The sequence below is a fragment of the Gorilla gorilla genome, chromosome 4 (genome assembly GCF_029281585.2).
Source record: "Gorilla gorilla gorilla isolate KB3781 chromosome 4, NHGRI_mGorGor1-v2.1_pri, whole genome shotgun sequence".
Classification (NCBI taxonomy): Eukaryota; Metazoa; Chordata; class Mammalia; order Primates; family Hominidae; genus Gorilla; species Gorilla gorilla.
Genome location: NC_073228.2, coordinates 109630199 through 109702287, shown reverse-complemented (window position 1 = coordinate 109702287; position 72089 = coordinate 109630199). Strand labels below are relative to the sequence as shown.

At 34.8% G+C, this 72089-nt stretch overlaps 1 long non-coding RNA gene across 1 annotated transcript; it reads right to left on the bottom strand.

The window, feature by feature from the left end:
- Nucleotides 1-30441: 30441 nt before the first annotated feature.
- Nucleotides 30442-65725, bottom strand: LOC134758460 (uncharacterized). Its single transcript, XR_010133669.1, has 3 exons — nt 65636-65725; nt 59688-59834; nt 30442-30502 (listed from the first exon to the last, which is right to left on the bottom strand). It is a non-coding gene; the product is annotated as an uncharacterized lncRNA (long non-coding RNA).
- Between the last annotated feature and the right edge of the window lie 6364 nt (nt 65726-72089).

The window sequence follows — 72089 nt, the reverse complement described above, 5'->3', positions numbered from 1 at the left end:
TGGGTGACAGAGCAAGACTCTGTCACCAAAAAAAAAAAAAAAAAAAAGGAAAGAAGAAAGTTATGCAACGTTGGTAGGCTTTTTTTGAGGCTTTGCCTAAGTGTTACTTATTCAGAAAAAATTTTATAACATCTATTTTGTATGAGATTGAAAAGGGGAACACTCACAGGTAGAGTGTTACTATGCATCGAGGTTAGGGAATAGAATGTAAATTTAATTCCTCTTTCTTTGAAAAGAGATTCTGTATGTTCTCACCTACATACCATTCTTTTAAACTTAATAGTACTTTGTTAGTTGGCTACAGTTGTTAGAGCTGGATTCATTTGCATTTTCCTAATTTTCTCTGTCCCGTCTTATCTACTAATGTTAGACCTTATGAGGAACACCTGGGATTCTTAGACAGCTCTTCCACACCAAGCAAATCGAATTACCTTGATTAACGTGAGGATTTTCAAACGCTGGTTGTTAATTACGTAGCGTGGGTCCGCCATAACATTCAATGAAATATCCTGAGTACAAACGCCTCAGCAAGAACAATTGCCTGTTTCTGATTTATGAACAAAACTGTAAGTACAGAGTCACCTCTCATTTTTACTGATAATAGTTGTTATAGGATAAGCAAGGAAGTAAACTCTGAGAAAACTGTGAAAAATAGATAATGTAGAGATAATATAATCTGCTATTATAAATACGAGTTTTCCACATTAACTACCTGGAATTGGGCTGAGATGCAACATTGTCTGCTGAGTTGTCAGTGAGCATCAGGAGGTCAACAGTAAGTTTACATAGCATCTCTGTTTACTTTAAATTACTCCAGAACCTCAGGAAGTTCTAACTCTAGCAGAGAAGGAATGAAAGAGGATTACTGTTGATACAAGTGATTCCTCCATGTTCAAATCTCACAGAGCCCTTTATAAATAATTGCTCTTTCTCTTTCAAAATATGTGAACTTGTTTAGTGGTCTACAAAGTGTCAACTTATATTTTTAAATAGGTAGTTTTTTTGCTATAATATATATTATAATCCTTTCTGATTATTTAATATCAGTATCCTAAAACAACATGAAAACAACAATATAAAATACGTTTTTTCAGTGAGACAATTATTATGAGTGGAGAGGAAAAATAACTTTTAAACTTATATAACCGTATAGATCAAATGAACTATTTTCTTTGAACTATTCTATTCTGCCGTAGAGTACCTTCCCATTTAATGTTTTAAATGAGTGTATGACTAGAAAGAAAGCTGAAAAAAATGCTTAAGTTTTTGTTTGGGGGATCATCACTTGATTTTTGACACGTGGCACATGCAAACTATGAATTCCCATGAGTAGTGATGCCCCTGATCAGTGTATCTTGTAATAGAGACACAAGCATGGTGTTGGCCAGCGATAGCCTTTTCTAAATGATTTCCTACCTACTTACTCATTGGCCCTGGTGAAAGAAGATCTATGAGCACCTCATTCTCATAATACAGCTGGATCAGAGGAGGGCACCTAACCCAAGAAGATCCAATCAGTACACCAGACAGCCCCATATGATCTGGTCTGCAAAAATTGGCTAAGCTGACACCTAGTAATAATAATAACACTCACTGAGCTCTCACGGTGTCTCAGTTGTTCCTCCAAGCACTTTAGATGTAATAACATTTATTCATCATATTAACTTTTCAAGACAGGTTATGAATATTGCTTTCATTTTATAGATCTAGAAAGAGATGCAAGAGACACATTTTTTTTTTCTCAGAAATGGAAACTAAGGGATAGTGAAACAGGAATGGGAGGTCAAACTAAAAGATAGTATATGTAATCAAAGATACCCAAAGTTTTGAGAAAACACAAGTTATCATTATGAAGAGGCAAAAGCTATAAGTGAGCACAAGGTGTAAATTAAACATGTGCCCTCCACAATGGAGGAAAAAAAGGAGGTTATAGTACATGGAAAAGCAGTATGTGAATAGGGAATAGTGGTGGTATGTTAATGATAGACATTAGAGTGAAAGCCTGGAGTTCTCTTTCACCCCTGTTACTGCCCTTCTTGAGGCCAGGTTGTTTGGCTTCTCCTTATAGCATATCTGAAATTCTGTTTTTCACAACCACATGAATTTAATTAGATAAGTAAAGTGACAAGGTATAGGTTTCTTTGAATAGGATAAACAAAACAAACAAACAAAAACAGATGAACACAAAACCTTTCGATTGTTTTTAGAAGACTGAAGTGCAATGGTGAAAACCTCTTTCAAATGATCTGGACAGAAATTACAGTATAGTAAAGACTGCAAGATTTTGTGCCGACTCTAAATCTCTCACTTACTAGCTGTGGGATCTTTAGCAGGTTATTTAACTTCTCTTGCATCTATTTCCACATCTATAAAATGGGAGTAAGATTCACAACCTGTCTCAGAGAATTGATATGATGAATAAATATTATGACATTTAAGGTGCTTAGAGGAATACCTGAAATATAGTGAGAACTCGATGAGTGTTATTGTTATCATAAGCACATGTTTTAAAATACTTGTACATTTGACCACAAATTGTGTCCTAATATCTTTGTGTCTGAAAATGATGCCTTGTATAATAATATAATAGACATTAATAATGTATGTTTGATTCTATATTAATTTATTCACACAAAATTAGTTTGTATGGTTTATATGGTTTTGGCAAACAGAGCCAAAATGCAAATTTCTTGTTTTTATAGTGGAGTTGAACATGGGAATAATATTTATAACTCTCTTTTGGAGAGGAAGTAACTATTGGCTCTAATTCAAGTCACGAAAAGACACATTGAGTAAAGGAACTAGAGTATTAACTTTCAGCCATTTCACTCCATGGAAGACATAGACTCAAAGGGAACATTTCACTTATTGTGGGACTTTGAACTACTCTGTATTACTTCCTTCCAGGGAAACATAGAACTTGAAAAAAGTTTCCAATTTACAGTTGATTTTATGGTTACCATATAGTTCAAAATTTAAGTGTAAAGTTTTAAAAGAATTTATGAGTCAGAAAGAGCTAGTAAATTGAAGAGAAGGACTAAAAAGGACAATAAACCAAAATTTTATTGTTACCTTCATTATTTTCCATTAAATGTTTTCTTCTATAGTATACCTCCCATCTTTTTATCCTTAGATATGCTTTTCTTCCTTTAGTTAATTACATTCATTAAAGCTACTGGAAGGAAAATACATTGGTTGCGAATGACTACTATTGATAAATATCCTCTATCTACTTGTAGCTGAATCAGGAAGGAGCTATTCCTGACAATCTGGGGTTTCATTAGTTTAGGAAAATTTAAAGAAATAAATTGCTTGAGACAACATATAATTTTGGTTAAAACTTTGGAAAATAAATTTATCAAAAAGTTTAAATAGATAAATTACAGCATAGCCAATCTTATGTTTTTAAAAGGCCATATTAATGAATATGTTCCAGGAAAGGTTTCCACTTCCCCTGTTTCTTGATTTTACACTACTACTGGTTAAATTAATCTTCAAATTATTGATTGCCAAGTAATACTATGAATTGTCTTCTATAGCATGAATCTAACTAGCATGTTTGCTTTATCATCAATCTTGTTGGTCATTATATCATTTACTGTTCATTATAGCAAGAGATAAATTGCACAAATGTTTAATATTGTTAGTTCAGCTTGGCTGCCTTGTTTAGTGACACTAATTCTATAGAGCAGTTGGGCAAAATCAATGTCTTATGCACCATTTATATTAAATTACGCTTGTTATGTGATTGAATCAACACTACATAGAGTTTTCTCAAATTAATTGATCAACTCCTACAAAACAAATTAATGTGATACATCAAACTTATGGAATTGTCGTCTAGAAATAACATAATAAACATCAGTGCTGAAAGAAAACCAGTATTCCTTCCAGAATATTGAAATTCTCAACCCTGGTCAAATGGCTGGCTTAAATAATAGTGGGCAGAATGAAAGTGTAAATTTAGAGGGAGATTTTTCTACTTTTCTAGAAAAATGTAAGATATTTATGTCAAGTAATATATATAGCAGTATTTGACGAAACATTTGTAGTACTGTTTGATTTTCATCTAATAACTTCTCTCTTCATCAGTTAAGAAGAAATGGTATTTGAAAAATTACTAGTGAGGTATTTTTTCTTTACTAGTTTAAATGGTTATGATGGCAGCCATCTCTCTAAAGTTGAATATTAGTAAACAGTCAATGAATCACTTTCCAAGTTTTAGCAAATTAACTCAATTTTATTATTGTTAGAATACACATATATTTCAACTGTGCTGAATATTACTATGTCTTATAAACGTTAAAATATAGGCCGGGAGTGGTGGCTTACGCCTGTTATCCCAGCATCTTGGAAGGCCGAGGCGGGTGGATCACCTGATGTCAGGAGTTCGGGACCAGCCTGACCAACATGGAGAAATCCCGTCTCTGCTAAAAAACACAAAATTAGCCGGGCATGGTGGCACATGCCGGTAATCCCAGCTACTCGGAAGGCTGAGGCAGGAGAATCACTTGAACCCGGGAGACAGAGGTTGCGGTGAGCCAAGATCGGCCATTGCACTCCAGCCTGGGCAACAAGAGCAAAACCCCATCTCAAAAATATATATTATATATATATATGTATGCATATACTTATATATATTCATACATATTCATATATATAATATATAATATAATATATATTTATATATAGGTTTGAGCACAGTGTTAAATCACCTGTGTGTACTTAAAGTAATAGTGATACATAAGAGAAGAAATGAAAGTATTTAAAATAAATAAATAGCCAGTGGCATCCAGCTAAATATATGGTACCTCACTGAGAAAATAAGTATAAAACTTAAAAGAAAACATATGTTAGGCTACCTTAGCTGTACTTAGCACAGATGTTGACAAGATGAGTAACTCTGAATAATATTATTCTTATCTATGTTTAGATGAAGATTAATAGAACCGTCTGACCCTAAATATTAACAAAGTTAGAATTCAGTTCTTTGCTCCACTGAATGGCATATCATTTCCTTTTTCTCTCAAAGTGTTCCTAAGTATTTAGATGTAATCTTTAGGAAAAAGACTTCGGTAATGAATGAGTTCTTTCAATCTGCTTTGATTAACATCCAGTAAAATAATATATGCAAGTTTTCTCAATAAAGACAAAGAAATTATACATTCAATGTCTTCTTTTTGAAGTGAATGACAGATTATAAATATATGCCTATCTTGAATAGAAATATTAATTCCAATGTATGCTCCTTTCTGACTGTGTTTTTGGAAACTCTACGGAATTACATTTCCAAATGATACAAATTTAAATTATTTTGAGTAGCTGAACCATTCAAAAAATATTCTAAAATTTTATTTTAGAAAACTAAAGTAAAACATTTTACCATGAATGTGTCACACCCTACATATATGTCTCATTAAAAATTGAATAAAAATAGTTTTTGCAATCTTAGTTCATATGTTCAAACTTTAAGCAACTAGGCAATATTCATTTAGATGGCTTTAAAAGTATGGTTTAAATTTTGTGATAATTATAATCATTTAAATTGTATTGCATGCGTATTTACATATTTATATAATATATAATGAAAAGTACCCAAAATTATAGGAATATAGCTAATATATTTATCAAAATAATTGACCAAATTACCTCTCTGTTAAATTAGTAGCTGATAATTGAAGATATAAATAAGAAATTCTGTAAACACTGTAAACGTATTATGCTAAATTAACATACATCCATAAAACTTTTTCATTAAATATTGATATTCTTACTTATATAGGAATATATTGGCATGAAATTTTGTAGAATGTTTACTCTTAATCCCCTAAAAATTCATGGCAAAAGGTCAAGATACCGTGACGTTTTATTTTCACAGTGCATGTGACCAATTTTATCTGAGTCACAGATATTGTAGAACAATGGACTAAATTAGTTGATTCTGGTTCCAAATATCATTCCTTTCCTGTAATATTCTGATCATTATAAGTCATTTAAGTAAACTTTCTAAAAATGGCCCCCATTCTTTTTTGTATGAGCATGGTTAGTTTAAATTTGAAGCAGGGATTAATTATGTGATAAAGAACCAATCTTATCTATGGGTCTTTATAATATTTAAATTCTGAATATTGAGGAAAATGAACTTGACTTTTTTCATATTTGTCTGGATATTTTATACTATACAGACATAGTGACAGAGAAAGCTGCTTCTCATGTAGGTTGGCGTATGGTTTAGGATATTATTTCAGGCTGTAAATTGTAAAATCTGAAAAACATTGGCTTGCACAGTTCATGTATTCTTTTCTCCTTTTGTCCTTGTAATGAGAAATTTAGAAAAGGGCATTCTGGAACTGGTAAAGTGACTTCACAGTGCCATCCGAGATCTGGGATCCTTTGTTGTTTTACTTCACATTCTTAACCTGTGAAAGTTGACTAATAGTTCCAAGATGGTTTCCCCCTTCTGGGCATTGCATCAGTTTTTCTGACAGCAAGAAGAAGGGCAAGGGCAATGGCAAAACGCCACACAGCATGGAGTCTACTACTCTCCATTACGTAACATGCATTTTATGGAGCTTTCATGAAAGACACTATTAATGACATCATTTATATCTCATTGGCTAGAACTGTAACATGAGTACTCCAATGTGCAAGGGAAACCGGAAAATGCAGTTATTCCCAGTGAAAAAATCAGGGTTATTTTTGCGTGTAAGAAGGACAGCATGGATATTGGTAACGAAAATTACATTATTTGAGTCAGTCAGTGCTACAGTTTTACAGAATAACTGTATCATCAATATTACTTTGTTAAAGTCATTTTCAGCACATAGTCTATCCAGAAGCCAGAGTTACACTTGAATCAGGGTAGTTGCTTCTTCATGGCAGTGTTTTAGAGTAGAATCCATATGTATACTGAAGTCAGGCAGATGAGTTTGTTCCTTACTTTGTCTCTTACCCAAATGTGTGACCTTGGACAACCCAAATTACCTCAGTGGTCTTATACTGTTGTTGAGACAATAAAACTAAATAATAAACATAATGACCCTGGCCCATACTTGGTACTCAATAATTGTTAATGCCCTCCTTCCATCTACCTGATCTCTTTCCTTTCTCTTCTGGATCTAAATTTTAAAATCTTTCCTTCTACATATCAGTAAGATATTGTTTCCAAAAATTCCATGAGGATGGGAAATGTTTTATGCGGACACATCTTCAATATATTTAACAACATTATTATAAGAATTTTCAACATCATCACTAAATTAAAATTGAACACAGAAGCCATAGCTGTATTTCAATTTGCCTATTCTATTCTAACTAACAGCATCTTTTAAACTTAGAATTAACTTAAAATAGCTTTTTAGATAATTTTTCTCCTGAAGTTTTTGTAGCTTTCTTGGTCCCAAATTGTCTTATAGCTTCTCTTTATTATTACTGTTCTGTTCTCTTCTTAAAAATTCCACTTATCAAATTTCCACCAAGAAAGCTGTTAAATGTTAAAAGAATTTACATTATATCTTTAAAAAATATACCTTAGGGACAATTACTTAAAAAGGATATAACCTTAAAGAAAAAATGCAGAAGAAACTAGGCATATTTACCTAGCATCACTTAATTTTAAACCTCCTCATATACTTCTAACCTCTTATTATAGTATGTGCTTAATATTTAAATATTTCATACCTTAAAATGTCATTCCATAATCATATTAAAAATTAAGAGAAATTAGTTATGCTTTTTCCAGTTTTTTACAGAGTTGAAAGATGGTGGTTCTATTTTAAAGTAAAAACTAAACAAAATAAAACAAAAAACAAAGAATGTATTTAAGATGAAATATAAAAACATCAAAATATTACTCAGAAAATGTACTATTATAAACATTAACATATATTTCAATCAGCATACAATATTGAACCTCTAAGATATAAAGTGTTTGCCTTTTCCTGAACAAAATATATAATTTGATGCTCAGTTGAGATGCATAAAAGAAGTATTCTGGAATATTCATATTAATACTTTTACATTTCTTGACTTCTTTCCCCCAAAGTCTCCCAAGATTCTTTTAAGTCAGCCTCCTTTAACCCTCAGGTCTCCTCTGTTATCTTTCACAAACCTTCTGTTTAAGTGGTCTTGTCACTTCCATCAGCATAATATGCAAATATTCATCTTAGAGAATTTTCTTGAGCAATTTTTACTGTTGGGGCCCAATTTCAAGGATGACTTTAATTACTATCCTCTAGAGGAAGACTTCCTGAATCCACAGTCCTTAGGGATAATTTCCTCAGACTTCATAGAGCATTTTCTGTCTCAGTCACTCATTTTCCCTGTAGAATTTGCTATTTTAAAATGTTTTTCATTGTTGTGTCTGTCTCTTATATCCAAATAAATAATAAATTCTTTACAGGCAGATGTAATTTCTTATTCTCAAAGAATGGAACACAGTTTATTCATGTTTATTATTTCTGACAATATAAAGAGCATTTTCAGCAAAAACCAAAACTATGAACTACTCTGCAAGGGATAGCAAAACTACATAGGATAGGTAATATTTAAATGGTTGGTGAAAAATAAAAGAAGAAAAAAATGCTGATGTTTAAATCAACAATGTTTCAAAAGTGGTTCATATAAAAAAGACAGAGTATAAATACATTATTTCTAGCCACTCTTGAGAATAAAAAGGCTTCCTCAGATTCCCTGAGCACAAAACAAATGAAATGAAACTTGAAATCCAAAAGAAATACTAGGTTCCATATCTGCTTATTTTGGTTTACTTCAAAGATGCTGTGTGAGATTATATTTGCTGTGGGCAGATAAGATGGTTCCTCTTCACATGGAAGGCCAGTATGCTGAACTTTGCTTTGGCATAGCATATGAAACAGGAAACTCATCAACTGTGTAAATTCACATTGATATAATTTTCCCCCAGATGGATTGAATTAGCTGATAATAGCAAGCTGCGCTGCTACAGCTCCGGAAACTTTCTGATCTTGTCTCATCTTTATCTGGTCACAGAGATGTCCTGGATTGAGCAAGTGTAGCTCCAGACTTTGTCACAGGAAAAAAAAAAAGCATTTAATAAAAATGCCCACCGAAATAGTTGAAACAGAGAATGGTATCTATAAAACATCAAACTTCCTTTATTCTTTATTTTTCAATATTAGAGAAAGGTCATTCAAAAACGAAATAAGTGACAATGACAAGGCTCAGTTTTTCTTTAAAAGTCGGAACTTTAATAATTCATAAGTGTTTTGATCAAAAAGTAGTCTTTTGGGGTTATTTATAAGACTAATGGGTGCTATTTGTGGGCCGAGAGCCATATGTAGTTGTTTAAGTCTTCTTTGAGAAGCCATAAATTCCTCTCTGTTAATGTGACAGTTATGACAATAATTTAGTTAATAAAGGAGAAAATCTAGCCTCTTTTTCTGTGCTTCTTCCTTCAATTTTGATTTTGAGCAATTAATTTAAGCAGTGTTAGGCAACATGTAAGGCAAGATACTTTCTCTTTGACCCTAAGGGTTTTGCTTAAATTATCATAGAGTTGATTTTATATTCTTTGGTTTAACATTTTTTCTAACATATACAACTTTTTATCATTTAAATACTTATTTTCTTACAGTGAAACCATATCTGTTATGCTTTTCACTGAACCTTTGCTTGCTTCTGTAACAGAGATTTCAACAATCTAAAGTATGAATAATAAGCCTGATGAAAGATATAATAGATTTTGTTTTCTCCTTCATCTTTAAATAGAATGCTATGAAAAGAAAAAAAAAATGGTCTGGGTGCGGTTCATGCCTGGAATCCCAGCACTTTGGGAGGCCAAGGCGGGTGGATCATGAGGTCAAGAGATCGAGGCCATCCTAGCCAACATGGTGAAACTCCGTCTCTACTAAAAATACAAAAAATTAGCAGAGCGTTGTGGCAAGCTCCTCTAGTCCCAGCTACTCCGGAGGCTGAGGCCGGATAATCGCCTGAACCTAGGAGGCAGAGGTTGCAGTGAGCCAAGGTCACGCCACTGCACTCCAGCCTGGCAACAGAGCAAGACTCCGTCTCACAAAAAAAAAAACAGAAAGAAAAAAAAGAAAAGCAGGAAAAAGTTGCTATGAGTTCTATAAAATCAGACCTTTTTATTAGTTTTTATTTGGAATACATGTGGATATAAAAGATGAAATCTATTTGAGCACATTGATAGTTATGATTTATTATATATAGTACTTGGCAAATATTGACCAAAATGCCAAATATGCCTTCTTTCAGTCCTTTCTTCTATTCTCCATAATAGATCTTTTTCATAAACTCCATACTGCCTTAATTGTTTATTTACTAACACATTGTATACTATTCAAGTATTAATATAAGTACAGATAATCCTGTAATGCATTGGATATTAAATACATCCGTTTTTTGATGGGTTTTCTTGAAGTTAATTTGCCACTCTTCATTTATTTCCTTTAACCATCTTACCACATTCATCAGACTGTCAGAGTTGAGCTTCTTAGACTTTCCTCTTCTTTCTTTCCATTTACAGTGAAAAGCAAGCAAAGTCAAATCTGCATCACTAAAATTTCATCACATTGCTCTGTGTCTTATTTTCTCATGTGGCCACACAGAAGAAAAGAAAATACTTTGTATGAAGGTTATTCAAGCTTTGAAGACAAGAGTCATACCATCCAATCTTCACAAATGCATTTATAATATATTTTCTGGATACTTTACTATCCTTTTAAATACTGGAGGAATATTTTCCAGTTTGTTGTTTGGAGCCTTTTTAAGTGCAATGCCAGAATATAACACAACATTCCAGGTACACACAATGAGCACTAAGTTCCATGAATATAATACCTCATTTGGTTAAAAGTCTGTATTATTTCTAATGGTGCATTTTAACATAACAGGAGCTTCTTAGCATCACCATTTTATTCCTAGTCCATGCTAAAATTGTAGTTTCTAAAACTTCCTAACCTGCCTGTGTGCCTGCTTCCCTCTTTTCCCCTTTCCTTTCTTCCCACTCTCTCTCTCCCTTCCTTTTTTGCATTTTTTTATTGTTTACTCCTTTCTTTCTTTTTCTGATTCCTTCCTTTCTACCTCATGCTACTGAACTAAATTTAGATATTTCTTCTCCTTTTTATTTAATTCAAAATTCTCATCTGTCCTCAACTCTTACAGGATCTGTCAATAAGCTTAATAGAAATAAATCGGTTTCACAGAAGTCAGGCTAAAAGGGTTAACAGTAAAGACAACAGATCCTCTGCACTATCTTTTTACCAGGGCCTCCAACATATTATTGCAGTTGGGTTGTTTAGTGTGTCTTGTCCATGTACAGCTGTAACTGGGACTTTCGATCAACATATTCCTATGCTTCTCATTTAGTTCTCTCCCTCTTTCTTTTAAATCCAAGTAGATCTCAAATATAATATGTGGAAACTAAATCTAAAAATGCTTGTATGTCTAAAAATGCCCAGCTTTGCTTTCATATTATGGAGAATGTGGGTTGGCTAGTTTTTTTTTTTTTTTCTTCTTCTTCTTCTTTTAAAAAGATTCCACAGCTCGGATGATTTCTGTATTGTCGCTTTATCTCGAGTGTTTAAAGTGTTAAGCCAGATATTTAGAAATCTGACTTTTTCTTTAATCCTTCTCTATACTATATAGCTCTTTTCAATCTAAAATTTATATATGTTATTCATTCAATTACAGTATCTTCTATTTATTGCAAGATTTATCCCCTTTCAGTTTCTATTTTTGTGTTCTTCTACTAGTTTCAAATCAAAACAACTGATATGGTACATAATCATCTCTCTTTTCCTCTCTCATAATTTTTTTGTTTCTTTATCTATTTGAGCTCTATTCTTGAATGTTTCTTTAACATTATAGATTTTATACAATTTATTTCAACAATAATACTTCTAATTTTCAAGGTCTATTTATTATTCTTTTTAAAATACTATTTTCGCCCAGCACCCTCTTCATCTCCTCCAACTTACACTGAGATTTTGTGATGAAATTTTTTTTTACATTTTCATTTAAACTTTTCTTCTTAAACTTCTTGTTTCATCAAACATGAAAGGGATTTTTCGTTGCTGTTTTTTTTTTTTTTGTAGTCTTTATTCTTCATGATGCATTTTTCTCCTTAATGTGTGGTGTGTGGTGATTCTTGGTGGATCATTAAGGGTATGGGATCCTGCCAGAGTAGTGAAGAATGACAAATATGTTAATTTTTCTAGATGGCTTGTGTGGATTTCCTCCGCCACTTTTCAGATAGATTTGTTTCCTGTTAGGCTTACCTCAGGAATGGAAAATGAACTAGCTGCTCTTGGGGAGATGGGAGTAGAGTGAACAAGGGTTGACCTCGCCGACCGGTGGGTAGTTTTCTTATATTGTAAATGGAAACAGAACAAGTTCATGAAAAAAATTCAAAAGGGAATTTAAGTTGATGTGTAAAAAGGTTTACATTTTGGTGTTTATTTTGTGGTAATGAGATTCTGCAGATAATGTAGGAGACCATCACTGGCGATAGGTTTAACACATGTTATAGGGTGCCATTGAGCAGTGAGAAGCAATCAAATAGCCATATACCAATAAACATTAAGGTAGAAGTTTAAGATAGATTTTAAACATATTGTTCTGAATAATTTTCTTAAAAACAGACAAGATATACAAAACAAATGTATTCGTGTACATGAAAAATACATACACACAGAAATTCCAGTAAGCATTTTTCAAAGGTGCAGATGCAAAGATACCTCTATAAGTTCTCTATGGATGGGAAAAGTAAGAATTAGAAACAAGAATAAAAGAGAATAAAATAATGGATAAAAAAAGAAACAAATGCATGAGTGAAAATGAGAGTAGGGCCTTGCAAAGAGAGACAATGCAGTGGAAGGTGAATTTAGAGTATATTTAACTCTCTGCATCCTAGGTTTTGTGTTTACAGAAAAAGGAACAGGAGCTATGCTACTTACTGGGAGGCCCCTAGATGCCACTGTGAGGAGAGATTTATCCTGTATAAGAAATATCCACATTAGAACCCTTAGATCTCCCAGCCCTAACACTGTGGATAGTTCTCTCAGTTTATCTTGAGAGGCATTCACCAGTATGATTTGTTTGTGTGCTTGCTTGTTTGCTTTTTTGTTGCAAAAGCTGGTTGATTGTTACTGTAGCCAGGAACACAGGTAACAGGGCATCTTGCACAGGTGTTCTGTTTATTTCCCCATTTTCCTGTCTGTGTCTTATTCTGTTGCCATTGCTGCTACTGAATCTAAGCCCAGTGTCTCTAGTAGCTTCCTCAGCATTTCTATGTGGTAGCCTCCTTTGCTCTTTTCCCCACTGATGTACTCAAACTTACTTTCTGTCTCAAAGAAATTTGTTCAAAACTTTTGCCTTCTGAGGACCACAGCTCTATCCCAACAATCCTCCGTACAACATCATTCTCTTTTATATTATGAACTTATTCAAGTGTACTTTAATTTCACTACAACCTAAAGGAGGGGGCTGAACTAGTCAGCATGGCCTTTTGAACCATAAGTCAGGCAAACATTATTCCTTCCTGATTTTTTTTGTGCCAGTTGCAGTTTCCCTGTTAGTTAGAAATCCAAATTATATAATCCTAAAGCCCATACCTCACATTTCATTTCCCTTATCTTTCCTGCCATCCTCCCCAATAAAACAGAATAAAGTTTTGCTTCCTCTATGCCTTCCTTTGTCCATGTCTGTATGTATCAAGTGTCAGGAATAAATCATGGACTTTAAAATGTCTTACAGAGAGGATCCTTATCTTAGACATGGAAGAACTCTTCCCAAAGCAAATACTAGTTGCTTGAGCACACTTTGTGTGGGCACTTAGGTTAATTTCTTCCCATCTTTGGGGACACAGAGTGGTGATTCTAGGGAAAGCTAATTTTTCAGCTAATCGTCACTCACTTTGTGCATCCACCAGGCTTCTTCCTACAGAACAATATCTTATTCAGCCTCAAATATTTTTTCCAAAGAGACTTTCTAAGAGACTTGTAACATTTCTGAAGAATAGATGTCTGGTCAAGTATCTGAAGGGGCTAAAGTAAGAGGAGCAGTGACACTGGAAACAAAAATTACCACTCCCTTTACTCCCCCTATTGTCAAATTTAAAATTAAGGCAAAATTAGATTTTTTTGTTATTTAATCTACTATTATTCCTTGATCAGTGACTCTACAAGTCCCCAAGTAAAAATGACAGATTTTAGATATATATTGTTTTAGATTTCCTTTAAATGGATCTTTCTGTCTCTTTCTCACTTTCTCTCTTTTACGTTCTATTCTACCAGATTGGAAGAAAATATATATATCACTGAGAAAAATGTGCAGCTAGATAGTTCTTATGCATCAAGGATTTTAAAACTGATAAGGGCTGCTTGGGTCCTCTGGTCATATTATATTTGTGTTTTTCACACATTTCTGTGAAAAAAAATTGTATCATTAAATAAAATGAACACCAGCTTCAACTTTTATGGGCTTTTCCCTCCTCTCAGATTATTAGAGGCATGTCTTTATTAACAAAATCAACAACAAAAGAATCTAAATACTCTATGGAATGTATGCTACTTCCCAATGTCCTTCTGTTTATTAATTTTTTAAGGAAACAGTTCTTCATGATGAAGTATATACCAATGCATGCCATTGGTTAGCCTTGACATTAGTAATTGCTTCTCTACACGTGCTTTTCCTTTTCTTAATTTAGGGAGCTATAGCCTTCATCAAAGTGTGCTCAGGGTTAAGATTCAGTAATTTCACTTTGAATGATAACTTTTGTTCTAGCAGCTGAGCTCCATTTACTCCTTTGTCTGCCAAAGACAGCATTTTTGTCCCTTATCCATGGCATACTTTTCTCTTTTTTCTTCTTCATTTACCTTTTTCTTTTTTGTAGGTTAAATTGGCTCCACATTCTTAGCTTAATGAGTATACACAAGTTGGCAGGCAAGAAAGAGCCATTTATCTAGAGAGCTGAGCCAGCTGTGAGGTATAGAGATTTTATTTCATCTTGAGGAAATAAAACAAAAATACTAATATTATGCTAATCCTCACATTCACATTGGAAGCATTTTAGGAATCTTTGGAAAATATGGAATAGATTAGGGACACTATTAAAACTAGTAGCATACTGCAGTGGTAACACCTATTATGAAGTAGTATCCAAAAGAAGCAAGGTAGCTTGTTGGAATCTGTATCAAAAAGAAGATATTAAAGAAATTGGCCATTGTAGAATAATTCTGTTTTTTTTTTTGTTTTCTATGCTTCCTCAGGAAATACACTTTCAATTTTTAACTTAAAAAGACACTACAAATATAGCTACATAATTATTAGAAATGGGTCTCAGGCTTAAGGAGAGCTTATTGGAACAGTCTGTTTTAGCTACCAAAGTGACTTTTGCTTCTTTTGAAATTATGTTTTATAATGAATTTTTATTATGATGATTTAAGAGGAAATATTTCTATTTTAGATGTAAAATAAAGACAAACAAGTCAAAAGAGATATAAACAAAAGGAAATGAAAATAATTAATGTGACTGATCTAAGACATACATAATCAGAAATGGAAAATAACTCAAAAGTTATAGCTAACTCTAGCATTATTCATACATTCATTTTATATAAAAATGATGTAGGGCTATTACCTATACTCAAGAAGTAACTAGCTAGCTACATATTTTAAACCTCTTGAAACAAAGCGTGCTATTTACAATATCCAACTCATGAATGGTTACTCCAAACCTCTCTTCTTATTATGACATTTGCATTATGCCCATGTTACTATAAAACCAGTCACTGAAACAAAAAATATGAAGTCTGTCTTGAGGGACTTGGACAACCTGACAAACTATATTTTCATGTTCCATTCTTTACTTTTGTGCATTCATTGAATCTAAGTTAACACTGAATTTATACAAAGTCTTAACAACATGTTAGAGCTTTAAAAAAAAAAAAAAACTAAATAACTTATCCCACTAGAGTCTCTGAGCATGTAACGCCCACACTTTTCTTGGTATCATCATTGAATGCACATACATTTGTTACTCAAACGACTGCAATATATTCACCACCACTACTTTTGTTGATGGCTAAGACATTAGTCCTCAGGAGACCGTTACATTAATTTCATGTATGTGCTAATATTATAGGAACTTATTTTGATCTTCTTCAAATTCCATCTAAGTTAGATATAGCAACTACCCATATTTCTTCTTCCTCTTCTCAGGCTGAATTTAGCTATGCATTCATGGCACTGTTTCAGAACCTCCATGACATAATATTCTAAGCAGTCAGTACTAATTATTGAATACTTGGGGTGAAATATAAACTCTTTGAAAGTATTGCCGCAAATAATGGAGATTGCTGGGGTTGGGGGTAAGGATATGAATGATTTCTGTTTAATATAAAGTTAATAATTCTGAGCTGTTCTCCATGACTCTGTTTCCCAGTTTCCTCTGCATTCTTACCTTGCTTCAATGAACTATGGTTTCCACAGTGAACTGTTAGAGACTATGCCACTCATAGGGGAGTGTACACATTGCTGGATGAGAGATGAAGAAAACCAGCTTTTTAGGACAAATTCTTCTTTCTGGGCCTCAGCTTCTCTTCTGTTAATATAGGGACTCTACAGCGAGGTCCCAAATAAGCCTACAGTTCCACAAGCTAATGCCAAGGCAATGGCATCTGGAAGGTGTTGTGAGTTAGGCTCCAAGTTTTTTACCTCTGGAATTTTAATACTCCTGTATTTTCATGGTTTTGTCACGTGAAGCATTCATGGAAACTATTGTGTATTTAATAAAAATGCATCATAGTTATTATAAGGATACCTCTGGTAATCTGACCACCCATTTGTGGTGAAACAAAGATGCTTTTACTCCTACACTGCTCTCCTGAAGGGAAACTATGCCTGTGGGTAATAAAGTTGTATAATTTTGATAAATTTTTATAATAATTGTTTTGAAATATATATTAATGTCAAAGTAGTTCTGTCTACACACAGGCAAGATATGCTGTGAATTAAAAGCATAGAACAGATAAATTCAACTTCCAAAGACCTGTATTGCTTTCTTGTTTCTTCCTTCTCATCCATAGAAAATAAGCTTTTGTTCTTGAATTCTGAAGGTAAAAGAAAGTGGAAAGGTTTGCACTTAATTTTGATCAAATGTTTCCTGTTATTTGGAGTTCTTGATGGGAAAATATATGTGATATGCTATCAAAGAAAAAGTAAAGCATAAAAATTACACCTGTAAAAATAAATGTGTAGAAAAAAGCCATAAAGAAAATAGATCAAATGTAACAGCAGCTGTCAGTGGAGTTACTGGGGGCGGGGGGGGGGGGGTTGTTTTTTCTTTTCTCTTTTCTGTATATTTCAAATTTGCCTCAACTAATATTTCTAATATTCTTCAGTAACTACAAATGATTAAAGTGAGCTATAAATAATGCCTTAATAAATACACTTACGTGGGCCTTATGTAAAGAGTCTGAGGGGTTCTTAAAAAATGAACAAGGGGGGATGTCTGTAACCTGAGTTTCTGGGTTCCTTCAGTTCACACCACAAGCATCCTCTCTGGCACAGACAGAATTCTAGTCAATGTTCTTTCTCATCACTCCAGATATGTGGCATTTCTTTAAAAGCCAGGTTCAAATGTACTGTATCTAGGAAGCTTTCTTTCATATTTTCGACTCACCCCTTCACTAACCCTGTTCAGAGGCACCATCTTATTCTTTTATGTCCCTGTTACACTCTTCTAATTTTCACATGTGTTTATTATAACATTCTGCTGACTTGTAGAATTTTTTTTGTTTGCTTACTTCATTACTTCAAAAAATTAAAAGTTTCTTCTAGTTACTGATCAAATTTTATTCATTTTTTCACACCTCGAGTTTATTTAATGTTTATTTGATTCTCACCATATTGTTTAGAATTCTCATTTTATATGAGGGTTCACACTTTTTCCCTCACAATATTAAAAAAAGAGAATGGAGAAACCAGCAAAATTGAAAATTTATGTTTTCTAACTAAATCCTACCCTTTTAAAAAAATAAATAAGAGACTTGAGCCTTGAAGTTCTAGCCACTCCCTCAGTCTTCTTTTACTGTATTATCAATTTTTTTCTTCTTTAATGTCATATGTGTTAAACCAGTATGCTTGTCTTATATAGTTCTCTTACTAAAAGGCCTAGATAGATAGCCATTTTAAATGTTGATTAAAAAATCACAGCAATATAAATGCTAATGAAGCCTTCTCTCAGAAAGTAGTACCAATAAATATTAGGAGTGAATAAAAAGTTTGGCAATACAAGAGGGACTTTCCTGGATGGTGACTCTGAGTTTGTTCAAGCTATGAAAATAAGGAGACTTTATTATCATGTTCTAAGACTTTGCTTAGATCAATGATGAGACATCTACTGCAGGGAATATTAAGATTCTCATGACAGCATCGTACAACACGTTTAATCTTATGGAAGGCAGCTTTTACAAAAACTTTTACAACTTCCTTAGAAACTGTAGCATTGTAATCAAATACCACTTAGCCAAATGAATCCCAGGCATTCAAAGATTGTGATACTATATTTTACACCTAATGATTAAGTAGTTCCGAGAGCACTGGGAAAACTGAAGAAAGTCACAGAAAAGTCATTATTTCTTGTCTTGGATTGGATTTTTTTAAATAACAAGATTGGAATACTTTAGTGTTTGGGAGGCATATACAGTAAATCCATGCTTTAATTCTGGCTGTTTAAACTTTATAATAATACAGGCAATATTTCTTAAACTCTTATTTCCGTTTTGCTACTATTTATATTTATTTTAGTTAAAATTGACATAAACTAATAGTAAGATGTTTCGGCTAATTTTTCTTTCTTTTTTTTTTAAACAACAAAACTCGGTTTTCCAAATTAAATAAATTGCAGCCTCTTTGTGATTTTTTTGTTGATTTTAAAAAATCTTTAATTTTATTAACATCTTTTCAAATTTTTACTCTGTAGAATAGGGCTTTATGGCATCAGTACAATTTTCTGAACATCCTTTTTTAAGTATAAAATGTGTTATAGCAATTAAAATGATAATGTAATAGGGTGGTTGTGCTTCAAAACAATGTGTTGGGAAAACAATCTCAGACCAATTTCTGTTATCTGTTTCCTACTTTGACTTCTGATTATTCCACTTTTGTTATGATATTTATTTTATTTAGTAAGGTTTCTTAATTTAAATTTTACAATTATATTTACCAATTTAATGAGCTTTGACAAATGTATAAAGTAGTATAACCACCACCATAATCGTGATATAGAACACTTCTACCTTGCCAAAAAGTCCCTTTTATGCCCCCTTTCAGTGAAACCCCTGCTCCAACTATTAACATCTGAAAAATACTATTCTGCTCTTTCATTTTGCCTTATCTGGAATTGCATACAAATATAATTTAAAATTTTATAATAATTTTAGCTAGTTTATTGCACTTAGTATAATAACTCTAAGACTGATTCAAGTATTTATGTGTATACATAGCTTGTTTTTTTTTTAATTGCAAAATAGTATTTCATGTTATGGGCAGCCCATAGTTTTAAAGAAATTCTTTCTTTGGCATTTGAATTATTTCTGTTGTGTTTTTACTTTGGAGTCTTATGAATAAAACTGCTATGGATATCTCAGTACAAGTCTTCATGTTGAAAAATATTTCATTTCTCTTGGATAAACAGAAAGATATAGGATTGCTGCATTTAGCATAGGTATAAATTAAAATTTATTTTTAAAATGCTGAAGTATTTTTTAAATAGGTGTATCATTTTAGTTCCCACCACCAATGTGCAATATCTCCAGTTGCTTCATGACCTTATTTAGTGTTAATATCATTTAGTATTGTCAGTCTTTTTAATTTTATCATTAGTGTGTGTAGTAACATCTGTGTGTAGCTTTTAACTAGTCTGTCACTAGTGACTAATGATGTTGAGCATCTGTGTATGTGCATATTTCTCATGTGTACATCTTTTTACAAGAGTTGTCTATTCAAATATTTTGTTCGTGTATTTATCAGGGTGATTGTCATCTTAATATTGAGTTGCAAATACTCTTATATCTGGATACATGTCCTTTTTTAGATTTATGTTGTGCACATTCTTCCAGTTAATAGCTTGTATTATTTATTTCTGAAAGTTTATTAAAAGTACAAGAATGTTTTCAGTTTGAATTCCAGTTTATTTTAATTTTTTTTTTGTTTTTGTATTTCATGCTACTTTTTTTTAACCTAAGAAATCTCTTCTTAACCCAAGATGCATAAGACTTTTTTCCTCTGTTTTCTTCTAGAAGTTATGTAGTTTTAACTCTAACATTTATGGCTACATTATTTTTATCATTTTTTTGAGACGGAGTCTCACTCTGTCACCAGGCTGGAGTGCAGTGGCGCGATCTCGGCTCACTGCAACCTTTGCCTCCCCGGTTCAAGCGATTCTCCTGCCTCAGCTTCCTGAGTAGCTGGGACTACAGGCGCGCGCTAATTTTTGTATTTTTAGTAGAGACAGGGTTTCACCATGTTGGCCAGGCTGGTCTCAATCTCCTGACCTCGTGATCCGCCCGCCTCGGCCTCCCAAAGTGCTGTGATTGCAGGCGTGAGCCATCGCGCCCAGCCGCGACATTACGTTTTGAATTAATTTTTGTACGTGGTTTGTGATAAAATTCAGTTTCTCTCTCTCTCTCTCTCTCTCTCTCTCTCTCTCTCTATCTATCTATATATATATATATAGCATTTGGATAGCCAATTGTTCACTATCATTTGTTGAAAAGGCCATTATTTCCCAAAGTGAACTGTTTACCTAGCCATCTTTTTAAAAAACCAGTTGAATATCTCTCTCTCTCACTCTCTTTCTATATATACACACACACCCATATATGTATGTACATATATGTATATACTAATATGCACATATATATTACACATATCTATGTGTATAATATGTATATATACACATAAATGTATATATTATTTATATGTGCTATATATTATACACACACGATGCATATATACACACACATATTATATATATATGTATTTTGAGACTTTCCATTTTGTTTTAATAATCTTCATGTCTTTTCTTATTTCATTATCATAATTTTTTTGATTACTGTAGCTTCAAAATACCCCAAAATCAACAGTTTGGTTGCCTCTACCCCTTGACTCTTTGTGAATAATGCTTCTATGAACATGGGTGTAACAAATATCTGTCTGAGTTTTTGCTTTTAATTATTTTGTCTATACCCAGAAGTTGAGTTGCTGAGTCATATGGTAATTTTTAAATTTTTATTTAAGAACTATCCTACTGTTTTTCATAGCAGCTGCATAATTTTACATTCCTACCAACAACGCACAAGGGTTCCAATTTCTCTACATCTCACCAACACTTCTCATTTTGTTTGTTTGTTTCTTTGTTTATTTTGATAGTAGCCATTCTAATGGGTATGAGGTGATATCTCATTGTGGTTTTAATTTGCATTTCATTAATGATTAGAGATTTTGAGCATCTTTTCATGTGCTTAGTGGCCGTTTGTACATCTTCTTTGAAGAAATGTTTATTCAAGTCTTTTGCATATTTTTAGTAAAGTTTTTTGTCATGTAGTTATTTATATGTTTTATATATTCATCAAATATATGATTTACAAATATTTCATATATTTACTATGAAACTTTATTTAGTAGGTTGATTTGTCCTTTGAAAATACAAGATTTTTCATTTTGATGTAGTATGATATATCTATTTCTTTCTTTGCTACATATGCTGTTGGTATCATATCCAAAAAAATTATTGCTGAATTCAATGTCATAAAGATATTCTTGTGTGTTTTCTTATAAAACTTTTTATAGCTTTACCCCTTACATTTAGGTCTTTGATCAACTTTGAGTTGATTTTTGCATAGGACGTAAGGTAAGGTCCAGCTTACTCTTTTTCATGTGGATATCCAGTTTTTCCAATGCCATTTTTTGAACAGACAGTCGTTTCCCTATTGAATGCTATTGGCATGGCACCGTTGTCAAAATTCATTTGACTATTTATATAAAGGTTTACTTCTGGGCTCTCTATTTTATTTGGTTGGTCTATATATCTGCTTTTGTGTCAATACCATACTTTTATAAATATTGTAGCTTTAAGTTAAATTTTGATATCAGGAAGTGTTAGACCTTCAACTTTGTTCTTTTTTCAGTTTTTCTTTGGCTATGTGGGGTTCTTTGAATTTCCATAAGAATTTTGGAGTGAATTTTTCTATTTATGCAAAATACTTTGCTAGAATTTTGATAGATATTGCATTATATCTGTAGATTGCTTTGCATAGTATTTACATCTTAAGAATATTGTGTCTTCCAACCCATGAAGCTGGAGCATTGTCTTTCCATTGATTGGTGTCTTTAATTTTTTTAGTAACAATTTATAGTTTTCTGTATAAAAGTATTTTGCACACTCAGTTAAGTTTATTTCCCAGCAGTTCACTATTTTTGATGCTATTCAAAATTAAATTGATTTCCTAAGTTCTTTTTGAAATTATTCCATATTTGGGTACAGAAATGCAACTGATTTTTTTGGTGCTGATTTTGTATCCTGAAACTTGGCCAAATTTATTAATTTTAACAGTTGTGTGCATGTGGAAAGTTTCTGCATATAAGATCATGTTGTCTGTGAACAGAGATAATTTTACTTCTTCCTTTCCAATTTGGAGGCCGTTTATTTCTTTGTCTTGCCTAATTGCTTTGGCTTGGACTTCCACTATTATGTTGAATAGAAGTGGCAAAAGCAGGCATCTTTGTCATGTTCCTGATCTCAGTAGAAAAGCTTTCATTTGTTCACTATTGAGTATGATGTAAGCTGTGGGAGCACTTCAGTTTTAATCTAAATAAGTAATTTCCTCTCTTGGTTTTTAAATTATTTCAATGTATTTTTATTAGGTCTTGAGTACCCCTTTAAAATTAACACTTCTTAATTTTTAATATCACTTTCAGGAATATAGAAGAAAATTTAAAATATGTATTAGATATACTGTAATTATAAGACATTTCAAGAAATTTTGAGATTTTAAAGTTACATTAAGGAGCAAATAACCATGCCTTGCTTTGTAACTGGCAGTCTTATTCACTAAAACCTGATAAACACCCAAAGTCCAATGGTATACAGTATATGATTTTCCCTTTTAAGAGATATTTTGAAACTGACATAATAATCTTAAATCCCTCTCTATATTTGCCAGGTTACAGCTTTCAGTTTAGTTGTGTTCTTGTTTTGTTTGATAAATACTGAAAAATAATGCAAATATTAATAAAATAGTGTATTAACTGGGAGATAACTTTAACACTATAGCAATTGATTGAAAATACAGAATATCACCCCTTTCAAAATCTGCATGTTCACATAAACTCTACTCTTTTTCTTTTTTTATTTTCTTTCTTTTCATTTTTTTTAGTAAATGGTTACCTGTGAGTTTTTTTTTTTTTAATTTCTAAACTAGATCAAGAAATTGACATATTCCAAATTAATGTATTACAAGATGTCATGGTCTACAATTTTGAAATGAGGCATTTAAAATAAAATATACTGCATGGGAATTCATTTCTTGGAGATTTGGACTAAATCTAGTGGTTCTTCCAAGTTTTAAACTTAATACTATTTTACTTCAGCTCAGAAAAAAAACAAACTTGTATACTTGTAAGCTGCCAATATTTATATGTTTAATTCCATTGTTTTATATTACAATGATAAAACTATTTGAGAAGGCATAAGCTGACAATATTTACATGTTTAATTCCATTGTTTCATATTACAATGGTAAAACTATTTGAGAAGGCATGAGGAGGAGGCCAGAGTAAAACATTAAAATTCAAACAGATTTTTTTTTTTTTTTTGAAAGGGAGTCTCACTCTGTCCCCAGGCTGGAGTGCAGTGGCACAATCTCGGCCCACTGCAACACTGCCTCCTGGGTTCAAGTGATTCTCCTGCATCAGCCTCCTGAGTAGTTGGGACTACAGGTTCCCGCCACCACGCCTGGCTAATTTTTGTATTTTTAGTAGAGGCCGGGTTTCACCCTGTTAGCCAGCATTGTCTCAATTTCTTCACCTCGTGATCCACCAGCCTTGGCCTCCCGAAGTGCTGGGATTACAGGCGTGAGCCACCACACCCAGCCTCAAAGGAATATTAAACCATGTATTTTGTAGCCACAATTGATTATAGACTCCAGAGGACTGAGCTCATGTGTTTGGGAATCTCAGGACAGAGGAAAGCACAATGATGGAGCAGCCAAAAAGGCAGTTCTGGAATTTAATGGTTGTTTTCTAAATTTTCGAAGCCAAGTAATGGCGAACCCTTGGTTATTTTCCTTTATTCTGACTTAAACTATAAATTCATTGATATAGTTTAAAATATTGATTTTGAAATAATCTCCAGAAATATTCAGGGACAGTGATATTATATCATCTGGTAGCCCTTATTTGGTATTTCCTCGCGGAAAGACAGTTAAATGCAACTGTGCAGCAACAAGATGCCAATGTATAGAACAGAAAACAAACCTCAGTTACAAACTGTTGTATTGGCCTAAGTATTTTTAACCAAAATGAATAGCCTATTTGTGAAGTTAAAAGTAAGATTAACAGAAAATGTATTTTTCTTCAATAAAATTGATGCCAACAAATAAAACTGATTATTTAATTCTTTAAAACTGAAAATTCAGTTAAATAAACATCTAATATTTTTGGACCCTGTCAAATAGTAAAAGCATACTTCCTAGTATTTACATTCTGTGTATAAATTTACTACTTTTCCATATCTTTCTTTTCTCCTATCTCCCTTCCTCCGTTTTGTCTTCCTTTTCTCCGTTTCCTCCTTTTCCTTTTTTTATGTTAAAAAAACCGCAGTTGCATATTGAATTGGATTATGCCAAACTACATTCTCATATATATCAGACATTAATCTATAATTATCCTAATTTTATATTCAAATCTTAAAATATTAAATAATGATATATTGTAATATATTAACATAATTAACAAAAGTATAATTTGGTTAGCATACCAAATTAATTATATATTTGTTGTTTATTATATTATATTATGTTACAATATATCATTATTTAATACCTTAAGATTAGAATATAAAATTAGGATAATTATAGATTTGCTATTATATTAATATATTATAAAATATAACTTTTTATGTATCTATGAAAACTTTAGATTAAATTTTCTTTGTAACATATACTTTCACTTTAATGTACATATATATGTAAGCAACAACTGTATGATGTAAGTAAATCATCTGGTGCTATTGTCTCTATCAGAGGCTAAAAATCAGTAAGACAAGAGACTTGTGCATAGGCCAAATGACAAACAAAAATCAGAGAACTTGAACACTTATTTGATTACTATTTTCTATTACTCCTAAAAAATCAACACGATGCATTCTGAAATACGGGTTAATTCTCATTTCTTCTCTGGAAGTGATTGCTTGGCTTGCTCTGCTCCCACAATTATAACCTCTAGCTACTTTTTGCCTGCCAGTCCTCAGCACTACCTCCCACAGGATGCCATCCTTCAAACTTTGAGATCAGCTTCCCAATCTTCAGGTCCTTAGAGTTTCCTCCGTCCTCCCATTCCACCCCTTCCCATCATATGCAATTTGCCTCTTCCTTCAGGTCTTTCATTCAGCACACCCTCATCTTCTTCCTGAAGCTCATCCCCCAAACAACCTTACACCCACTTATCACACAACATCCAGCCCTTTCTGCTGGGGCCACATTGTTCTTTGCATGTCCAGGATCCTAATTCTTAGTGCCAACCTTAGTGCCAGTCCTAAAAGCATTGTGCCTGTCTTTAGGTCTCTGTCCCCTGCCTGTTGGTCTGTTGTTTTCATGCCCATTTTCTCAAGCCCTATTGCACTGTTTTTCACTCCTCTTCTTCCTCCTTCTCCTCCTCCTTCTTCTGCATTTGTCAATGTGATGGTTGGGAAAAATCTTTTCCAAGTTTTTCTAAACTTTACTACCTGTACTCTTCAACTCTAAAAGAAATGAAGACATAACTTTTCAACTCTAATTGGCACAATGTGCATCTCTCTGAAGAATTATATGTAGAAGGATATAGAGAAGGGTGAACTTGACTTTTTTTGTCTTTGTAATTGTGCTCTCTTCAAGGGGTGTGTAAACTCTGTAAACCACAGGAGGAGTTCTGGAGTGCAGGAGTCAAATAGGACACTTTTGCACAGAATTGGTTGGCTGGGAGTTATGGGTAAGATATCTATCCATGGAATGAGAGTATATTCCAGGACATGTCATTGTAACCATGGTGGCAGACACATGAGATGTTTAATTTGTCCAAAGTCTTGGCAAAATCTATCAGTATGGTACATAACAAATGACTAAATTTTAAGAACACTGGTAAAGTAGAAATATGGAGCTTTGAATAAGACAAATTAAGGTTCAGATGAAAGCTCTGTCACTAACAATGAGGTATAGATTTGGTTATTTCATTTCACCAAGTTTTAATTTCCTTCTTGTGGTAGAACTTCTATCACTGTGAGCATCATGAGGGTATCTGAAGAAAAACCATTAAATTAAGTACCCAACACATAGCAGACATTCCATACATATTAGCTCCCTTCTCCTCAGTCATCTCTCTACCCTACTAAGTACCTTAAATACATGTAGTCATGCATTGCTTAACAGTGATACATTTAGAGAAATGTGTCATTAGTGATATCATCATTGTGTGTAGCTCATAGAGTGTACTTACACAAACCTAGATGGTATAGCCTACTACACATCTAGGCTATACAGTATAGTCTATTGCTTCTAGGCTATAAACCTGTGCAACATAGTGCTGTACTGAATACTGTAGACAATTAAAACACAGTGGTGGGCCGGGTGCCGTGGCTCACACCTATAATCCCAGCACTTTGGGAGGCTGAGGCGGGTGGATCACAAGGTCAGGAGTTCGAGACCAGCCTGACCAATATGGTGAAACACTGTCTCTACTAAAAATACAAAAATTAGCCAGACATGGTGGCACATGCCTGTAATCCCAGGTACTCAGGAGGCTGAGGCAGGAGAATCACTTGAACCCAGGAGGCGGAGGTTGCAGTGAGCCAAGATCACACCACTGCACTCCAGCCTTGGTGACAGTGAGACTCTGTCTCATAAACAAACAAACAAACAAACAAAACCAGTGGTATTTGTCTAAAACTACCTAAACATAGAAAAGTTACAATAAAAATATAATATAAAAGATAAAAAATTCTACACCTGTGTAGGACACTTAGCTCACTGCAGCCTCCATCTCCCAGTCTCAAGCAATCCTCCTGACTCAGCCTCCTGAGTAGCTGGAAATACAGGGGCATGCCACCATGACCAGCTAATTTTTTAAAAAAATTTTTAGTAGAGGTGATGTCTTGCTGTGTTGCTCAGGCTAGTCTCAAACTCTTGAGCTCAAGAAATTCTCCAGCCTCGGCCTCCCAAAATGCTAAGATTACAGACGTGAGCCACCATGCCCAGACAACTTTATATAAAATTTTCTTTCTTCAAAAATAAATTAACCACAGCTTGCTATAACTGCTTTATAAACTTTTTTACTTTTTTAAAATAACACTTAAAATAGAAGTACATTGGGGAGTTGCAAAATAAATATTTTTTCTTATACTTTATATATATTTAAATTTGTTTATATCTTTATATATATATTATAAGGGTGTAGAATATCCTTATTCTACAAGCTTTTTCTATATATAATTTTGGTTTTACTTTTTAAACTTTTTTTTAAAAACTAAAGCACAAACAGACACTTCAGCCTAGGCCTACACAAGGTCATATATGTATGCTGTCATAATGTAGTTGTTTTCCTCCTCCAGGCCTTGTCCCACTGGAAGGTCTTTAGGAGCAATAGCATGCCTGGAGCTGCCATCTGTGATAACAATGCCTTCTGAAATACCTCCTGAAGGATGTATTTGAGGCCATTTTACAGTTAACTTTTTATATAAGTAGGACTACACTCTAAAATAACAATAAAAATATATATAGTAAATACATAAACCAGTAACATAGTAATTTATTATCAATAACAAGTATTAGGTACTGTACATAATTGTATGTGCTGTACTCTTATGCAACTGGCAGTACAGCAGGTTTGTTAACACCAGCATCACCACAAACACTGGAGTAATATGTTCTGCTACAACATTACCAGGGCTATGACATCACTAAGTGATAGGAATTCTTCATCTCCATTATTAATTTTATGGGACCACTGTCATATATGAGGTCTGTCGTTGACCAAAAAGTCATGATGTAGTGCATGACTATACACACACACACACACACACACACACACACACACATATGTGTATATACACACACAGATGGTCCCTGACCTGGAGTGTTTTGACTTAGTATTTTTTGACTTCTCAATAGGTTTATCAGGACATAGCCCTACTGTAATTTGAGGAGCATCTTTATGATGGTTCTGATTCAAGCTGAGATTTTTTTTTTTACTTTACCATGAGTTTATCAGGGTATTAAATGCATTTTTGATTTATAATATTTTTGACTTACAGTGGATTTATTGGGACATAACCCCATCATAAATGGAGGACCTTCTCTGTGTGTGTGTGTGTGTGTGTGTGTGTGTGTGTGTGTGTGCAGTATACAAAAATTATATAGTGTGAGCCACCACGCCTGGCTAATTTGCATATTTTTAGTAGAGACGGGGTTTTACCGTGTTGGCCAGGCTGGACTCAAACTCCTGACCTCAGGTCATCCACCCGCCTCAGCCTCCCAAAGTGCTGGACTTACAGTTGTCATGAGGAAAATATGTGCTTACTTAGTGCAATTTATAAGCATGTTTAAGTTGCCTCTGGCAAGATTTATATGAAAAATCTTTAAAGCAAACCTGTTTTTCTGGCTTTTGTTTACAGAAACAAAGCCTCTCTGAGGGCAATACCTTGTGAGAGAAGCTCATTATGGAAGCTGCTAGAGGAAAGGGAATCAATGGTTCTACAAAACTAGGAATGGAAACAAACATTTCCAGGACCTCTAGGGAACAGAACCTTGTATCATCATCTATAGTGGCTATTTGGACAGAGGCAGGGCCTCTTGGGAAATCATCTGTGAGATACACTTAGGGAGAGTGTGCCAGGACTGTGCCCACACCAGCTGCACCTTCAATTGCATTAGAATAAGATACTTTTTTCTACAGGTTGTAGCCAAACTAATTTTTTGTTGTTGTTGTTGTTTTGGTTTTTTTTTTTTTTTTTTTTTTGAGATCTAGTCTCCATCTGTTGCCCAGGCTGGAGTACAGTATCGTGATCTTGTCTCACTGCAACCTCTGCCTCCTGGGTTTAAGGCATTCTTGTGCCTCAGCCTCCCAAGTAGCTGGGACTACAGGTATGAGCCACCATGCCTGGCTAATTTTTGTACTTTTAGTAGAGACAGGGTTTCACCATGTTGGCCAGGCTGGTCTCGAACTCCTGACCTCAGGTGATCCACCTGCCTCGGCCTCCCAAAGTGCTGAGATTACAGGCAGGAGCCACCACAGCCGGCCCAAGCATAAAAATTAATGGCCTGATGAGGGGAAGCAGTCCTCAACTCTTCTAGTATCCAACCCTGCCACTAACTGTAGAACTACACAGACATTTTGGAAGACTCCCCAAAACTAATTGAGCACAGAGAATTAGTAGTGCCGTTTTTCAGATGCCATGTGGACTTTGACAGTAATTATATCAGTATTACCATTATGGAGACTTGAAACTCTTTTTCTAATTTTTGATAATCATATAACCTCACCTTCCCTAGATCTTTGAACAACTTCCCAAATGACTGTATTAAAACGGTTGCTAGGGAAAAAATATCATTTCATTTAAAGAAAATAATATATTGCAGTTTTCTTGCACATCTCTGCATGATGTGACTTGCAAAGTGTCTAGAGAGGTTTTTACTTTTTGGATAATTAAATTGCTTCCTTGTTTGTATTCTATTATATATATATATTCTGTTTATATATATGTTATCTATATTTAATTCATAGATATTTCCCTATATATACATATATGTGTATATATATATACACATTCTGAAAGACTTGACATGTTTATATTAAATGATTGTTTTGCAGATTATTGTACTCATGAATTCTTAAACATGTAAGGAAAAAACATTTAGTGAAGGAGGATATCCCACAGAGAAATGAATTCATAGGATATACATATGAAGTTTATAACACAAAATTATATTATACAGGTGGATTCAAAACTATCCTTGGTTCAACTTCCAGTTTCTAGTTTAAAATTCCATGATGTTTTCAGTAAAATTAAAATATTTAATCTAGATTACTTGAGAGACAAACATGCTGTAGAAAGCCAAGTCGTTATTGAAAAAAAAATTAACTTCAGTCTCTGAACTGCTGAATGTAAGCACGCTTTAGTTCACAGTTTTGTTTTAACATATCACCAGATTTTTTCCTCAATTATAATATTTCCAAAAAGTAAGGAGTCCTGCAATACAACAAAAAAAGATACAGTATTATCAGATATCTGTATATAAGTTTTTACCAAGGAAATATTTAGAAATTCTCTTAATAGTGTGTAATTATCTTCTTTACTAAAATCATTTGCTATTACATTTAAATATAGCTTATTCAAAATAAAAATTAGTAAAAACTTGACAAAATAATTTTGTAATAAGGTAAATCAGGTTAGTTGCTTGCCAGTTGTTTGATCCTAGGCAATATATTAAAATGTCTAATTATCAGTTATGTCTTCAGTGACAGGAGGATATTCTACATCATAGTTCTAATAAGAGGATAAAATAGTATGTTGGCCATAACACCCCAACTGTAAGCAAAAATGGTCATTATAGTTCATTATTTTATTAATATTATACTTAGAAATTTCCGTGTATACACAATCAATGAATAAATCATCAGTTAATCTTATCTACAGTAGACACCCCCATCCCCCGGCTTATCTTTAGGGGATGCATTCCAAGACTCCCAGTGGATGGTTGAAACCATGAATAGTAACTGAGGCTTAAATATAATAAGTTTTTTTCTATACATACACACCTATGATAAAGCAAAATTAGAGAAACTAATAAATTAATAACAATAACTAATAATATAGAAAATTATAACAATATGCCAAAATCATTAGTCTTGTTTTGCTGGTCATTTGCTAAGTAAAAAAATGAGGGTTACTTGAACACAAGCCCTGAGATATTGTGATAGCCAGTCCGATAATGCAGATGGCACTAAGTGACTAGCAGGTGGGTAGCAGATATGGCATGAATACACTGGACAAAGGGATGATTCAGATCCTGGGTAAGATGGAGTAGGGCGGCATAAGATTTCATCACAATACTCAGAATGTTGTGCAGATACTCAGATGAACAATGTTGTGCACAATACTCAGAATGTTGTGAGTTTATTTCTAAAATTATCCATTGAATATTTTTCTACCTTGGTTAATTGTGATTAACTGAAACCACAGAGAGTGCAAACTTAGGTAAGAGAGAACTAATGTATTCATAAATTAGGTGTCAAACACAATTTGTAAGTCCATTTCTAGTTAACTATTGCCTTTCAAACTAGCCATTGTTATTCCTTTTTACTCTGACACTCACCAACTCCTACTATTGGAAATCTCAGGGATTAAGGACATTAAAACTATTAGTGTTCATTTTGCAACCACGTGGTGAGATTGTTGATGAGAATGCAACCAACCCAAAGATCAGCAGCTAAATAAAAGGAAGAGATAATGTTGATGCTTAACTTCACCACCTGTAATCAGCCATATCTGAGAGCAGTAAAAAAATAGTCAATACAATTATAATAAATGAATTTTCCTTTTGCTTCAAAAATGTTTACTTCTGATATTCTAATCAGTTAATCTAAAATTGTAAGACTTACTAAGTAAATAAAGACATTTATTTTCTTATACAGTAATTTTCTTTAAACACACTCAGTTTTACTTACTGATTTGATTTGTTTAACATGTGTTTACAAAGGGGGATAATACCATTCAAAATATGGCAGTTAATAATTTGTAAGAATATCAACTCAAAATCTACAACATAGTAATATATTTGTAATTCCTTTTTAAGGATATATGCTGAGCTATGAAGAGAAATATTATAGAAGAATACTTATAAGAATGTCGAATATTTTTGATCAATTGTATCAAAACTAATTATTAGCAGCAATAATTGACTAATATTAATGAATGGAATTCATGCATTTATGTGTGGTTTTTCCTTGCTTTTTCAAAAAAGCTTAATATTTATTTTTCTTTACCCTTAGCAATGGATTTATTGTTAAATCAGTGTATTCCTGGAAGGATAATTAATTGAAAATATTATAAATAATATGGAGCATTTTTTACTGTCTTGAAGCTTTCATCTTTTTGCATTGTCTGAATAATTTAAAAATAAAACAAAATTGGTATATGTATAGCAACTTTGCCATAGAGCTAAGTAAGACAAAATGAGCTTATTCCTGTTTAGGTTGCTTTGAATCTATAACAGACCAAACATTTCACGGAGATGTTTTTGACTTAGTTCATTTATAGAGGCATATTAGGCCTAATTAGTATTTTTTAGTCATAAATTATTCTCAATAACCTGGGGACTATTGCATTAGTTTTACAATTGATAGGTTTATAAGAAAAGGAAATTTGAGAAGAAATGATCCTCTAATTTGCCTGTGCTAATTATAAAGATATTAATTCTAATTTTAAAATCAGTAATTTAATATTTTGGTAAACTAGGACAAGATAGTAATTCTAATTAGTTATGCCAAATTGTTACTAAGTGAAACAGATTTAATAGTCCCTTTGAATCTGTTAAGAAAAGTTTTGTTGTAATGAATATCTTTGTGTATTGTTTTGACCTCTACTTCAATTACACAATCCCAATTTGTTTTAAATGTTTTCCCAGGTACAGGACTCTATGATTAATATCACTTGCTGTGTTATCTCTGCTGCTAATGAAAAACATTGGGTGTTCTTTCACTTCACAGAATGCAAACGCAGATGAAAAAATTTCACAGGTGAACTCCTTATGAACACTTCTAATTGCTTAGGAACGGTGTTTGAAAATCTCAAGTAATTTGCCATTATTATAATGAGTAGCATAAACTGTAATTTTTCATAGTAATTAACTTGTGTCAGCACCATTATTTTTCATTAATTATAAATGAGAAAGAATGAAAGAACACCCACAGGAACAGATGTGTGAAATTGTCTCTTACGTTCTGTTTTATGTTTTCTTTTTGTTTTTTTTGTTTTTCCTTTTTTTCCCCTACTCAGTATACTATTCTGTGAAACTTGAGGAAATTGCAAATGGTAATGCCTGTTTGGGGCGGAAAAGGGCAAAGAGCATTTAATGAGGTTGTTGTCTGTGAAGTCCAGTGTATTAATAAAAGAAGAAAGTTGTTACTGGCATGCCAGATAAAACCACTGGGCGGGGGGGAAAAGAACACTTTGCTTTTAGTAAGTGCAACTGAGATAATTTGAGGAAATGTATTTTGACAGTCTTCTTCTTTTGTTAGAAAAATAAAAGCCACTATCTAGTTTTGCCAGATTTTATGGGTATGGTGTGTTTAATTGAAGTCAAATGGAAAAAAAAAAAACAAACGAAGAAAAATATGATGTACTTTATTCTGTTTGGGTGGTTGGATGTCTTTTTCTGTGATTCTACATAACAACTTTCATGCTGTTTCCAGAGGCCAGAATACAGGTATGGCTTGGGTATTTTTGTATTAAATTCACTTTGTTCAGGCCTATAAAATAATTAACTGTGTTGCCATTCCCAGCTTTTCCATCTTAGGCTGGTTACAAGCATAGAAAGTCTTGAAGTCATTGTACTGTAAATTTAATGTGACTTAACAGTTCTTTAAAAAGGTAACCTAATTAGCAGAGCTCTCAAGATATCATTCTAACCCTTCGTTGTTTATACATGTTGGCTTAGCCTGTCCTCAGAATCATTCTTATTCTATGTGGGAACAGGCTGAGCTAACAGTTTTGCCCCACATGAGTTGATCGGGGAAACAGATGTTAGATGATAAAAGCCGATCATAGTCAAATACGTTTGGAACAATGTGGCAACTTGACGGATTTTTTTTAAAACTTCATTTTTTTCAGGGCTTTTAAGTTGGTGAGTTCACTGTGAATCTCTAGGAGAGAAGTCGAATATTCAATGTTTTCAAAAGGTTATTTGATTCTATAACCAATTTTTTCATGACTCATGTACCTAACAGCATATGTTAGAAATAGCACTACCTAGAGGAAGTTGTGCTAAGGACAGAGAGAATTGTTTCCTTTTCATTATCAGAGGCTACCTATCCCAGCAGAGTAAGTAATGATGGGGAAAGAAGCTTGATTTAGGGAAACTTGGCTTTTATTTTATCACATTTCTCCTCAACTGTAGTCTAATTTGTTCCTAGCTTAATGAATCCCTCTACATTTATCCTATCTGTAGATACTTTTCTGTCTACTCAATCCAATAAACCTTTCCTGCCTTATATGATAGTTTTGAAAAACTTTAATAGTAAAATTTAATATATGGTGGTAATAGTATACTTTTCATTCCTGGAACTACGAAACCAAACCTATGAATATAACTACAAATAACACTGACCCAGATAACAGAAATAATACATTCAATTTTTAGGCTCATATCAGCATTTGCTTACATTTAGGATTATCACGATGATTAAATTAAATTATGTAAGTTATAAATATATAGGTGAATTTAGAAGAGTGCCTAGGATTTAATAGCTATATACAATAACTTACTCTATTTCAACCTGTTTTCCTTTGTATTCTGGGGAATTATCATTCTTCTTTAATAGTTTTAATTTATAAAAACTGGTTAAATATTTAAAAGTGCTATGTCTTGGATTTGTCTCTTCCCAAACACATGTTGAAATGCAACTGTCATTGTAACAGTATTAAGAAGTAAGACCTTTAAGAGGTGATTTGGTCATGAGGGCCTGTAATAATTAATATTATGTTTAATTGACAAATTATAATTGTATATATTTATGGGGTACAATGTAATGTTTTGATATGTGGCTAAAATGTGGAATGATTAAATCAAGCTAATCAATATATACATTATGTCATTTGCCTATCATTTTTACGACATGACATTTGAAATCTGCTCTTAGATATTTTGAAATATACCATAACTATTATTGACTATAGTCACCCTGCTGTTCAATAGATCTCAAAATGCATTCTTTCTATCTGACACTTTGTATCCTTTTACCAACTCCCCATTCTCTCCTTTCTGCCTCCAACTCCCTACCTCAGGTAACCGTCATTCTAATTTCTACTTCTATGAGTTCAACTCTTCTAGATTCTACATGTAAGTGAGATCATGAAGTACTTCTTTCTGTGCCTGCCTTATTTCACTTAACATAGTGTCCTCCAAGTTCATTCGCGTTGTCACAAATGACAGTATTCCCTTCTTTTTAAGGGCCAAATAATAGTCTATTCATATATATAGCAAATTTTCTTTATTCACTCATACATTGACAAACCATCCAATGGTTTGCAAATGTTTCCTCCTATTCTGTGCGTTGTCTCTTCAATTTGTTCATTGTTTCTTCGTTGCGCTGAAGTTTTTTAGCTTGATGCCATTCCATTTGTCTATTTTTGCTTTGTTGCCTGTGCTTTAAGGGTTATATCCAAAAATATCTTTGCTCAGGGTAGGGTTGTGGAGCTTCTTCCCTATGTTTTCTTGTAGTCATTTTACAGTTTCAGTTTTAATATTTACATTCTTAATCCATTTTGAGTTAATTTTTGTATATCCTGTGAAATAATAATCCAATTTTATTCTTCTGCATGTGGGCCAACAATTTTCCCAACATCATTTATTGAAGAGATTGTTATTTCCTTATTGTGTGCTCTTTTGCTCTTGACACCTTTTTCACAAATCAATTGACCATAACTGTGTGGGTTTATTTCTGAGCTTTCTATCCTGTTCCACTGGTCAATTTGTCTGCTTATGCCAGTATCATGCTGCTTTGATTACTATAACTTTATAGGGTATTTTGAAATCAGGGAGCGTGATACCTCCAGCTTTGTTCTTTCTGATCAAGATTATTTTGGCTATTCAGGGTCTTTTATGGTTCCATATAAATCTAAGGATTATTTTTTCAATTTCTGTGAAAAATTATACAGGAATTTTTATAGGCTATTGGTTCCTCCATTAAAGACATCTGGGAAATCTTTCATTTAAGGGCTCTGAAGCTCCAAATTAACTCAGGTCTAAATAATATATTTGACTACTGTCATGCAATTGTCTAGTTATCCATTCATTTCTGTATTTATTTGCATTTATTGTTATCTATTATATATCTGTTTTTTATTATACAAATCACTTAAAATAGTAGAGTTCTTATTAATAACATTTCTGGGAATCTTATAATTAACTAACTACTAGGAAACCTCCACAATCAGACCATTACAAAAGATCTTGTTTTTTCTTCCCCTTCCCTGATTGCTGTTACACATTTTTTCTTGTGATTAAGTACTACCTTCTGTGCTCAGCCTCCGTGGTTCTGCCTCTCTCCTGCTTATATAAGGGAAACTTATTCAATTGTTGACCTCTGACTAGTATTCCAGTCCTGAAGCAAATTGCAAACTCACTTTTGTTCATCTAAATTTCACCACTTCCCTAAACATGCTGGATTTCAAACAAGGAAGAAAGGAAAATGTTGTGGAGATACTTGGGGAGACCCAAGGAAGGAAAATGTATATGGAAAACTCACGGTCAGCTGATCCAGCTTCTTTGTCTTCCAAAATCTTTGCATTTTTTTAGAATAAGAGATTTTGAAATTTTGATATCATTTAGCTTGAATACCTAGAGTACAGTTCTCATTTACATTTTCTAGCCCAAATATTTTTAGAATTTAAGCTAATGGTGTGAATCTGCAGAATGCCCGATTCTCAATACATTCATTTTTTTTTTTCAGACTTTTGGTGCATTTCACATTTTTGAACACTTTGAAAAGTCTATTTCTACAAATACTCATTAGATATATGACATGCTATTTATCCAACACTGGCAATCATTTCTTATTAAACTCTTCTGTTCCCTAAACTTTCTGCATTTTTCCCACCCCTTTACCACCAATAATGGCAACACTTGAATTCTGTTTACTAACAGAGACTGAAGATTCTTGGGGAAGATGAGCTTTCTTTTATGAAAGAGGAGTGGCCTCTGCAAGAAGAAAAGTGCAATACATGGTGTTTCAAGGTTTAGTTTTTCTTGTTACCCAAGTCTTTCAAAGCTTTCCAAATTATTACAATTGCCAAACTCCTTTAATTTTCCCAGGATAAAGTTGTGAATTAAACTAGTGGCTAAATTGGCAACTAACGATGTATATTTCTGAATGTTTGTTTGTGTTCTCAATTCTTTTACAACAGCAGCTAAATGATTCTTTTCAGCATGGTCATGTCTTGGGGCAAGAACTTTAGAATTTGAATTTGTCACATTAGGTTATCCAGTGTTCTGGTGCAGCCAAATTATCCAACCCAACGGACAGCATCTGTGTTACTGGCTTAATTGACAGCATCTGTGCTAAATTAGTGACAGAACAAGTATGTAATCCTTGTGAGCTTCACTCTCAGTTGGCTTTTATGATTTAATGACTTTGTTTACCACAATATGCCATTGGCTGCAAGCCTCCAATTCAATGTCTATTATTTTCCAATAACCAATTTTGAATGCCTTACGTTCCTTAAGTCTATGTTTTCTAAACCCAGTCTGGTATCAGCTTTGGTGCTAATTAGGCCTCTTTGATTGCAATCAGTAAAATCTAACTCTCAATAATTCTTGAAATAATTTTTTAAAAATTAAAAATTATGTTATTGGAAGTATGCTATGTGGCTCCCAAAATTGATGTAAGGGCTACAAGATGATGATAATCTGGATTCAGAAAAAAAGAAACCACAACAATTCTGGTTTTCTCAGCAGTAGGAACTTACTGGCAGTATTTAATGTTTCATCCATCATCTGAGTTGCTCAGCCTCAAAATTACTGGGATACTGTGTTTCCAAACAAGGTTCCAATTGCCCAGGTAGGGAGAAAACTTATAACACCAGTTCTGTAGACTGAATGTTTGTATCCCCCTTCCCCCAAGATTCATAGGTTAAAACTAATCCCTAATATGATAGTATTAGGAAGTAGGCATTTTGTGAGGTGGTTAGGCCATGAGGGCTGAAACATCATGAATGGTATTAGTGCCCCTAAAAAGAGGTCTCAGAAAGCTCCTTTGACCCCTCTGCCATTTGAAGACACAATGAGGAGATGGCATTCTACAAAGCTGGCCTTTTTCAGATGCTGAATCTGCCAGCGCCTTGATCTTGGACTTCCCAGAACCCAAAACTATGAAGAGCAAATCCCTGTTATTTATAAGCCATTCAGTCTATAGTAATTTGTTATAGCAGGTTGAATGGACTGAGACGACTAACAAATTGTCAGATCCATGAGGTTGGGTGTTCTTTTTCTTTTCTTTTTCTTTTTTTTTTTTTTTAATGGCACCACCAGCCTGGGAAGAGGTCAGGTATTTTTATTATTTAGTTTACTGGAATATAGTGCTTGCTCATTAAATGTTTGTTGATGAAAGGATGGATTTGTGAAAGGAAATAAATCTCTCCAAAATCACTGACCCAAAGGGAAAAGTCAAGTTGGGAACTGAGTTGGACAAACCCGCCTTCCATTCTTTTCCTAAATAAGATAGCTACAAAGATTTTTAAAAGCTACACATCTTCCTCACAATTTGTCCACAAGGAAATTCCTTGTGAACAAAGGACACGTAGAACTCAAACTTATTCCTCTGCTCACATGAGACAAATGCATATCTGATTGCTTCCTTTGCCCTATCGTTTTGTAACGCCTAAGGTTCTTGCCTAGCCACGCCAAAGAATTGGTGTGGCAGCTGACCGCTGCGAGTGATAGAGACACGGACCGAGAGAGAGAAAAAGCTGTAGGCTTTATTGAGCAGAGTGAAAGTACAAAGCTTCCACAGCGTGGAAGGGGTCCCAAACGGGTAGCCACTGCTAATTTGGGTATTCGCCTTTTAAGCTTTTTAAGGTGGGAGATACGTGAGGTGGGAAGCTTGTTACAGGAGCGAGAAACAAAGGCAGTAAATTATTTTGTGACATGTCTTAGATTTTGAAGAAAACTGGAATTGCAGCTTAGGTTTTATCTACTTTATGACCTTGCAGCGGCACAAAGTATGTTTACAAGGAATTGGAATTAGGAGTAAAGATAAGGACTGCTGGTCACAGAAAAATGGGCAGTTAACATTCCTTTTACTTTAGTTTCAGGGAAGGGGGAAGGGAGAGAGGGAGAGAAGGACACAGGGAAACTTACAGCAAAATTTTCGCTGTTTATATCTTTCTTGGGGAAGAAACACATGCACAAATCCTGGTGTTAGGAATAGTTTAAGCATATATCTTCAATATTATTTATCCAGGACTGAAGTAAGTCCTGATGCAGGAAATGAGTGAGTTTCACAGCTTTCTGAGCCCCTACTCCACCCAGGAAGTCCAGCTGGCACCTCCTCTCAATTTCACTAAGCCAGACTAAGACATTGGTGACTATTCCTTTAAATTGTGCATTCAGGCTAATCAGATTCTCAGAAGAATGCAACCGTTTGTCTCTTACCTGCCTATGACCTATGACCTACCTACCTGGAAGCCCTCTCCCCACTTCGAGTTCTCCTCCCTTTCTGGACCAAACCAATGTACATCTTACATATATTGACTGATGTCTCATGTCTCCCTAAAATGTATTAATATAAAACCAAGCTGTGCCCCGACCACCTTGGACACACGTCACCAAAACCTCCTGAGTCTGTGTCATGGGCACATTCTTAACCTGGGCAAAATGAACTTTCTAAATTGATTGAGACCTGTTTCAGATATCTTTTGGTTTACAGATTATATTTGCATGTGTATGCGTATATACATACACATATATTCAAGCCATGTAGTGAGGCCCTATAATTGAAAGTCCAAGTTAATCATATAAAGTATTTATGTCTCCATTGTATAAAGTGATAATGAACAAACTAGAAGAAAGGATTTTTCTTTCTTTAATAAACTTTTTGTTTTCTTTTCATTCATTCATTCATTCTTTTTTTTTTTTTTTTGAGAACACTCTTCAGATTTTTACTTCTGGTTTTCTAACTGGGTTTCTGCCTCAGCATGTGATTTTCTCTGTCAGATTTGTTTGTTTCAATTTAGTGGCCCTATGAACATCCAAAATTGTGTCCTCATTGGAATAAATGTCGTTAATATGGTATTGTGAATATAATTACTTATAAAATTACATTGATGATGTGAATAATATTATTTTCATAATTGTTTTCTCTTTACATCTGAGACTGTTTCCTTGTTGGACATAAGCTCCCAAATCAGATTGGGTCTAAGAACAGACCTTTTTTTTTAAATTTTCTTCGGTAAGCTCTTACTTCAAGGGTAGCTGCAATGGGTTTTCTCAGTAATTGTGTTTGCTTGCTTGAAAGATAAATTATAGATGAGAATTTTAGATTTACTGTTAATTGCCTTGGCAGCAATTAGCCAGATAAAGTAATGATATGGACCAAAGAATACTCAAGCATTTTACACATTTTATCTCAATTAACACTTAAAATAACATAATAAATTAGGTGAATATTATTACTGTTCTTATGTGACAATAGAGGAAAGTGGAGCACAGAGAGGTAAGATAATTGGCCCACATCACATGGCTAGGAAGTCAGGAAGCAGCGATTCAAACATAAATGATCTAATTCTGCTCTGAGTTCCATCATTATTCTATATTGAAAATTTGTGGGCTAGAACTTTATTTGAGCTACTTTTAATTTTCTACAGTAATCATTTTTCTCATTATGTTGTGTAAAGTCTTTTACAAAATTGCAAATCTTCTTGTATTAAGGAGAAAAATTCGTGAACAACGGAACACTTCAAAAGTAGCGATAACCAAAGCAACATATCCAAAACTACAGACATTCATTCAAAACAAATTCACAGAAATAATTATTTTACTTATTTATTTCTAAGTTAATGGTTATTTTGGTGGATACCTTTATTATAAATTTCTGGTTTTTCACACTGTGTTCTGAGAGTGTTGGATAAATGTTTAACTTACTCAATTTTTGTGGCCTAGAGTATAGTAAAATTATAAATACTGCAAAAGTATTCAAATGAAAAGAAAATTTCTTACATTGTAGCATAATTTTTTGATATGGGTCTGTTGAAATGATCTTACATTAATCAGATTTTTTGGAATTATTTATTTATTTTTGCTCTGATAAAGAATGGGAAAGTCTCCAGTCTTATTGTTGGTTATTTCTTCTAATGTTATAACTTTTAAACTTTTTTTGTCCTGGTGCATTTGATACTATGAAAAAGCTTTACTATGATTTGTTTTTGTTTTTGTAATTCTTCAATGTGTCTCATATTTCATTAAGATAATTGTTTTTAATCACTCAAAAATTATTTTTTTCAATAAAATCTAGCTTATCAGGTACTATTACTGCCAAATTTAATTTATATATTTTTAAATCTTCTTGATATAGCTTCTTAAATTTGGATTTTAATTTTTAAATAATACATCACACACAAATATATATATATATATATATATTCAATCTGAAAGCCTTGGAATATAGTGTGAAATTTTAAATCATCTGGCCATATTTCAAAAGATAATATTCTTAGTTGTACTTATTTTATGCTTCCTATTTCTGAGCTTTTATTCTTGAGTTTTATTTTATTTTTAATGAAGACTTCATTTGCTTTTATTGACTTACACTTGCAGTAGTTTGGAAAATACATATCCTTCAGAAGTACTTACTCTTCTATAAAAACCTCTTTGTTTAGTTATAAACACCAACAATAAAATTGTATTTTGCCACATACCACCAACATACCACCTCTGTAAACTGTGAAAACTACATAATTTTTACATAATTTTTAATCCCTACATAATTTATTGTCATTAAGGAAAATACACTTTCAATATAATTTTTGCTTTAGTCTTTCTTTGACAGTGATAGTAAAATAATACAACCTTTACAGTAGTATTGAATATGAAGTATAAATGAGAGCTGTAATTCATAAAGCAAAAAGTGACAAATGTATCCTATTTTTAGCCTGTGAGCTAAGAAACATTTTACATTTTTAAAGGGTTAACAAAAAGACTAGGAGTATATAAAATATACTATATGTATCCTGAAATATCTAAATATTTATTAGCTGGATCTTTATAAAGAAAATTTGCTATATATTTTTTTTCCTAAGATGGCAGATTGGAGGCATTGTTAGCATGCCTTTCCAAAATGCCTCGCTATTTTGCAAAGGCAAAATGGTGTGTAGAGATTTATGCCATGACCTTTTTTTCAAGAAGCAACACAGGAACTTAACAGAAAAACTAAAAGAAACCACAGACCCTTTGAAAGAAGTGGCAGGCAGCCACCCACACTGTAATCCAGACAAAACTGTGAATCTCCAGCACATGAGAGGAGGAGAAACTGCCTCCATGACACACACTCCCACTGGGGAGCCAGGAAATCCAGGTCACGGAGGAATGCCTTAACCCTACCCAGCACTGGAGCTGATTTAGTGAGCAGTGAGGAGCATATGAGAAGGAGCGACATCAAGACATGCATTGTGTGCACTCCCAGACCTCCAGCAGGGACAGAGGAAAGCCATTTCTGATCCTACCAAACGGGACCTTGCAGAAGTCTGCCAGCTAACTCAGGTGGTAGTCACAGGTTGGGAGACACTCCCATCTGAGATTTGCTATATAATCTTGAGTGGGGATGAACCCCCTTGAGTCTAACCAAGGGATGCATGGGAAGTGTGCTATAGCCATGGGCACAGGACCTGGGCACCCATGCTTTGTGGGCAGACTGGGAAGAGTGAGGCTTGAAAGCCATGGTTTCTGTTTTGGTTGGAAAGGCTTAGGACCTGGAGCAGTCTTGAGTTCTGAGTGCAGGCTGCCTGAAATCCACCTAGCTGCTGTTAGCAGAACACTGTAGGAATGAGGGTGCAAGACTTGCCTTGCCAAGAGTGTGGGAGCTGAATGGGGCTTACTGCCACCTGCCACCCCCTTATCCCCATGTAGATTCATTTGTGTAGCAAAGGTAGCTGTGCTCGTCCCTGGAACCTCACCTTCGTGGTCAGGGAACCACCCTCTGATCTCCACTGGGGCCACTGCTCGCACCCACATGTGAGGAGCCAGAGCACAGAGTTGCCTGACCCAGCCCCAGTCTGGCTTTGCCCCTCCATCTGCCCTGGTAGGGTAACACAATGATTAAGGGATTTTGGGAGCTCCACGTTCCCTCACATTGCCTGAGACAACAGAGTACCTCCCTTGGGTAACATAAGGCAAGTGCAAATCCTATGGCTACCACTGCAGCTGGCATTCTTTTGCAAACACCTCCTCATGGCTGGAGGCCAACTGGAACAGCCCATTACAACATCTGCAGGCACAATAATATAGGGCTCAGTAAGGAGAAGACGTTTGTGCAATCTCAGCTGTCACCAGTGCCTGCATCACCGAATACATTAAGGCTAATTATAAGCGAGGAAATCTCAGAGCCTTTGTCACTTTCCTCTCAAGCCCATCAGAGATGGAGTTGATACTCAATGCTGGGACACAAGAACAGGTCACATCATTGGATTTCTTGCAGATATTTGCTATCACCAGTCTGTAGTGTGGCAGCCCCACTGGGAGGCTAGACCCAGAGGAGCAGCAGGATTGAAAGTAGTCTGGTGCTCAGGGACAGCTACTCCTAGGGGAAAAGGTAGTGTACTACATTAAGGGAGCACCCTATGAGACAAAAGAAACCAGGATGCCTTGAGTCCTGGAACTGTTCACTTGTGGAAAGTTTCAGTAGAGGCACAGCTGCTGTGTTGGGCTCAGTGGGGAAAATCTGTGACTACCCCAAAAATCAGGGAGCCCGGGTGCTCAGGAAGGGTCTTGGAGAAGGGGACTTCTCTCCCTCACCTAGCACTGCAGACATAGCTGGGGCTTTATCCACGGGTGCTGGACATGGGTGCATCTGTAGATAACTTTTCTGGAACACTTCAAGGTGACTGCATCCTCACAGGAGGGTTCAGGTTTCCACAAGAGGCAGAGTCACAATCGCTGTCTACATGGAACATCTGCATTTCTGAAGGTGAAAAGAAGTGCCTGTTTGATCTGAATAGCCAGAACACCAGGGCAGGAGTGTGACTGGGAGGTGGATCGTTTTCCTGTTGGCTCCATCCTTCCCCCAAAAGACCTCAGTCCATTTCACTGAGAGATTATCCAGTCACCTCTGTCAAGGTTGGGACCTCTACCAATGACTGGGATGTTGCATTTACCCATCTGCTTTAGCTGCAGCTAGTTTTTACCCATGGGCGTCTCCTACTTGCCTGAAGCCTGAACTGGTAAATACAGTAAATAAAATACTGGGAAAAAAATGGTTTTTAAGTGCACACCTCTGGGAAACAAGATAAGCTTCATGAGACCTCTGCCATTTCAGCCTCACAGGAGACAGTGAACCTCCTCACACATTCAGCATATTGCTGTTTCAACCTGCAACTGAGAAAGACATTGCACAAAGATTCTCTATAACCAGGAACTCTTACACAGTCTTTGCCAGTGAAGGCACCTAGAGCCTAAGCTACGTAACAATAAATTATAAACCTTAGAGTCACATCCTCAAGGAGAAAATATTTTTAAAAAAATTGAATCAAACATAAATTAAAACATAATTAGAAGAAATAGTTAACCTAAATAAGAAGTAACCAGAAAAATAATTCTGGCAATATGAAAAACGGTTCTATAACAACCCCAAAACGTCACAACTCTCCAGAAGCAGATCAAATCAAGATGAAATATTTGAAATATGAGATAGAGAATTCAAATAGTTGATTAGTAAGTTACTCAAGTAGGGACAAGGCAAAGACGAAAAACAACATGAAATTGTTTAAGACCAATTCACCATAAGAACAAATAATTTTCTGTTTTTTTTTTTTTTTTTTTTTTGAGGCGGAGTCTTGCTCTGTCCTCCAGGCTGGAGTGCAGTGGCGTGGATCTCGGCTCACTGAAAGCTCCGCCTCCTGGGTTCACGCCATTCTCCTGCCTCAGCCTCCCAAGTAGCTGGGACTACCACGCCTGGCTAATTTTTTTTTTGTATTTTTAGTAGAGACGGGGTTTCACCGTGTTAGTCAGGATGGTCTCAATCTCCTGATCTCATGATCCACCCACCTCGGCCTCCCAAAGTGCTGGGATTACAGGCATGACCACTGTGCCCCACCGAACAAATAATTTTCTAAAGAGATACATATTTTAAAGAAAAATCAACCAAAACTTCTGGAAATGAAAGACACATTTAGGGAAATACAAAACACAGTGAAAAGTTTTAACAATAGACTACATCAAGTTGAAGAATTAATTTCAGAACTTGAAAACAAGGCTTTTTATTCAACCTAATCAGGCAAAAACAAAATATAATTTTAAAAAAATGAACAAAATCTCCAAGAAATATGGGATTATGTAAAAAGGCCTAACCCAAGAATTATTGGTGTCTCTAAGGGAGAAGAAATAGAAAAGTTTGGAAAACCTATTTGAGAGGATAATTGAGGAAAACTTCTCTGGCCTTGCTAGAAATTTCAATATCTGAATAAAAGATGCTCAAAGAACACCTGGGAGAATCACTGCAAAAAGGACACCACCAAGACATATAATTATCAGATGGTCTAAGGTCAATGTGAAGAAAATAATTCTAAGAGCAGTGAGACGAGAGCATCAGGTAACAAAAAAGGAAAACCTATCATCAGACTAATGGCCAACTTCTCAGCAGAAACCTTACAGGCCACTAGGGATTGGGGTTCTATGTTTAGTCTGCTATGTTTTGTCAGCCAAGAATTTTGTATCTAGCAAAACTAAGATTCATAAATAAAGAAGAAATAAAGTTTTTTTCAGACTTTTTATTAGGGAAGGTCTAGTACTGACAAATGTGGAGGGTATTTGTCAATACTAGACCAGCCCTACAAAAAATTGCTAAGAGGAGTTCAAAATCTTGAAACAAAGGTTGATATGCACCAGAATTGAAACTCTTGTAAGCATTAAAGTTTTTCCTATTTCTGTGAAGAATGTAATTAGTAGTTTGATAGGTATAACATTGAATTGTTAAATTGCTTTGGGCAGTATGGCAATTCTGACTATATTGATTATTTCTATCCATAAGCATGGAATGTTTTTCTATTTGTTTCAGCCATCTCTGATTTCTTTCAGCAGTGTTTATAAATTCTTGTTGTAGATATCTTTCACCTCCTTGGTTAGCTGTATCCCTAAGTATCTTAATCTTTTGTGGCTATTGTGAGTGGGATTGTGTTCTTGATTTGACTCTCAGCCTGAATATTATTGGTGTATAGAAACACTACTGATTTTTATACATGGATTTTGTAAACTGAAACTTTGCTAAAGTTGTTTATCAGATCCAGGAGCTTTGGAGCAGACACTATGAAGTTTTTAATGTAGATAATTGTATTATCTACAAACAAAGATAGTTAGACTTCCTCTCTTTCTATTTAGATGTCTTTTATTTCTTTCTCTTGCCTGAGTATTCTGGCTTGGACTCCTAGTACTATATTGAATAGGAGTGATAAGAGTGATTATCCTTGCCTTATTCCAGTTCTCAGGGGAATGTTTCCAGCTTCTGACCATTTGGTATGATGTTAGCTGTGGGTTTTTCATAGATAGCTCTTATTATTTTGAAATATGTTTCATCAGTGCCTAGTTTGTTGTGTGTTTTTACTCTGAAGAGATGTTTAATATTCTCAGTAGCCTTTTCTGTGTCTTTTGAGATAATATTGTAATTTTTATTTTTATTTTTGTTTATGTGATGAATCACATTTATTCATTTGCATATGTTGAATCAACCTTGTATCCCAAGGTTAAATACTACTTGATAGTATTTATCAAGGTTAAATCCTACTTGATAATGGTGGATTAGCTTTTTAATGTGCTGCTGCATTTAGTTTGCTAGGATTTTGCTGAGGATTTTTGCATATATGTTCATCAAAAATATAGGCCTGAAGTTTTCTTTTTTTGTTGGGTCACTGACAGATTTTGATATCAGAATGATGTTGACTTCATAAAATGAGTCAAAGAGGAGTTCCTCCTCTTCAATTTTTTGAAGTAGTTTCAGTAGTAATGGTACTGGCTCTTTATACATCAGTTAGAATTCAGCTGTGAATATGTCTGGTCCTGGGTTTTTTCTGGTTAGCAGGCTTTCTTAACTGATGCGACTTTAGAACTCATTATTGGTCTGTTTAGGGATTCACTTTCTTCCTGGTTCTATCTTGGGAAGCTGTGTGTTTCCAGAAATTTATCCATCTTTTCTAGGTTTTTTATCTTGTGTGCATGGAGGTGTTTATAGTAGTCTCTAAGGATTATTTTTATTCCATGGGATTGGTGATAATGTTCCCTTTGTCATTTCTAATGTTTATTTGTATCTTCTCTCTCTTTTAGTCTTACTAGTGGTATAACTTATTTATTCTTTTAGAAAACAACTCTTGGATTCATTAATCTTTTTTATGGGTTTCTGCATCTCAATTTCCTTCCATTCAGCTCTGATTTTGCTTATTTATTGTCTTCTATTAGCTTTGGGGTTAGTTTGCTCTTGTTTCTCTAGTTTCTCTAGGTGGGATATTGATTATGAATTTGAGATCTTTTTCATGTTTTGATGTGGGGATTTAGTGCTATAAACTTCCTTCTTAACATTGCTTTAGTTGAGAAACTCTGGTATGCTGTACCCTTGTTACTTTCAAAAAATTTCTTGATTTCTGCCTTAATCTCATTATTTACTCAAAAGTCATTTTCATATAATTGTATGATATTGAGTGTTATTCATAGTATTGATTTCTATTTTTATTGCACTGTGGTCTGAGAGTGTGGTTGGTATGATTTCAGCTTTTTGGATTTGCAGAGGATTATTTTATGTCTGATTGAGTGGTTGATTTTAGAATATGTGCCATGTGCAAATGAAAATATTATAATTTTGTTGTTTTGGGTTGGAGTGTTCTGTACGTGTCTATTAAGTCCATTTGCTCAAGTGTTAAGTTTGAATATTTTTGTTATTTTTTCTCCCTCAATTATATGTCTAATACTGTCAGTGGGGTGGTGAAATCTCTCATTCTTATTGTGTGGAAATCTACATATTTTCCTAGATCTCTAAGAACTTCCTTTATAAATTGTGATGTTCCCATCCTTGGTCCATATAAATTTAGGATAGTTAGGTCTTCTTATTAAGTTGAACCCTTTACCATTGTATAATGGCCATCTTTGTCTTTTTTGATCTGTGTTGATTTAAAGTTTGTTTATCTTTTTGTCTGAAATTAGGTTAGCAATCCCTGCATTTTTCTATTTGCCATTTGCTTGGTAGATTTTCCCCCATCTCTTTACTTTGAGCCTGTGGGTGTCATTACATGTGAGGTGGGTCTCTTGAAGACAACATACATTTGGGCCTTATTTCCTTATCCAAGACTAGAGTGCAGTGGGATGCTCTTGGCCCATTGCAGCCTCTGCCTCCCAGATTCAAGTGATCTCCTGCCTCAGCCTCCTGAGTTGGTGGGACTATAGGTGCACACTATCATGCCAAACTAATTTTTTTTTTTTTTTTTGTAGATATGGGGTTTCATCATGTTGTGGTGATCTTGAACACCTGGGCTCAAGCGATTCGCCTGCCTTGGCCTCCCAAAGTGCTAGGATTACAGGTATGAGTCACTGCACCCAGCCCACTCTATGCCTTTTAATTGGGGCATTTAGCCTGTATACATTCAAGGTTAATAATGATATGTGTGTATTTGATCCTTTCATAATGTTGTTATCTGGTGCAGGCTTGTTTGTGTGGTTACTTTATAGTGTCAATGGTCTATGTATTTAAGTATGTTTTTTAGTGGCTGATAATGGTCTTTTCTTTCCATTCTTTGTGATCCTTTCACAACTTCATAAGGTAGGTTTGAGGTAACAAATTCCCTTAGCATTTGTGTTTGTGAAAAATATCTTATTTCTCCAACACTTATGAAGCTTAGTTTGGCTGTATATGTAATTATATGGAAATACTTTGATTTAAGAGTGCTGAATATAGGCCCCCAGTCTCTTCTGCCTTGTAGGATTTTTGCTGAAAGGTCTGCTGTTAGCCTAATGGTGTTCCCTTTGTAGGTAACCTGCCCCTTCTCACTAGTTTCCTTTAAGTTTTTTTTTTTTTTTTTTTTTTAAATTTTGACCTGGAGAATCTGATGCTTTTGTGTCTAGGGGATAGTCTTCTTTTGTAATATCTTACTGGAGTTATTTGCACTTCCTGAATTTGAATGTTGGAGTCTCTAGTGAGGTTAGAAAAATTTCCATGGCTGATATCCTGAAATACATTTTTCAAGTTGCTTGCTTTCTCCTGCTGTCTTTCAGGGATGACAATGAATCATAGATTTGGTCTCTTTACATAATACCATTAGTATCAAATGCCATGTTCATTCTTTTTTCTTCATTTTTATCTGACTAAGTTAGTTTGGAGCACCAGCGTTTGATATCTGAGATTTTTTTCTCAACTTAGCCTATTCTGCTGTCAATACCAGCAATTTTATTATGAAATTCCTATAGCGTGTTTTCAGCTCTATCAGATCAGTTTGGTTCCTTCTTATAATGGCCATGTTATCTTTCAGCTGCTGTATTTTTTTATTTTATGAATCATATTATTCTAAGTGAAGTAACTCAGGAATTAACAATCAAATACCGTATTTTCTCACTCATAAGTTGGAGCAAAGCTATGGGTATGAAAAGGCATACAGAGCAGTATAATGGAGATTGGAAACTGAAGGAGAAGTGTGGGAGGAGGGTGCAGAATGAAAAGCTACATATTGAGTACAATGTACACTACTCAGGTGACAGGTGCAGTAAAATTTCAGACTACACCACTATACAATTCATGGTAGTGGAACCACTTGTACCTCCAATGCAATTAAAATTTTAAAAAAACATAAAATTAAAAAAAAGAAAGTTATAAGAAAAAATTGCTGACCATTGAATTCAACTCAAAAATAATATTTAAGTTGTTTCTGATGTATACATATTAGATTTAAAGGAATTTCTTAGTCTTTCATTTTTGTATCCAGGGATCTTTAAACCCTATGTAAAAGCAATAAAATATCATCAATCAATTAATAAAACAGTTTTTAAAAATGGGACGTATATCATTTATTTTCAGATAAAAAGCTTCAACTTTTTGGGGTTTGATCTTTCGTGAGGTTATATCAGTATGTGGTTATAATTGTAATTGAGAAATATTAACTACAAAGCAGAATTTTGCTCTGTAGAAATTACTTGTCCATGTTTTCTTACTTATGGGTATTTTGTGGAACATTTTATGAGTTTCATTTGAAGTTTCTATGTTGATTATATACTTATGAAACATTTTTCTGAAATGTTTCTGAGCTATAAAACTTGACTTTTTAATCCTTGTGTTAGAAAGAATATTGCTTAAACCATTTAACCAATTTTTCTAATGTTTACGTAGAGAAATTAAAGTATTGGGCATAAATTAAAATAAATTTTTTCCCATCTTTCTAATCTTATTTTATGATATGTCTTTTTCTCTGGTGGTGTCAAATTTAGATTTGTTAGGGATTTAACAGCACATTATCAGTGTAGGTTGTAATACTTCAGTAAAAGTACAGATATTTCAGGGCACGGTTGCTATTGTTTATTCTAGAAAATTTAATGTAATTGTCAGAACAGATATATATGTATCTGTACTTGTCTATTTTGTGAATTAATTTTTATTGCATATAATAGATAACTAAGTTTCTCAGATCAAAATAATTATTAAGATTTTTCCCCTATTAAATTGTAACAGTTCTAATTCTTTTTAAATTGATCTTTAGTTTTACAGAAATTATAGAAGGTGATTTTGTTTTGGGTTTTGTTTTAAGAAATAAACTATTATGCAATACAAGCATTATTTAGAACAACATGGCTCCCAGAAAATTCTCATTGACAATATTATCTTCAAGAAAGGGAGCCACAGATACTAATATTTGGTGTTGCTTTATGTTTCTCTTTCTTCTCCATATCTGATATCATATCAATATTTATCTGAGCAGCATAGTGTAATTATATAGTCTAATACCTTTAAGACATGTGGGAAATAATGTCCTTGAGGAGCTCATTATTTAAATGGGATGATAAACAAGAAAATTATAGCACATCTTAATATAAAGAGAAATACTAGATATATGCTATGTGAACCTAGAGAGATGACCAATTAAACTTATTCTGGGACTGGGGAAATTTCCAATTTAAGATATTAAAACTGAATATGATTTTAAGGTCAGGTAGGAATTTGCAAAGGTTAGAAACATAGATATTTCATTTTGAGAAGAATTTGAAAGGCTTGACTATTTGGAGAATGGTGAGAAGTACAGTAATACTAATGACAAAGTCTGAGATGCAAGTAGCAGAGAAAAGAAACTGTGAAGAGTCTGCAAAGTTTTTCCTACAGACAATAGGTGCCCACAAATTTTTTGCTTTATTTTGTTTTCTTTTTAATCATTGAACTGACATAGTCAACTGACAACATGGAAGATGGTCTGGAATAGGATGATTAGAAAGAATTTTATTTCATACTTTATAAGGCCACTGAAAGATTTTTAACTAAGGTAGTAGACTTGGGATGGATAGATTTAGTGTTCATATTCAATGTTAAAAATATCTGGGAATGAGAGATAAGGAGAAATCTAGATTTCTTTTTTTAATTTTGTATTTTTGTTTTTTTTAGTATTTATTGATCATTCTTGGGTGTTTCTCGCAGAGGGGGATTTGACAGGGTCATAGGACAATAGTGGAGGGAAGGTCAGCAGATAAACAAGTGAACAAGGGTCTCTGGTTTTCCTAGGCAGAGGTCCCTGAGGCCTTCCGCAGTGTTTCTGTCCCTGGGTACTTGAGATTAGGGAGTGGTGATGACTCTTAACGAGCATGCTGCCTTCAAGCATCTGTTTAACAAAGCACATCTTGCACCGCCTTTAATCCATTTAACCCTGAGTTGACACAGCACATGTTTCAGAGAGCACGGGGTTGGGGGTAAGCTTATAGATTAACAGCATCCCAAGGCAGAAGAATTTTTCTTAGTACAGAACAAAATGGAGTCTCCTATGTCTACTTCTTTCTACACAGACACAGCAACAATCTGATTTCTCTATCTTTTTCCCACATTTCCCCCATTTCTATTCGACAAAACCGCCATCGTCATCATGGCCCGTTCTCAATGAGCTGTTGGGTACAACTCCCACACGGGGTGGCGGCCGGGCAGAGAGGCTCCTCACTTCCCAGAAGGGGCGGCTGGGCAGAGGCGCCCCCCACCTCCCGTACGGGGTGGCGGCCGGGTGGAGGCGCCCCCCCACCTCCCTCCCAGACGGGGTGGCTGGCCGGGCGGGGTCTGCCCCCCACCTCCCGCACGTGGCGGCTGCCAGGAGGAGGGGCTCCTCACTTCTCAGACGGGGCGGCCAGGCAGAGACGCTCCTCACCTCCCAGACAGGGTCGTGGTCGGGCAGAGGCGCTCCTCACATCCCAGACGGGGCGGCGGGGCAGAGGCACTCCCCACATCTCAGACGATGGGCAGCCGGGCAGAAACGCTCCTCACTTCCTAGATGGGATGGCGGCTGGGAAGAGGAGCTCCTCACTTCCCAGAGTGGGCAGTTGGGCAGAGGGGCTCCTCACATCCCAGACGATGGGCGGCCAGGCAGAGACGCTCCTCACTTCCCAGACGGGGTGGCGGCCGGGCAGAGGCTGCAATCTCGGCACTTTGGGAGGTCAAGGCAGGCAGCTGGGAGATGGAGGTTGTAGTGAGCCTTGATCACGCCACTGCAGTCCAGCCTGGGCAACATTGAGCACTGAGTGAACGAGACTCTGTCTGCAATCCCGGCACCTCGGGAGGCCGAGGCTGGCAGATCACTCGCAGTTAGGAGCTGGAGACCAGCCCGGCCAACACAGCGAAACCCTGTCTCCACCAAAAAAATACGAAAACCAGTCAGGCGTGGCAGCGCGCACCTGCAATCCCAGGCACTCGGCAGGCTGAGGCAGGAGAATCAGGCAGGGAGGTTGCAGTGAGCCGAGATGGCGGCAGTACAGTCCAGCTTCAGCTCAGCATGAGAGGGAGACCGTGGAGAGAGAGGGAGAGGGAGACCGTGGGGAGATGGAGACGGGAGAGGGGGAGGGGGAGGGGGAGGGGAGAAATCTAGATTTAACAATAAAATGGTAGTTTCAGAGTAAATGGAAAATAATTCAATTAACAAATTAAAGAAATAAGAAATATGCTTTTGCAGTTAGGTAATAAATTCAATTTTGTATGTGCTAAGCATGAGATTGTACAATGTTTTCAGTTTACCCAGGTGGACATGCTAAAAAGCAAGAATTATATGCTTGAAATTCTGAAGACAAGTTTAATATAGAGTTTTTCTGAATTTTTATAGAACTCAAAAATATTTGGTGAGATCTGTGGACCTTTACCTCAACAAGCATACACAACCATACATAAACACAAACAGTTGCATACCATCTCAGTAATATCTGATGATGTTTGAAATCATAAATGTACGTCAGATTACCTAAGGAAATATTTTGAGTTAGAATAGGACATAATCTAAAATGAAGTACTAATCAAATAAATCTGGGATAAACCTTGTGAGGTGGAAAGAGAACAAAGAAAGAGCCACAAAGTTATAAAAGATAAATAAAATGAATTAAGAGTAGAACTGAAGAAAACAAAAAGACAAGAGTTTCAAATAGTAGTGGGAAGTTCATAATTGCCAAATGCTACTCTGCAATACAAGAAGGTGAGAATTTAAAATAGGGCGTATAGCTTATCAATTAAAAACTTATGAGTAATCTTAGTTGAGACAAACTCATCTGATGTGGCTTTAGTTTCTCAACTAAAGCAATGTTAAGAAGGAAGTAAGAGTAGAGGACAAAGAATAACGGATTGAAGTATAAATTCCCATTCACGAAAGTACTAGATAGTAATTGAATCTATCCTTTCTTATTTGATCATTGGATAATGTTAATATACTGCATTATACTGTTAATGTTATCCATTAGTATTGATTAGCAGTCAGTGCAAATACTGACTCAACCCCCACACTCCTCTCTTCAGTAAAACTGCCCCATATATATATATATATTTTAATTAGTAAATGGTAGTATATTGGGTGACCTCACTTTGGCCAAAACTAACTGGAAAATTACTCCATAGACTGAAACTTAATTATCCTTCTTGCTACTAAGTTTTTCAAATTTGTCAGCTTTTGTTCAACAAATTAGCTTATTACTTGAATAACTCTTTGTGGATTTCTATACCTTGCAACTAAACAAACAAACAAAAAATACATCAAAATGTTTGGGATCTGGAAGAGATACTGCATTTCTATGTTCATTGCAGGTTTATTCATAATAGCCAAGCAACCTCAGTGCTCACTTATAGACAAGATGAAGAAAATGTGTTACATGCATAAAATGGTATATTATTCAGCCTTAAAAAACAAAAGTTTGACATCTTCAACAACATAGATTAATCTATGGGACATTATGCTAAGTGAAGTAAGCCAGAAACAGAAGGACAAATACTAACATAACATTTATGTGGAAATCTAAAATAGTCAAACTCATAGAAGTGAGAGTAAAATGGTGATTACCAAGTGCTGAGATAAGGGGGAAATGGGGAGGTATTTGTTGAAGTATACAAAATTTCAGTTATGCAAGATGGATAAGTCACAGAGATACACTGTACTGTATAGTGTAATGATTGTAATTAACAAAACTATATTATACAGTTAAAAAGTTGCTAAGGATAAATTTTATGTTGTTTTCTTATTACGTAACATAAAAATAATAAACAAGAAGGATGAGAAAAAACTTTTGGAGGTAATGGTCATCTTTATGGCATTGATTGTAGTGATAGTTTTATAGTTGTATTCTTATCTCAAAATGAAGTTGTACACATTAAGTATGTACAACTTTTTGTATGTGAGTCTTACTTCAATAAAGTGTTTTTTAAACTGATACTTGATTGAGTTTTTAGAAGACTTTAACACTGTTTGGACAACTTGGTTGTGTCAATGTTTTCTCATAACTATAATATTAAATCTAGATACATATCTAGTATATCTGGTCAAATTTAAATGTGATATAACTGGGGAAAACACACTGTATTTCGAGCCTCAGTATGAAGAAAAGCATAAAACATATTTTTTTCATCCTTTCAAAGATTACATTTTTAACTGATGATATTTTGTATTTCTTGGATTGTGCTATAAAATTTTTAGAAATGATTGGTCTTGAAGTTTCATATTCACTTTCCCAGAAATTCCAACAAAGTGCTGGGTAAATATAAGAAAGAAACTAATAATTATATGGTTGTATACTTGATGATAAATGAACACCTGCCTTGATAAACCTCCATACTTATTTATAGATAATCCCACACTGCCATGGCTTTAGGAATGTTTGGCTCTTCTTAGTCCCGCTTCTGATCGGAGAGAAGCTTAATAGTTCTAGGGAATAAATGGCCTGTCTACTGTTCAACTCACTTGTCATTCTTAACTACTTGCTTAACCACTTCTTTTACTTCCATTCAAAAGGGGTTTGTAGTGTGAAAGTATGCCTCTGGTGATTGGACAAAATAGATTCCATGTGGCTGAGATGCTCAAAGTTAAAACAGGATCAGAAAGCCATGACTAAGTGAGGGAGTAGTCACGGACTCTATGTTCTTAAAAAGATGTTGTAAAAGTATCACAAGACCTTTCTTTACTCAGTCAGGGCTCTACTATTTTGACCAATCGGAACTGAACAAATCTAAATTTTTTTTATTTGCATAAGTGAACCTCATTGAGAATGAGGGTAAGAACTTTGCCTTTTTAAGGCAGACCCTCCATTTGTTTTTTGGAAAGCAGACTTTCACTTGTCCTGGAGGACATGCCTCCCCAACCTACATATTGTTTTTTTTGTTGTTGTTGTTGTTTGTTTGTTTGTTTTTTGTAATAGAATATAAAGCTCTCCCTTTTTCCTCTGAAGATCTCCTGGTCTTTTGTTTACTTATTATTTCCTCCATTTCCTTTTTAAATTCATTTAGTTAGGTTTATTTTAGTTAATGCAATTTTTTACATTTATATACAGATTATTTTTGTTCTTCTGATTTCCTTTCCCTTTCAACTCTTTTCTAGTTATTCCAAGAAGGTCTTTGTCAACTTCTCCCTTTTTTTCTCCTTTTATCCTTAGAAAGTTATAAACATAAAAGAAAGCTAACGATGAAAATATATGAAAGAAAATGGAAGTCATAATGGTTGAACTAGTTTACAGTCCCACCAACAGTGTAAAAGTGTTCCTATTTCTCCACATCCTCTCCAGCACCTGTTGTTTCCTGACTTTTTAATGATTGCCATTCTAACTGGTATGAGATGGTATCCCATTGTAGTTTTGGTTTGCATTTTTCTGATGGCCAGTGATGATGAGCATTTTTTCATGTGTTTTTTGGCTGCATAAATGTCTTCTTTTGAGAAGTGTCTGTTCATATCCTTCGCCCACTTTTTGATGGGGTTGTTTGTTTTTTTCTTGTAAATTTGTTTGAGTTCATTGTAGATTCTGGATATTAGCCCTTTGTCAGATGAGTAGGTTGCAAAAATTTTCTCCCATTCTGTAGGTTGTATGTTCACTCTGATGGTAGTTTCTTTTGCTGTGCAGAAGCTCTTTAGTTTAATTAGATCCCATTTGTCAATTTTGTCTTTTGTTGCCATTGCTTTTGGTGTTTTAGACATGAAGTCCTTGCCCATGCCTATGTCCTGAATGCTATTGCCTGGGTTTTCTTCTAGGGTTTTTATGGTTTTAGGTCTAACATGTAAGTCTTTAATCCATCTTGAATTAATTTTTGTATAAGGTGTAAGGAAGGGATCCAGTTTCAGCTTTCTACATGTGGCTAGCCAATTTTCCCAGCACCATTTATTAAATAGGGAATCCTTTCCCCACTTCTTATTTTTGTCAGGTTTGTCAAAGATCAGATAGTTGTAGATATGCGGCATTATTTCAGAGGAAGTCGGTGTGGCGATTCCTCAGGGATCTAGAACTAGAAATACCATTTGACCCAGCCATCCCATTACTGGATATATACCCAAAGGATTATAAATCATGCTGCTATAAAGACACATGCACACGTATGTTTATAGCGGCACTATTCACAATAGCAAAGACTTGGAACCAATCTAAATGTCCAACAATGATAGACTGAATTAAGAAAATGCGGCACATATATACCATGGAATACTATGCAGCCATAAAAAATGATGAGTTCATGTCCTTTGTAGGGACATGGATGAAACTGGAAACCATCATTCTCAGCAAACTATCACAAGGACATAAAACCAAACACCGCATGTTCTCACTCATAGGTGGGAATTGAACAATAAGAACACATGGACACAGGAAGGGGTACGTCACACACCGGGGACTGTTGTGGGGTGGGAGGAAGGGGGAGGGATAGCATTAGGAGATATACCTAATGCTAAATGACAAGTTAATGGGTGCAGCACACCAACATGGCACATGTATACATATGTAACAAACCTGCACATTGTGCACATGTACCCTAAAACTTTAAGTATGATAATAATAAAATTTAAAGAAAAGAAGAAAATGGAAGTCATATATTTTAAGTAAATTTAGTCCTAAAGAAAAACATGATATTAAACTTGATAGACTTTGAAATTGCTTAGAATTGACCACTTAATCTACATAAACTTATATCTATCTCTGTTATTCCCTTCTAACAAAAACTCTTTATCCTCAAGGACCAGGATTCATGGTAATTTTTTAAACTTTCATGAAAATTTTCTGTATCTCTGCTGTTATCATCATATTGTTTTTGACTGAAATACATTGAAAACACATACATTTTACATGCAACTTGGGGTAACATATGTATTTGTTTACTATCCTCTGGAACATAATCAGTACACATAATAGTGTTTCTGAGTAAGCTATTGAACTTTTAAAAATTATCTTTCAGTTGAAAACCTCCATTGTTGTGTAACACTAAATAAATTAACAAGAAACTGAAATAATGAGTTTTAAAACAAACTTCAAAATAGGTCAATGAAAAAAAGACACCTGAAATTATGTGAACACAACATTTCCATTAGTAGATTTTTCCTTGGATAATCACCAGTTTGCTCATCAAAGTTAACATTTACCAGTGGTGAGCAAGTTTCCCCCATGATTAGAAGCATCTAAATCTGAACGACACTCTTTGGCATAACTCTAAATTATATGCCTCTTTTTTAGCAGTTACTATGTAATTAGTGTGTCTTAATTTGAACATTAAAAAATGTATTGAGTTTTTCATGTAGCATTTATAATTACAAGATCAATTTGTGTGGTTCTCTTATTTCACTGCTAAGATTTTTGTATCTGGAATATTTATATGCACTTCCAAAATTGCCACAGTAGAGAAGGCTGTGTTGGAGAATACTTCAATAAAAATAAATCATTTTTATTCTACACTGGCTTAATACTGAAACATGCAAAATGCAAAAAACATGTGAAAGGGAGAATAATGCACTGGAATAAAACCGTTGTATAAGCACTCAAATGTTTATATAGGTACACACACACACAAACACACACACACACACACACACACACACACAGACACACACACGGTGTTAGCAGGTTAAAATGCCCTGTTTAGAAAGAATAAGCCTATGTTGGACCTTGATTTCTATTCTTCAAAAAACAGTCATTTAAATTTTAACCTGGTATGACTTTTTAAAATTCTTATTTTATGACTTCCCTAAGCAATGTTCTGAAAATACTTGTATAATGTATTTCTATGTTGGCGTAAACATTTAGCCTCATAGTCCATGCAAGTTTCTATGCCACTGAAATTTCAAAATGACACAAGCTTGATTTTCTCCCAGAATCAGGCATAAACATGATTGACTTAGTATATTGTGTCATAATAGAACATGTTTATTCTTTGACTAAAGTTGATAAACTGATTTTCCAATGGAAAAAAATGAAAGTTTCAGAACGTCATTACTTGGAGTTGCAGAACATTAAAGAGCTATTTAAGTGCATACATCTGGAGTGCAGCACAGTCTGCTGCAGGAAAGCATAATTAGATACTTAGTTTGCTGTGCAAAATTTTGCATGAATGACCCTGTTAATTTTTCCCCCTTAAATCCAAACAAAAAATACCCCAAAGACTTATCTTAAAAATGCAGCTTCAGCAAAGTTGCTGTGCAGTGCTTTTGGGATTTTAAATGAAACACTGGGCTACTGGTTTTGGCAGCAAAGAAGAAAGTATACAAGAAAAAGAAAAAAAAAGTTGAAAAAAAGGTTGATTTACCTGGAGAGTTTGAAAGAAAAACAATATGAAAAAATCATTGAAACAATAAAATATGTAATATTTACCATGAGACAGATTTTCAGAAATTAATATAATTTAGAAAACAAGTGGACAATCTAGGGAAGGTGTTAAAAAAACATATAATCTGGTATCCATGGCATATATTTAAGTCATCAACCAGTAGCTTTGTTTGCAGAATAGTTCTTGATCTTGATCTCACTTACCTTTTTTGAGAAATGCTGTTCACTGGCATGCTTCCCAAAGAAGCAGCCATTTAAAATGAATTGGTATTTCTTTCCGGGAGTGTCCCAGGACCGGGTATCTGATACAATCTGGGCCAATTCTATTTCTGTTCTTAAGGGTTTTGGAAGCTGAAAAAAAAAAATGAGAGGCACAGAAAGAAGGGAGAGAAATTAAAAAGAGAGAGAAGAAGAAAAGGAGGTAGGGAGGAAGAAAGAAAGAGACCCGTGGAGAGACTGATCAAGACAGAGAAGTTTGTTTCTAATGCCTACAATACAGCATAACATCCTTCGGTGGCTATTCTGCCAGCTGTACTAAGAAGTATAGCACATTTTCTGCAGTGAAAGTGAAGAAGCAGAAATGCATGGAGAAAAAAATGGAAAAATAATTGTGTTGATGGCAGTTGAATTTCTGGTTCCTGTTAGATTCTAACATGAGTTATTTCCCTGCCTTCGGTTTGTTAAGACACACTGAAATATTTTCTATTTCAGCTAATTGAATTGGGCTTCTGTTACTTGCAACCCCCAAATCCTCATTTTATGAAATAAAACTAGGTGATAGAAAATGATAATTGTAGAATAAATATTTGAAAAAGTAATTTAGGATTAAATAATATAATGAATAAAGCAACAATACATTAAAAAGTTCTAAGTAGTTATGGTTTAGATATAGTCACAAAAATGTTTCATATTAAGAAATATTTTATCTCTTCAGTTGGATAGATTAAATAGGTAAAAAAAAATTTTTAAAGAAATATTTTATCTCTGAAAGAAAACCCAAGATGGAAGGTTTCTGGCTAAGGCAATAAACTAGCACTATTAGGTAGGACAATTCAAAGATGTGTCGAATGAATAGTTTTTCATCCATCTATAATATATCACAGATCACTCTTGTAAGTAGAGTCACTGTTGTAAATTACAGCCTGTGAAGAATTGGATTAGTGAGATTCAGCATTTTTCAATCCATTTTCTCATAATGACATCCATCCACTTCCAATTTCAATCTGTAAGTGATATCTATATTTGTTTTATATAAATGGTCTGGCACAATTTCATATTGCAATGAAATTCTTTATTGATAACTTCTCCCAAAGATCTTTTAGACTAAGACTGCCATTTTGATTAATAAGATTTCAGGTCTCTGTTAAATGTGCCTATTAATACTACATGGGAGGTGCACTAATGATGAATGTAAGTGGCCCTCTGGTCAACACTTCTTCCTTCGAATACCCCTTGCCTCAACACACACATTGACACAGAAGCATCAGCTCAGTACCAATACAGGTGTTGAATACCAAACGTTAGTGACTAGGAAACAATGAAAAGTTACATATGTAATTTGTAAAGGAAATAGACCTCCTTATGTGATGAAGGAAACAGTATAGCAATTATTATAATTTATCAGAGAAGCAATCAGAATAGCTTTTTTATTTTTCCTACAGGTTTTAGCTTGGTTGAATAGGTAAGAAGGAGGACACCAAATTTAATTTTTGTGCTGCTTTAAGCTCTGAGGAGAAAAAGCAGTCTAAATGCAAAATATTATTACTTCTATTATTTCTGTAATTTAGAAGGAAAGAGCAGCAATCTACTCCCACATACACGTCATTCCTCTTTTCTCTCAACATTACTATTTCCTATTTAGGCTGTATTTATAAAACGTAGAAAAATATTAACTATTATAAATCTAAGAAATATTGTAGTACTTTCACTATAATTTTTCAATAATTAACATAAATTGATTATATGTCCTAGTATCCCAGCTTTATTTTAAAAAATTAATCTTTGTTAAAAATATGTTGTCAGATAAACTTTATACTATACCAATGTCACCAACACTGAATCAGGTAAAATATATAAATATGTTCCTTTTTTTACTAGTTCTACCCCTTCCCATTTTTTCCTTTCCATAAATGTGAACATTTCTGAATATAAGGCCTACCTTTATCTTTTTTTTTGTATGCTTTCCTCAAATAATTTATGGTACACCAAGTCTTCTGCACCCTATTATTATCAGTATAAATGACATAGATTTAGATCTACAGCATGCTCCCACTTTTATTTTTTCATTGTAAAATTAGAGATATTTGACCTTAGGAATTACAAAATGAGAAACCATCTTATCTCTAAGGTGTCATATTCTTTAACCCTTTTATTTTTATGAGAATGTAAATTATGATAAACTTACTTATATGGTGTGACAAAGAGAAGCAGAACCAAATGAAAATCTACGTTTATATTATATGACTCTTTTTGAGCTTGGACTTGAAGTCTTTTTAAATCAGTCATACTTTTGCATATCAAATTTTAAAATAAAAAACAATAAGGTTAAATATTTTTTAAATGTTTAAATTAAATGTCACAACTTTAACTCATTCAGTATCTAAGACTTATACAATTATTATGTGGCTTGGAAATTATTTCTCAATAATGTGGGAAATTTCTGATCAATCCAATTGATTAATCCAATTTCAACTTTCAAGTTTTATTATTTAAAAAATACATTTTTTAAGGCCACAGAAGCCATATATAGTGATTCCTTTGATGGATCTGGGCAAAGTGAAAACCTGGGAAGGACTCATCATTCTGGATTTCATTAAGAACACTCAATGATTCATGGAAGGTCAAAATATCAACATTAACAGGAGTTTGGAAGTTGATTCCAACCCTCGTGGATGTCTTTGAGGGACTCAAGACTTCAGTGAAGGAATAACCACATCTATGGTGGAAATAGCAAGAGAAATAAAATAGAAGTGAAGTCTGATAGGTGACTGAATTGCTGCAATCTTGTAATAAAATTTAATGGATAAGGAGTTACTTTTATGGGTGAGCAAAGAAAGTGGTTTTTTTCAGATGCAATCTACTCCTAGTGAAGATGCTGTGAAGATTCTTGAAGTAACAAAAGATTTAGAATATTCCATAAACTTAGCTGATAAAGTCCTGGCAGAATTTGAGAGTATTAATTCCAATTTTGAAAGAAGTTCTACCGTGGGTAAAATGCTATCAAACAGCATCATGTGACACAAGGAAATATTTCATCAAAGGAAGAGTCAAGAGATATGACAAATTTAATTCTGATCTTATTTTGCCATAGCCACCCCAACTTGCAGCAACTACCATCCTCATCAGTCAGCAGCCATCAGCATTGAGGAAAGATCCTTCACCAGCAAAAACATAACACTTCCCAGAAATATCCTACAATATTGTAACATTTTGTGGAAGGCTCAGTTGATTGTTAGTGTTTTTAGCAATAAAGTACTTTTAAATTAAGGTATTTCAGATATAATGCTATTGCACACACAATAGACTACAGTACAGTGTAAAGATAACTTTAATACTTACTGAAAAACCAAAGAATTTGTGTGACTTTACTGCATGCATCTGAAACTGAACGTGCATTATCTCTGAGATATGCCTGTATTAGCAAATATAATTCAGCAATATAGTATAGACAGATAAGTGAAGTTTATCTCAGAAGAGGAAGAATAGATTATTTGTACTAAATGTGTTAATGCACTTTACCTTCCTAATATAGAAAATGGGTAAATACAATACAGAGAAAATTCACAAAAGAAAACAATGACAATAAACATTATGGGGAAAAAAAGAGAGAGAGAAAGAGAATGGACCACTCTAGATATCAAATAAATACATATTTAAACAACAAAATGAAATTTTTGCCTCAACTTGTTGATGATTGAAATCATTTATAATCAGTGACATAGAGGCTTTAAGTACACAAGCAAGTATTTTATTTTAGTCTTTTTAAGAGCAATTATTAATATATAATTTTTATAAGTGAGTTTTTTTAATTTAGGAATTTTACTGCTAGAAATTTAGCCCACAGAAATAATTGCCAGTATGCTCTAAGATTTAACTACAATAATATTCAAAATATTTTAAAACAATGCAATAAAAGATTGGTTAAATAAACAAAATGTATTGCATACTTAATGTTATTTAATAATACTGTTCAATAATGCACTTTCAGATGTTGGGATATTCTTCATAAAAAAGAAAAACGTACTAGTCATTATAATGTACTCAATAAAAGGTAAAGTTAACTTATAAAGCAGTATGCTCCCATATTTCTAAGGCAAAGGGCTACATTAAAGAAACACACACAAACGTAGGGACAAAATAACATATATGTGCATTATTCTCTGAAGAGAATGTATAAATTTCAATGGATTTTCAATGGCAATTAAAAATCTCCAAAAGTTCAAAACCATAGAAAATAATAATCAGAATGATCTTGCAAATTAGAGGACACTAGTGATTTTAAATTTTTCCTCCTTGGATGTTAAATTAATTTTATATTCTTTATATAAAATTTAAAAAATACTGTGATTATTAAAGCATGCCACAGATAAACAATTAATACTCATTGATACCAAAATGTCATGAAGGTAAACTTTAGACTAATGTTTGAGGTTGTTGTAAAAGTTCCCTTAGTGCATAATCTTCTTTATATTCACAAACAACTTTTTTAAAGTGCTTTAAAAACTTGTTAAAACATATTTAATGCTCCCTTTCTTATAAATATCCTTGGGAATACTTTTGATTCTTCTTTGATAATAATTAACATAAATTAATGGTACGTGATAGACTAAACATTGTTTTCGCTCGAGATAAGAAGGCAATATGAGTCTGACCCTGAGTGAAAGATAGGGAAATAAAGTTTGATGGAAACATCCTAGACTGCAATGCAGTTCAAGGAAGATTCAGCTAAGCCATTCAAAACTCTTCAAGCCAAAGCCATCTAACAGAGAAGTTTGTGTGTGCTGGGAACAGGCCTTCCTTGGTATCCTTGCTTAACTCAGTCTTTTGCCAGGAGCAGCCCATGGATGTTGTGGGCTTGTAAAAATGATGTAATGATTTCAAAGTTCAGCATCTGAGCTTTCCCTCAATAGAATTATCAAGGTTGACACAATTAGTATATCTTAATACTTACTTTAAAGTTATTAACATTATTTATTATATTAATAACTTATTTTATATATTTATTTTAAATTTATTTTTCTATTTTCATTTTATATATTTTATATATTCATTTTGTATATATATACATGTTCTTTATATATAAGATTATTTTAAAAATATAGAATGTGTACATATATGAATGTATGTGAGTGTGTGTGTCTGTGTGTATATGTATGTATATACACATTATTTATTTTTTTAAGTGGGTCTCGCTTTATTGCTCAGGCTGGAGTGCAGTGGTGCAATCATAGCTCACTGCAACCTTGAACTTCTGGGCTCGAGTAATCCTCCTGTTTCAGCCTCCCAAGTAGCTAAGACCACAGGCACGCTAAACTTTTTTAAGTTTGATTTTTTTAGAGACAGGTCTTGCTGTGTTGCCAAAATTATTCTCATTTGCCAAAGAGTCTAGGGACTCTTCAGTTCCCTTTAATGTCTTACCTTTGTTGATGGCTAGGGATATTAGGGTTTGAGTTAAGTTTTTTAGGGTTGACTTTTGATAGGCCAGAGTGCCGCTTGTTCTATTGCTGCCCCAATTCCTGTCAGAATTAATCATACTACTCATTGACTTCTTGTATTCCTGGGTCTTATGAGAATATAGACTATGACTCTTGGAGGGGCAAGAGTGGCCAATGTACATTCACCTCTGTTCAAAGTTTTGATATACAAGGGAAAGCCACTCCTAAAGGAACAGGTGGCTTCCTGAGTAGTCATGGCCACAGACAAAAATAAGCCCAGGTGGCATGCTGGGTCATCATGGCTCCAAACAAAGAGGATCTATGTGTCATAATGTCTATGCTTTGTGGCCAAGTTGGGTCTATAGAAAGATTCTTCCCCTGCTCCAATGAGAATGGCCGAACAATATTTGTTTTCGAGAAGGGGGTGATATACCCACTTCCCTAACCTTCCCAGGTTAGGTAGTGTTCTTTTTTGTTTTTTTTTCTGTATGTTCTTACCTGGAAATAGGCACCGTATATGGTCTCCTTGCCTTGGGAACTTGGCAACTAGAGTTGGATGAGAGTATCACAGGGAAACTTCCACTTTTGTGTCATTAACACACAGTGGGTACAAAAGATAGCGTCATTAATGTACTGGAGATATAGATAACCCAACTTTCTAGGTCCTGGTAATAGTGGTGGTGGAGTTCAGGAGGAGTCTGTTAAGTGGGGGAGAATTCCACCAAAAAATAGGGGTCTGAGTACATTAGAATCACTATCATTAGTTAGGAGGTCTGGGGACTGGAACTTTCTATCCTGGGGAGGTTGATAACAAATCTAGCAACCATAAAGGTGATTCCTTGAATCTATAATTTTAATAATATTTACTATAGAGTTTTTTTCCCACCCACACTGGATCAGGGTAATTGGGATAGCAAAGAGGATTAACAATGCCAGCATAGTGTCTGTTTGGGCCTTAGAGTGGCCTCTTTCCCCAACAAAGACAAAAGGGATGTTTCCCAGGAGGAGGTGATAGTCTAAAGTGATAGAAAATAAGTATTACAGTAAGGAAGATGAGATAAATCAATGCTTCTTTTCCCACCCACAGAAACATGTTACCACTTCCAGCAGAGTATTGGTTCCTTTAGAATCTACGTTTTTTGGCAGTTGATTCTCTACCTCTGAGGTAACAGAGATCTTTCAGAGGTTTACAGATGTAGGTCACAGTGTCTTCCCTTTGTGACTGTGACTCATAAGAACAGTTTTAATCCCTTTTAGGCACACCCAAGTAGTTATTTTCTGAAATTTAACAGCAGTATGGGGGCACTTAACAACATCTAATAAGAGCTCTTCCATTTTGAATGTAATTGATCCTTGGGGGACTCTTCTATTTAAGTTTTTAGTAAGACTAAATCTCATGGTTGAACAGGGGAGCTATTCTTTTCCTTTGTGGGAAAGGGCAATGTTTTATTTTAATATTGATGGGTCTCCTGAACCTGGCCTAAATTCCCAAGTGGAGAAGGAAGGTTTGTGTAGCTAATTACTGCAAGCCAAGACCACAGCAGCGCAACACACAGAACCCACCGACAAGCTACTTTTACAAGCCCGCGTCCTGGCTCCTAGTCTTTAGCTCTCATACTGCTCAAAAGGAGTTCAAGGGGCAGTGAGTGCCTACTCATTTCCACTGTCACCCAGCCCAGAACATCCAGCTGGCTACAAGCCCCTGGCCATGGAGATCCCACCAAGGAACACAATGGAACAAGGACAGGTAGCACACCACCCAGCATTGGCACAGAATAAAATAAAAGCTTAGTTCTTGACATTGCCTTTGGTACACCCTGAAAAAAAGGAGAATACAAACCAAAAAATCAAAATCCATAGCCTCCAACAGACTGAACAAATGCATCCCTCCTGGCCAAAGGAAATGTAATTGGGCAGGCATTCATTGGCCCCCAAAACCTTTCTAAGCAATATAAGAATCAAAAGCCAAAAGCCAAAATAAAGTTGCACGTAGAGAAAATGTGTAACTTTTCTCAAGAAACTTTTTTTTAAGATCATAGAATTAAGCTATATTAGGGGAAAACACTGCTCCCCACAGACCCATAAGACAAAATACTTTAGCATTAGCTTACAACAACAGTTAGAATCAGAGGAGAACACTTCAGAGGAACTGCCCAAAAGCTAAAGAAATGAGTTACATTAATCTGAGAAGCTTTCAAAAGAAATAGATTACAGGATTGAAAAGTAAATTTTCTGGTAATTCAGTAAATTAACACCTTAAGAAAAATTGGTTTTAAAATGTAGATCATTCTTTAGAAATTCTCTTATAAACAATTTCTTTTTAATTACAGCTAGTTTGATTACACACAAAATTCCTTTCATAAATTCCTCTTTATGAACCTTATGACCAACGCAGACCATCTACAAAATGCTTGGATTTTCTGACTTGTCCATACTACCTCTGTCTTAAATAACCAATCATTTTACTCTAGGAAAAGAATTTACTGTACAAGACTCTTTTTAAACAAAATTACTGTTTCTTTATATCCCTCCTTCTTATTTATACTCACTAGTTCCCTCATTTTTGAACCTCCCTTTTAATAATTTCTGAAATAAAACTATTTTTTCCCAATAAATGATATATTTTTGGCATGTTTTATATGAATCTAGGAAGCAAGAAATCCTGAACTGCTCGCCAGATTTTGGCATTATATAGATGAGAATCATTTTATAAATTTAAGATTTTTAACTATAAAAAATGCTCACTATTTAAGCATCTATTCTATTCCCATGTATTTAACTTTTTCACTTTTAACAGATTTCTCTAGACCACCTCCAAGAATCAGGATACCATGCAGAGCTAGTCACCATTTAAAGGCATTTTAACCATCTTAATGCCTATGAACATCAGTGACTTAGGTAAAAATATTAAATTTTAGAAGACACGACATTCTCTGCAAACTAATAATCTTAGACTATCTTGTTTAACTTATAAGCACTCTTTTATTTATAAGGCCACTCTTTTATTTATGAGGCCAGGTGCAGTGGGTCATGCCTATAATCCCAGCACTTTGGGAGGCCAAGGCGGGTGAATCACTTGAGGTCAGGAGTTTGAGACCAGCCTGGTGAAACACCATCTCTACTAAAAATGCAAAAGATTAGCCAGGCATGATGACATGCACCTGTAGTCCCAACTACTTGGGAGACTGAGGCAGGAGGGTCCCTTGAACCTGGAAGGCAGAGATTGCAGTGAGCTGAGATCGCACCACTGCACTCTAGCCTGGGCAACAGAGCAAGACTGTCTCAAAACCAAACAAACAAAAAAATGTCAATTTGATAGCACGCTAGACACAACACACATTTAAATACCTGCATATATACCTAAACAAACACATCAGATAAAATGACCTGTATAAGACAACAGGATTCAAGTTATAAATTGTGACCCATCTATTTGGCCAAATTTTGTTTGTCCCAAATGGAAGAGAAGAAAAGACAGGGGAGGAGATCCCATGGCATCAAATATAAGGAAGGAAAGGGGCAAACTGCATTGCTCAAGGAAAGACCCTGGAGTTCTCAAGCCTCTGGAGAGCTCACCTAACAGTAGAGACACTGAAAAAAAATGTTTAGGCAGCCACTTGTCACCACTATGGAAAGCTGTCCATCGGGTTCTAGGGTCTGTGTTCCCCAGTAAACATACTTGAGCAAGGCATCGCTTTGGGGTTAGTGGAAGAAAGTAAGCTCTAGAACTTATGCAGAGCTTTTTCTCTCTGTCTCACACAGTTAGGACATTCTCATTGCCATTGGCCTTTTTGCTTATAGTAAGCACACTGATTCTGGCCCAGGGGTTGGCAAGTTTGGAGCTCTTGTCTGGGCATTCCAGACACCAATCTTGTGACACTTTCTCAGGATGGGCAGCCCTGAGAGTGCAGAGGGGCTTAAAGCATTTGCTAATAATTGTGCTTTTTGGCTCTTTTTTTTTTTTAAACACCTCTGTTGCCCTGTCTCTGTTGTCATAAACTTTAAAGGCCATGTTTAAGAGTTTGCTCATAGGAGTTAGAGGTCCCATTGCTCATTTTTGTAGTTTCCTCCTAATGTCAGGGGCAGATTGAGTAATAAAATGTATACTGAGAAGAACTTGCCCTTCTGAAGAGTAGGGGTCTGCATTAGCAGATTTTCTGAGGGCCTGAACCAAATGCCCCCAAAACAGAGTAGGATTTTCCTCTTTTACCTGACTTATTTATCAACCTTGTCATAATTGACTGGTTTAACCGCATGCTTTTTCCTCTACTTTTTTTCCCACAGCACAGCAAGCGGATGACGATATTTGTAAGTCATGACAAGTTAAATAAAAGAACATGGTCCATTTAACAAACTCATTTATAAACTTTTCTGGATTCTCTGAAAACTGACCAAATTTGTCTTTGTATAAAGCTATACACATAGAAAATGGCACATGTATTCTAAGTATTCCCTCACGTCCATCAGCTACCTCCCACAATGGACACAGATTTGACTTTAGGAGCTGATATGGGTCCTGCTTCTGGTGGTTCTGGTTGGGCTTATGCTTTGGGGCAATGGTGGGTATAGGCTGGGGCTAACTGAATAAAGGTGGTTTCCTAATGACCTTGGGGTGGAATCCTTCATTAGAGAACTAGTGGGGCGCCCTTCAGGATTGAGGGTCTGAGGAAACTAACTCCAGGGAGCTTATAGGCCTTTTAGGTGGAGCAGCTAGAAGGGGATCCTGTATGTGTGGCTTCCTGGTGCCTGGAAATAACATGAACTAGCATAAGGGCCACAAAAGCATGTACATAATGGACCTCCTCCCATTTTCCTTCTTTTTGACAGAACAAGTCTAATTATAAAATATTGTTATAACTAAAAGAATCATTTTAAGACCAAATCTATTGGTTTTCTAGTTAGTATTGAGCTCAAATAATATTTCAATAGAAAATGAGTTTCTTTGACTTTAAGGTGAATTTGAATTTGCTACAATAGCCTAAATGACACTCTACTGGCTGGTCCTCTGGGATGTTTGTCATTTTCCCCTAGTGTAACAAGGATTTCTATAGGACACAGAAGTTTTTCTAAGTCTAGGAAGAGGAAAACAACTGGGCCCTTCTTGTTTTTCGCTTTCAGATTCCCACTTCTTGCAAAGAAGGTATAAGTATAGGTAGCAATGTGTTATGAAGGTGAATTATAAGCATTTGCCAGTGAATGAAATATGACAAAAGAAGCATTTTTATTAAGAAAAGTGCAGGAGGAAAAGTGTAAATGAAGTGACAATAAGAAAATAAAATGCTATCATGAAAATGAAAACTTTAGGGCAGAAAACAAGCAAAGGCAAGACCAAGATTCCCCTAGGTGGAACTCCAACTCACAGTCCTAGAAGAAATATGAATTCTGAAAGCCCTAAATCATTGCCAACAATAGCAAATGGCAAAAATCCAGAGTACCTGAGTATCAGCCAACAAGGGTCCCCATTCCAAATGCCAGAAATTCCAGAATATCTAGGGTCTGACCAAACGCTGAAAACCCTGGAGCGTTTAGAGGATGGCCAACAGTGAACCCCAAAGTCCTGGTTGGGCCACAGAACAATGTAACTATGGCATCCCAGAGTTAATACAATGGGGGATCTCACACAACCAATTAGATTGCCTTAAACAATTACTCAGGGAATCAGAGCAAAGCAAAAGACTGCAAACAAAACATACATTTTAAGACAGAACATAACATGGCTTGCAGAGTAATAAAATAGAGTCAGAAGAAAAAGGGTGAAGGGGTGAAGGGGTGACAAGGATGTGTTTTGAGGCACTCAAACAATGGGGACATTTTTCACTGACTGCTTAGCCAAAGGCTTTTATTCCCTAGCTCACTCTATATTATAAGGGAGACAGAGGGGATACTCATCCATCCGCTGGAGCCAAAATGGTGCTGACTGATCTTCCATGTGGGTGGGACTTCAGTAATATTTCTTCTGGTTACCTCAGCCTGGTTGGGTTCAGCTGCCATGGTGGGAGGACCTAACAGAGAGAATGATAATCCACTGGCCTGCTGGTCAGAATGGCAGGTCCCACATAAGGCAGTGGCAATTTGGCTGCTTGCCAATTCACTCGGCTCTGCTGTCCACCAGGGAAAATGATGACCTTATTTTTAATAGAGGTGAGGACTTGCTATGTTGCTCAGGCTGAAACTCCAGTGCTCAAGCAATCCTCCCACCTTGGCCTCCCAAAGTGTTGGGATTACAGGTATGTGCCACCATGCGTGGCCAAACATTGCTTTTAAAAGTGCTTTTGGCTAGCGTTACAGCTCTGCAATTTTACCAGCTCTTTACTGTTACAGCCTCAGTGTCATAGCTGTGCAGCTTTGATTGTCATCTTGCTGTCTCTTGCCGTTCACTGCCTCTCACCTTCTTGCCATCCCATTGACAGTTGGCACACCACTCCACTGTCTCACCATCCTGCTGACCACTGCCTTTCAATATCTCCCCAACTGCTGCTTCTATACTGTCTTTGTTACTTCATCAGTGATATGTTTGACTGTGTCCCCACCCAAATCTCAACTTGAATTGTAATAATCCCCACATGTCAACAGCAGTGCCAGGTGGAGATGAATGAATCATGGGGGTGGTTTCCCCCATATTGTTTTCATGGTAGTGAATAAGTCTTATAAAATCTGATGGTTTTATAAATGGGAGTTCCTGTGCACAAGGTCTCTTGCCTGCCACCATGTAAGTCATGTTTTTCTCCTCCTTCACCTTCTGCCATGATTGTGAGGCCTCACCAGCCATGTGGAACTGTGAGTCCATTAAACCTCATTTTCTTTATAACAATCTTGGATATGTCTTTATTAACAGCACGGGAATGGACTAATACAGTAAATTCATACTAGGAGTGGGGTACCACTGTAAAGATACCCTAAAATGTGGAAGCAACTTTGGAGCTGATGACATGCAGAGGTTGGAACAGTTTGG